At 31.9% G+C, this 72,089-nt stretch overlaps 4 protein-coding genes across 5 annotated transcripts; 3 read left to right on the forward strand and 1 right to left on the reverse strand.

The window, feature by feature from the left end:
- Positions 1-3,011: 3,011 nt before the first annotated feature.
- LOC11407482 (transcriptional adapter ADA2b) lies at positions 3,012-7,928 on the forward strand. Of its 2 annotated transcripts, XM_003594218.4 has the most exons (13): positions 3,013-3,300; positions 3,463-3,518; positions 4,458-4,636; positions 5,127-5,192; positions 5,326-5,451; positions 5,546-5,618; positions 5,966-6,026; positions 6,106-6,164; positions 6,251-6,358; positions 6,480-6,702; positions 6,830-7,040; positions 7,143-7,388; positions 7,482-7,928. In XM_003594218.4, the coding sequence occupies exons 1-13, from the start codon at positions 3,248-3,250 to the stop codon at positions 7,674-7,676; spliced, it is 1,656 nt and encodes a 551-aa protein (XP_003594266.1). In that variant the 5' UTR covers positions 3,013-3,247; the 3' UTR covers positions 7,677-7,928. The 2 variants fall into 2 exon arrangements, with proteins under 2 accessions (XP_039686311.1, XP_003594266.1); XM_039830377.1 differs by lacking the exon at positions 5,546-5,618 and having other exon boundaries at positions 3,012-3,300; positions 5,326-5,512.
- A 22,676-nt stretch (positions 7,929-30,604) lies between these two features.
- LOC11408719 (transcriptional adapter ADA2b) lies at positions 30,605-35,058 on the forward strand. The gene is made up of 11 exons (XM_003594221.4): positions 30,605-30,670; positions 31,746-31,804; positions 32,272-32,450; positions 32,698-32,763; positions 32,881-33,006; positions 33,101-33,155; positions 33,308-33,403; positions 33,488-33,710; positions 33,838-34,048; positions 34,149-34,376; positions 34,472-35,058. Exons 1-11 carry the CDS (start codon positions 30,621-30,623, stop codon positions 34,664-34,666), a joined length of 1,488 nt encoding a protein of 495 aa, XP_003594269.2. The 5' UTR covers positions 30,605-30,620; the 3' UTR covers positions 34,667-35,058.
- Positions 35,059-36,799: 1,741 nt separating this feature from the next.
- Positions 36,800-43,208, reverse strand: LOC11407168 (uncharacterized). Its single transcript, XM_003594222.4, has 6 exons — positions 42,290-43,208; positions 40,093-40,193; positions 39,876-39,992; positions 38,680-39,489; positions 38,090-38,306; positions 36,800-37,813 (listed from the first exon to the last, which is right to left on the reverse strand). Exons 1-6 carry the CDS (start codon positions 42,573-42,575, stop codon positions 37,242-37,244), a joined length of 2,103 nt encoding a protein of 700 aa, XP_003594270.1. The 5' UTR covers positions 42,576-43,208; the 3' UTR covers positions 36,800-37,241.
- A 15,708-nt stretch (positions 43,209-58,916) lies between these two features.
- On the forward strand, positions 58,917-59,583 carry LOC11410738 (uncharacterized). Its single transcript, XM_003594224.4, has one exon. The coding sequence runs from the start codon at positions 59,008-59,010 to the stop codon at positions 59,332-59,334; it is 327 nt and encodes a 108-aa protein (XP_003594272.1). The 5' UTR covers positions 58,917-59,007; the 3' UTR covers positions 59,335-59,583.
- Positions 59,584-72,089: the final 12,506 nt, after the last annotated feature.

The raw sequence follows: 72,089 nt of genomic DNA on the forward strand, positions 1-72,089 counted from the left end.
TTGGGCCCCTATACTTTCGAAAAATTATGCTCTAACTTGGCTCCTACAAACATTGTTCCTTCTCTTTCTCCTCTAGTTGAAAGTGTAGTTCAGAAGAACTAGGGGAGCATCTTAACTGCCAGGGATAATTATTCGGCTTAAAACCCAAATGTCTTTTCAATAAGACCTCAGTCGAGGTATATTCCTTATCAATGAATCGACTTCACATGTGTTGACCATATCAGCATCAGATCAAAAGGAAGTGCACTAGATAGGTCCCACATATTTGTAGGCCTAAAAAACGAATTTTAAATTGAAGACTTTGAAGTGTGCCGACAAATAAACATAAAAATTAAGAACACTAAATATGTGCTTTTGTATAATACACGTCAGACACTAAATATAAGTATAGCTCTCAGTTAGGATTCAAACATTTATTCGTTAAGCTGTGAGAATCTAACTCCTTCCGTTGAACTCAACCACATTAACGTAAGAATTTTTTTAAACAAAAATTCAGTTTAATTAATAATATATGTTTAAAATAATATTTAATGTAGACATTATTTACCAATTTTAAAACCTTGAAATAACAAAGTAATATTGAATTCTAACACAAATATAAATTATTTTTTTACTTTTGCATATTTTGGTTGCACACAACCTCTCTTAACATATTTTCTACAACTAAAATCATATTAATAGAAACCTAAATAATTTAACTACCAACCAAACTAAGCACAAAAATGTTTAAATAATTTGATTTATGAAAATATATTTAAAACGAAGATTTAGAGGCCTGATATAAGACCTAAAATATTTAGAGACCTAAAACGCTTGCTTTAGTGACAGTCCCTTGAACCGGCTCCACCAGACATCTCAACTTAATTGGCTTAAGCTACAAAGCTTTTATCTTAGTAGACTAAATCCCCAACATCATCAACTGTTACGAAAGGTAAACCTTTTTTTTTTCTTCTTCAGGACTTCTCTTCATTTTATTCGTTGACTTTATTAACCTTTTATCTTTGATCATTTGAGTAGTTAAGATAAAATCCAAACTCCCATAGTATTTGAACAAACGAGCGAAACAGGTCTTCCCTTAACAAGTGAGAGAAGAACCATTTCTGATAGCACCAATGAACTTGTAGAACTTTCCTCCCCCAAGAGAAAGCGTTAGCCGTTATTCAAGAAAGCTCGGCTAAAGGTGAAATCTCCTCATCGTCTACATCCGAAGGCAATTAGTTATTGTAGAATCTAACTCGATTCAAATCGACGCAACTATAGTTTGATAAGTTAACTTAAGCCAACAAACATAGAAGGATAATATGTACAAGGATTCCATCTACACTGATGTCGCTTTGAAGCCTTTATTGAACTAGAAAAACATGTTTAAAAGAGGATTTGGATGCCCAACATGCAGTGTGTGACAATTTTAGGACCTCTCTCTAGCACAAGCCGAAAAATCGGCTATTGATGCTCCATATCATTTAAAACCACCTTCTTCCATCCCTCCATCATTATTTTCTGAGGGTGGGGGATCTTGGAGACCTCACGAAGGAGGCTCGTGGTGCTGACATGGACCACGAGGATGGATCTCGGTTGCCAATATTACTTCTCTAGACTCTAATTAAAGCATTTTTCAAGAGTGAAGAGTGTAATTTATTCATGTTTTTTTTTATCAAGTGCCCTTAAAGTATCTTAAAGATGTTTTGTAAATTGAAAAAACATTAAGGGCAAAAATTGATTTAGTTCATAAAAGTTGCATAGTATATTGTAATTTATTCATGCTTTTAAGTCGTAAATTATAGTCAAAATGAGTTTTCACTCTTTACTTTAAGTTGTAATTGAATTTTTTTACTTAAAAATTATAGTCAAAATGGTAACCACATGAATTTCATCTAGTAAAAGAGTGAATGTTAAATAGCGTGTTAGAAACTAAAACTGTATTATGAATTTTGTTTGTAGATGAAATTTTTTATAAGGATCAAAACATACAACTTTTTTTTTTTTTTTTTTACGAGCATTAAAAACAAAATTTGTTATATTTACATGGACCAAAATTTTATTTAACAAATTGGTAACTGTGGCGGACATGTTTTTTCTAGGATGGGGGAGGGCGTCGTAGGTTGTTGGCTTGGGAGGAAGAATCGTGGAGTGAATGTTGTGCACTCTTACTACCAATTGTTTTGCACGCTAATGTGAATGACAAGTGAACTTGGCAACTTCATGCCTCTTTAAGATACAATGTTGCTAGTGCCTACAACTACTTAACATCAAGGGATCAAACTTTCAACAATAACCTTTTTTCAACCATTTGGCACAAGAAAGTTCATCTAAAAATCAACATTTTTGCTTGGCTCTTATTGTGCAAGTGTCTTCCAACTTGCGACAACTTAACACATCTCTATGTTCAGGCGGCTATGGGTTGGAAGAGAATATTGATCATCTCTTTTTGCATTGTGATTATTATGGTCAAATTTGGTATGCTATTTATTTTGGCTCATATTGGCTTCAGTCAAGCCAGCGACTGTTCGTGAACACATTATTCAATTTCGATCGTTGGTGGCTTCTCGAAAACCTTTTCCGCTTCCTTCTACTTGATTTGGCTATCTTGTATTTGGATTATTTGGCGTGACGGGAACTCTAGAGTCTTCCAACAAAAGGGAAATACTATTAATGAACTTTTAAACAAAATAAAGCTACAATCCTTCTGATGGTTGAAAACAAATTATCCTAATTTTGCTTTTCATTACCATGGCTTAACCCTCATTTGTGTTTGGGAGTTGTTACTTAGCTTCTTTTTGTTTTGGTCTCTTTTTATATTTCTACGCGAGGCTTATGTGGCTTTACCTCTAATTGTTTTTAGGCTTCATACTTTTTTCCTTAGTTCTCATTAGGTACTCCTAGTCCTTGTGCTTACCAGACTAAGTGTTATGGTTTTTAATTCCATTTTAACTTTAAAAAAATATTCGAAGTATTATTTTTTAGTGAAAAACTAAATTGGATTATTTGGATCGCGATATAAAAGAAAAACCCAAACTCAAAGAAATCCAGTTACACTCAGCAACCCAAACTCAACTAGTTTCACAAACTCAAACCGAAACATCCTCGTTCCTTTGTCGCACTTTTTCTTTGTCGCAATTTTTATTTATTTATTTAATTTTCTTTATATAAAAATTCCGAGTAACCCAATTTCACTTACCCTTTTCTTGAATCGTGATTTTACTTCTCAACAAACTCAAATTCATTGAGGGTTTCACTCAAAAATTCAATGGGTCGTTCTCGTGGTAATTTTCATCATAACGATGATGATCCAAGCCAAAGGTTTGATTTTTATTCATCTGTTCTTATTATTACTTCCTCATTGTAATTGGGTCATAGTGTAATTGAATTTTACACAATTTGTTTATCTAAATTTGATTGATCATAGATATAGTAAAATGATGTGGTAATTTTGCTATATGATGCTTTCAACTGTATGTGTAGGTCAAGGAGAAAGAAGAATGCTGCAAGTGGAGATAATTCAGAATCTGGAGTTGCAGGTACTTTTCAACTATCATGTACCATTGTACTTGGTTAATTCTATAATGCACTATGAAATTGATGTACTGTGTAACTGCACTATGGAGATATTGTTTCTAAAATTTAAATTTACTATGTTTACAAATCAAATAAAAAGCGAATAGATATAAGTATAATGAGAAATGTTGTATATTACGAATGCGAAACACGTGGCCGAACATGGTGATTTCCATCCAGTCAAAGTTTATATTTTTCCATCTTTAAATGTTATTTATGTTATTTAAAAACCAATTGCATGTAGCCACCTTTGCATTCTTCGATGTTGTGTTGCTTGCTCTTTGTAAGGAATAGCATAGCTCTTAGTATAATATATATCCGTACCATATAATTCTTCAACTTTAGTGTACTGTAAAATTAGCCTGTGTTTTTTTGGCGTTGGAATTGTCAACAATTCGACAATTTGTAGCTTAGAAATTATCGCCGTGGAATGAGTGTCGGGATGCAAGAAAAATGTTGCTGAAACATTCCCAAACAAGCACTTAATGTGTATATTTTCGGTGGAGTATATGTTGTTTTTCGCTTCACTTTGACAATTTTTAGCTTTGAAATTATCGCCGTGGGAAGTGTCGGGATGCGAGAAACTGTAACCGTATGTTTTGATCGAAGTGTAGGTTTGAAACGGAAATCCAAACATCCCTTAAATTACATTGTCATTTACCGAATACAAAATTCTTAATATCTTTCCATACGACTGAATAAGTTGATGTTGACAGTTGTAATGGCAGGCCTGTGGAGTGTTTGTTTGAATAAAGATAGTGAACCATTTTTCGCTAAAGAATGAAATATACTATAACAGTGATAGTTATTTAGAGCTTCAATTGTCTATTTATTGATTTATTTCAGATTCATTGATATTGTTGAATGTTTGATAATAATTTTCCTGGTTTTTTGCGAGTCAGGTCAAGGAGCAGGTGAAGCGAAAAGGGCTTTGTATCATTGCAATTACTGTAATAAAGATATTACAGGAAAAATCCGTATCAAGTGTGCCAAGTGCCCAGATTTTGACTTATGTATTGAGTGCTTTTCTGTTGGAGCTGAGGTGACACCCCACAAAAGCAATCATAATTACAGGGTCATGGTCAGTAACCACTAACCATTACTTTCAAATGTTTTCCTTTGATGTCTTGTTAAACATAACCTTTTGATCAAGAGAAAGGTTATACGGTAAATATCCTGCTAAACTGCAGGTTGATCACTCTGAGTTTTAATTACAAGATTAATCATTTAAGTTAGATTCGAAATTATCTGATACTGTCTTTTTATCACGTTGAGTATAAATCATATTTAAAATAATTTACGTATCTGCCAAACCGCTGTTATAAAAATTGCATTACCACTAGTTTCGCCAACTTCGTTGTTATTATTGCTTTGTTTCTCTATCTATAAGAGAAACTATTCAGAAAGATTTAGAGGTTAATGAGTTGGATCCAAATATGGTTTATGATAGAACATTATGGCGTAATTTGATCCATGTAGCCAACCCCACTTAGTGGGACAAGGCTTGGTTGTTGTTGTTGTATTGCTTTGTTTCTCTATATCGGTTTTTTAATACGGTTCCCTGTTGTCAGGATAATTTGAATTTCCATTTCATTTGCCCGGGCTGGCATGCAGATGATGAAATTTTGCTTCTAGAGGTACTTGATTTAAATTAATTGCATAGGAGTAGCGGTGACTAGTGGTGTAATATGATAAAGCATTATATTTGGTGTTGAAGATGAAATCTATTATTAATATCTGACTTTTCTAGCAATAAATTTTTGGTTTTAGGGAATAGAAATGTATGGCATGGGAAACTGGGCAGAAGTTGCTGAGCACGTTGGAACAAAGAACAAAGAAGCATGCATAGAACACTATAGGAATGTGTACTTAAACTCCCCGTTCTTCCCTCTTCCGGTATATCAGGCTTTGAATGAAGCTGCAATCAGTGCTTCTTATCATATTCGTTTATATAAAGATATTTTAAATGCTCACCATTCTTATTTACTAGGACATGTCGCATGTTGTTGGGAAAAACAGAGAAGAACCTGCCATGGCAAAAGGGCAGGGTGACGACAAGAAAGGTTTGTCACAATACACAACATCACATTCATTAGTTTCTGTAGTTTTTGGGGAAAAAATGATTTCACTTACATAGCATACTGTTATAAATCAGGAATGTCTCATTTATCACTTCTTTTGGATAGATTTATATTGATATACTGTATCTCCAAACAATAAATAATAATGCCTCATTTATGTTGCTGATAACTGCTAAAATATATTTCGGAGAACAAATTTATTTTAATCTATGATTCTATGGCTTCTGATTTTTCGCTAATTGGTTGGTTTTTGTTTTGGTCACATTTTTATTTTATAAATATTGATCACATTCTTCTTTATAAATACTGGTTACATGTGATTGTAACAGGACTTCCCATGGGGGATCTTAGCATAAAGGAAGAATCACCCTTTTCTCCGTCTAGAGTCAAGTAAGGCTGTCATTTTTTGTACGCATTAACTCTTTTCATGTTCAATACCATGTTGATTGACTTCTAAATGTTTATTCAGAATGGAAGATTCCAACAAATCTGGTTCCACTGGCCGTTTGACTTCCAATATGAATTCAGGTAAGCTAAATAAGTCAATAGCTAAGACGTATACAGCAATTTCTCAATTATCATTTCTTTTCAATTATATTGTTTATAAATTGTAGGGTCGGATTCAGGGCCCTCAGTCAACACACATGCTGCAGCTAGTGCTAACCAAAAGGCATCCAATAAAGGGCGGGGGAAAGGTGGTCCTGGGATCGTTAAAATGGAAGGTGTGCATTTTATATTTGGTCATAAATCCCAATTGACATTTACACAATGCTGATTCTTTGAGGAAATTCATCTCATGACTTTACATTCTGTATTTAATCCTAGTTCTTTTGTCATTGACAGATTCTCCAATGGACAGAGATTTTGGAGGAAATAAGCCAAATTCCTCAAGAAATGAAGGCCCTTCCTTGGTTGAAGTCAGTGGTTATAACCCGAAAAGACAGGAATTCGATCCTGAATATGATAATGATGCTGAGCAATTACTCGCCGAAATGGAGTTTAAGGACACTGACACTGAGGAGGAGCGAGAGATCAAACTTCGTGTGCTGCGCATTTATTCAAAAAGGTAAACAACCATTTTAGTTTTATAGGTTTCTTTTCCCGAGTCATCCACACTCAAGATCATAAACAATAATGGTATTTGTTGCATAGTATTGCTTGCGTTCCTATCTTTAAATTGAAAATCGTTGCAGGCTTGATGAAAGAAAGCGCAGGAAGGAATTCATACTTGAAAGAAATTTGCTATATCCAAATCCATTTGAGAAGGATTTAACACCTGAGGAAAAGACAATATGCCGGAAATATGATATGTTCATGCGCTTTCATACTAAGGAAGAGCACGATGAATTACTCAGAACTGTTATCTCTGAACATAGGACTCTGAAAAGAATTCAAGAGCTTAAGGTTTGAGACATGAATGCCATTAAATTGTTATGGACATTCACTTTTTTTCTCTACTTGGAAAATTGAACAGTCATCACTGACATTTGTTGAACATGATCGCAGGAAGCTCGTGCTGCTGGTTGCCGCAGTTCAGTTGAAGCAGATAGATATCTGGCGCATAAGAGAAGAAAGGAATCTGAAGAAAGTGCTTGTAGGGCAAGAGAAAGTGCTCATGTGGTCCCGAACAATCACGGGGTTCCAAATGCATTAATGTCTCCAGACTCTGCTGGTACCAGACCTGCAGGGTCAAGTTCTGTCAATGAAATGGATGCAACTGGATACTATGGAGCAGATTTACTTTCTGAAGCTGTAAGAATCATTTTCTTCTGCCAAGTTTGCATTCTAAAACTGTACATTGCTTCTTATATTGTTTTCTGAAACCATCGGCTGTAATTCTACCAGGAGAAACGTTTGTGCTGCGAGTTAAGGTTGCCTCCAACCGTTTATCTGAAGATGCAAGAGGACCTATCGGTACAAATGATTGCTGGCAACGTCTCTTCAAAATCTGATGCTCATCAAATGTTCAAGAATATGGATACCATCAAAATTGACAGGGTGTATGATATGCTCATTAAGAAGGGAATTGGCTCACCCTGAGACCTCTCGTAATATATTATTCTGTTTAGGACCACATAATAAAAATAAAAATAAAAATTAGGTATATATCAAATTATAACATTAAAATTTTTTAAGTGTTGTATCATGCTTTGGTAATAGGTAAAGTCAGATATAGTAGGATATATACTCACAGTTAATCATGCTTCTATCAGACCTTTTTAATCCACCGTTGAGTGGATAGAAGTGATTAAAGTATTTTTGCTTTTATGAATAGAATGACTTATTTGCTAAGATGTTGTTTTTTTGGGGACCCATCACCCTTGGAAGATTTGTTGCACATTAGCTGTTTATTTTTTAAGTTTGTTTTACTATGTGTAAGTTCGAAAAGTGTTTGCAGCAAGTGTTTGGTAGACGTTATCCGCAAGTACCAAACTGCATAAGGTGTTCATACTTCATAATCTTATTAGTATGAAGGGGGGCTGAACATAATCTTATGATGAAGGGGGTTTAGGATTAAGATCAATAGTAATGGAGAACATATAGACTCCTGGTATGATTTTATACAACCAGTCAGATCAATAGTAATGTATCAAAATTCTCGTTACCTACATCTAACCCAAACAAAAAAAAAGAGATAAGTTACTAATAGTAGAGGTAACTAGCAAAGAAGAGAAGAATGATGATGGAGGAACATCAACAAGCTTGAATCCAAGCTCCAATGGTGAAAAATATGATTTTAACTCTAATTATATAAATACAAAAAGTGCAGGCTTGCTGGCCAAGTGAGTGATGCTCGCCCAGTGACTCAAGGTTGCTTCAAGTGGAGGGAAAAATCAGCTGGTCTTCAAAAGTCACTGACATCGCCTTATTTCATCGGGCAAAGTGTTATTCGCCCAGCGAGTGTGCTTTAACTTTTCTCCCTGAAACTCTCTGGAACTGCATGCCTTCACCTCACCCTGGCTCGCCCTGTAAAGGTCCTTGCCCGTAAATACTTGGAATTCCCTGACTTGGCTGGCTTGCTTCCATTTTGCTTAAACTCACCTAACAAAAGTACTTGTGTCTTGATTCTTTGTTCAATTGTAATAAACTTGTTCAACGCAGGATATATAATAACTTTTGTCAAAGAGAATACACATGGATAATAAAATAGTTAATCTATAATTTAAGAAGTTTTTAACCAATGTCTTAGATGAGATATTAAGAGTTTTTTTTTTTTTTTTAACCAATGTCTCGAGTTTGAATCTAAACTTGGATATGCAAGAATATTAAAATTCTTGTCGCCCATTTGGATTCATAATAGTCAAAGAATTAATTTATGTGTTTGAACAAAAATACATGGTTAAAAAAATAGCCTTCAAGCTATTAAAAAAATTAGCCTTCTCTCACTCAAAATATTATCCTTTTCTCCCACTATTTTGCTCATTTTCTTGTTTTACATAAAAAAAAAAAAAAAAAACTCTCCAACTTCCCATGTTTCTTTGTTCACTTCTTCTTGCATTACTCTTCTCAATTCGCATTGGCCTATCATCCTTCATTAAAATTGATGGAGAATTATGCCAAGAAAAATAAAATTGATGGAGAATTATGCCAAGAAAAAACCATCCATGGAGGCATTAGAGGAATTGTGAGCGTTCTTCTCTCTTCCTTACGTTTTCCAACAATCTAAACAAACTTTTTTAATACATTGTTGGATAACACAGGAAAGAGAGAAAAACACTCATAATTCATCTAATGTCTCAATTGAGAAGAGTAGCGCAAGAAATAGGGCAAAGTTTGAGAGTATTTTTATGTAAAAAACATGAATGAAAATGAGGAAAATTGTGGGAAAAAAGACAATATTTGAGTAAGATAAGACAATTATTTTTTGATACAAGACTGTTTTTTTCTTTTAAACTTGGTATTTTTGTCCAGATGACAGAGGTTAATCCTTTGAGTTTTGTGGACGAAATGGGCTGCAAGAGTATTAATATTATTGCATGTTCAAGCTTAGGTTCGAAGCGTAGACCATGGTTAAATTAAAAGAGATTTGTGTCACTTCATTTAAGCACTTTTGATTAGACTATTAGTTTTTTAATTATGAAAAATTATTATATTATAGATCAACTATATTATTATCCCTGCGTTTTTTGTGACAAAAATTTTACATTGTGTTGAACAAGTTTATTATAATAATAGGTTAAATTACACCAGGGGTCCTTTAAGTTTTAGGTCTGTAACAGATTGGTCCTTTAAGTTATTTTGGTCACACTTAAGTCCCTTAAGTTTGAGGTTTGTAACAGATCGCTTCTTTAAGTTATTTTAGTCACACATAAGTCCTTTAAGTTTGTAAACGTTTTCGATTTAGTCCTTCTGCCACTAAATTGAAAACATTAACAGAATAGGAAGACATGGAACCTAGATGTTAGGGGTTCCCAAGCTCAACTTAGACACATGCGTCAAGCTCGAGATATTAAACAAACGTTGAATGGGAGGCAACCCATATTTTTATTTTTCAGTCATTTCAATTTCAATAATTTTACATATCCACTCCATCTCATAATTTCTTTCTTTTAATGTTGCTACTTCGCGACTAGACGCGTTGTTTTTACATGAATTGCATTACTTTCCTTTTTAAAAATAAATTTTTTTGTTTTAGTCTTCGAGAATTGTTACAAACATTATTAGCACGATAACTTTTGAAGCTTATTTTGAGCCAAATATATATTCCAATATGTTTCTACTTTTTTCTTTAATTATGAGTGTTCCATGTTGGATTGCTCAAAATTTCAATCACTCTTTACGGACTATCAGTTGTATTGTCATACACACGAGACATTTGTTTTTGGTAACTAGAGCCTTTTTCAAGCCACCCTGAATTGTCATTATATATCTTCTGTGAAATCACTTTGAGCCTCCATGCATTAATTTTTCTTGGTTACTTTTGAAGTTGATAAAATAGTCACAAGGAAGGGGGGGTTTGAATTGTGACCCTTTAAAAATTATCCTGAAACTTAAAAGTGATTCTCAAGTTGTTTACTTGGAATTATGTTAACTTTCTGACTTCAGAATGTTCTGAAGTTCATAAACAAAATTGCTTAATAAAGTATAAGTGTAAGTGTGTGTTGTGTATACTGTAAATAAAAGAGTATAGAGAAGAAAGAAAGAACACACAAAGAGTTATAGTGGTTCACCCAATGTGGGCTAGTCCACTCCCCACAATCCTGTGAGAGTTTCCACTAAGATGCTTGAGATAACCTCTCAAGTCCTGCACCTTACAATCTTGTTCACCTGAACAATTACACTCCTGTATTCTCTAAGCCTCAGCAGGCTTGCACCTTCTTGCTAAGTTAATCACTTAGACTTTTACAACCTTTGCTCAACCTAACACTTTAGGACCTCTAAAAGCTAGATGAGACTTTGTTACAATTTGTATGGAAGTTGGGTGTTTGTAAAACAAACAATGAAAGAAGAAGAAGAGGTTATCCTACAGATAACAAGAGTATTGATTTGCACTAAGTTGATGAAAGACTTAGAGATTGATCAATTTCAGTTTGCAAAAGCTTCAAACAAAATCAGAGTTGTTTTCTTGTATGCTTTGCAATGGTGCAAGTTTTGCTAAGGCCAAGCCCTCTATTTATAGAGTCTTTGGGCTCATATAGCCGTTGTAGGGTGTCCAATGGTGTTATGCCATGTGTCCTGGGTCCCACAAGCTTTAACTTGAAATTCTGGGCAAACATTCTGATCTCTGATGAACATCAGAATGTTGTTGTGTTCATGATGATCTTCATCTGGGTTCATCATGTTCTTCATCTGGGTTCATCATGTATGAATGAACACATGAAGTTCTGGGCTATGCATATGCTTTCCATATGAATTTCTGGACAATAACCAATGTATGGACTTTTCTTCATACATCAGAATGTTCCTTTCCCAGAATTTGTCTTGGAACCGGTGTAGGAGGATTTAGTGGGATTCTGCATCTTCATGCCCATGCTTTGAGAGATTGTGTTGTCCTTGATCAGTACCAACTCTCAGACGTGTCTATCTCTTGTTGGAGATGACAGATTTGCTTTGCTTTTGCTTTTTTGCTTTTCACCTACTATACTGTTCATAAAGTAAGCATGAGCTGAGCTTGAACATTCTGATCATCAGAATGTTCCATCTGTTTCACTTAGGATGATTTGTAAGACTATCATTTGATGTAATCAAATCCTAATAGTGAAACAATAATGAAGAGCAGTGATGATAACATCTAGGATGATATTCCTTTGTGAAATATTCCTAGTACATCAATGTTCATAGTCTTAAATGAATATTGAATGCCTTCTTTGACATAACTCTTGTATATGCCTTTATTGCTTGATTGATCCATGCAAATGTACTTTCCTGGACATATATTCATGTCACATGTGCCTTGCATGACCTTGATCACAGTTCTTGAGATTCTTGGCTTGTATAAGAACAACCTTCTGAACTAGGTTGCTTCTGAACAACCTTCTGAACTAGGTTGCTTCTGAACTGGTTGCTTCTGAACTGGTTGCTTCTGAACAACCTTCTGAACTAGGTTGCTTCTGAACTGGTTGCTTCTGAACTGGTTGCTTCTGAACAACCTTCTGAACTAGGTTGCTTCTGAACAGGGTTGCTTCTGAGCAGGGTTGCTTCTGAGCAAGGTTGCTTCTGAACAGGGTTGCTTCTGAGCAGGGTTGCTTCTGAGCAAGGTTGCTTCTGAACAGGGTTGCTTCTGAGCAGGGTTGCTTCTGAGCAAGGTTGCTTCTGAACAGGGTTGCTTCTGAGCTCTCATCAGAACGTTCTGATCAACTTTCTGATCAACATTCTGAACTAACTTTCTGAACTTTAGAATTAGTTCATGGATTCAATGTCCTTTGATTTTATGCATCTTGGTATGATTCAAACCTTGTTCCTGTCTTAGTGAAAACACTCAAGAGCACAAGTTAAATACCAAGGAATTAATCAAAGTCCATTAATTCTTTAATCATATTTGTTTATTATCTTTAAAATTAATTAGGGATTTTGCCTCAACAACTTTTGTGTGACTCTGAATGATGTCACAAGTTATGAACCCCAGTGATAATATATGTTTGATTTCCTTTTTGGAGTTAGATAGATTAGTGAAATACTTGTCATGATTTTAAATTAAGTTTGTGGTTGCTCTTTGGAATTAGTAACATCTTAAGTTTGGGGTTGGCTACAAGTAGAACTTGGTTATTAAAGAAAAAAAAGTAGAGAAAAAAGTAGATAAAACATCAAAATGATGGTCTACACAAAATAAATAAAAATCAAGAGACACAAACAAAAGTTTGGTCCCTTCAAAAATAAAAATAATAATTAGTTCTACTAGTGCCCAAATTCTTTGAAGTGACTCCAAAAATGAAAGCTAGTATCTCATAACAATGGTTGTGACACAGTTTGTGAATGAAGTTAGAGGTTAGGGTAATAAAATATTTCAAATAGAGAATCCTTAGGAACTAACTTCAAAGTGCTTGTTAGCCTACTTTCCTAAACGAAAACACAAAAATTCGCACATGTGGGGCTTCCTCATGCGCCACTGCGCATGGGATAGTGTTTGTCACTGCCTCATGCGCATCCTGCGCCACAGGGATGCGCAGTTGTGTTTTTCTACGGGTTAAAATCACTTTGTTTGTTTTCCGAGCTAAATCGATGGAAAAATCCAAATTTTTTTCTCTTAAACCCTAAGTAATCATATGTTATAAATATTCAGAAAGATAGCGGTTCAAGGCAGGGGTCAAACATCAGAGTCCAAGGAAGAGGATCTCCATCCTCCTCTTGTTCTCTCTAGGGTATGTTTTTTCCATTGTTTTGTTATGATGTTTGTTGCCATGTACAACTAAACCTCTTTGATTATGGTTCTAAGATGAATCCCTTCTTATTTGTTGGATTCCATTAACAAAGTTTTTATTCAGTTATGTTTTTCTTGTGTCCGATTTAATTTGTTTTTGCATGTACTTAATGCTTTTTCAATTGAGAATCCGTGTCGGTAATCTTTAAAATTGGTTTGTATAGATTAGTAAGATTGACAACCCTAAATTCTTCTTCCGTTCATAAAGTAAAAATATGCAAGACTGAACCAAATTCAATATTCATTCATTTGATATAACATGAAGTACATTACATGAAAAGATGGTTCAAAAACAAAAAAAAATCAAAGTGCATGTGATCAAGAAAAGCAAAAGATGGAATTTATAAATTCCAATATCAATTGATCACCTAGACCTACTTAGGGCCTATAACTAAAAAAAACTTAAAGACTTTGAATCTTAAAGCTTCTCCCCCTTTTGTCATCTGCAAAAAGGATAGGGAGGATTTCTGAAAAGATTCATGGAGTGGAGTCTCCAGAATCAGAAGAGGGTTCTGCTTCAAAGATGGAGGGGTCATCAAATACTGGAGGTGGAATGGCCAAACCAGGAGCATGGACTTTGACAGTCCAGTCAGCCAGCACACAAGCAATTTTGTGGGTCTTGGTGGAGACTCTAAGTGCCCTTGAGGCTATCTTCTCTGCTCTTGAAGGCTTAGCAGGTTCAGCAGGACCAGAGGCTACAGCTTGCACTCTGTTTGCAGACACAAAGGTGTTGAGAGAGTCAAATAAAGCAGCCATGTTTGGAAGTTTGCTTCTTGTGGTGGTCTTCATTTGTGGTGGTGGTGGAGTGGATGAAGGAATGAAAGGTGGAGTAGGAAGGTCAGAGACCAAGAAGTTGGTAGCACCTGCAACAGAACCCATGGTGGAGGATGATGGGTTAACATTCTGACCATTTTGGGCCATGAGCTGTACCTCCTCAGAGGGCAGAGATCCTGATGCCAAAGGCATGGGATCAACTGACAGCTGGCCATCTGGAGGAAGTTCATTTGAGGCATGCTGATCATCAAGCTCTTGATTGTCTTGATCAGCCATGACATGAATATCTTCATCATTCTGGGCTTCAGACACTGTAACATTCTGACCAGCAGAAGTTTCAACATTCTGAACATTCTGAACAGCAGGAATTTCAACATTCTGACCTTCTTGAGCTTGCTGAGTTGTTTCTTGTCCATCTTGAAACAACTCACTATTGAAGTCAATGTTGATATCTTCAATATTGAGATCAAATCCAGTTGAGAACTCCACATCTTGAGCTTCTTCTTCAATGTTCATATTTGAAGCTAAGAGCTCAGCCACTTCCTGAGTTTCTCCATCAACAATCTCCTTTGCAAGCTTGAAGACTTCAGAGAACACATTTTCTGCTGGTGGAGAGGGAGTTTTGGTATCTGTAATCTCTTCAACCCTTCTTTTCTTCACAGCTTTCTGAACATTCTGATCAGAATTTCTTTTACCAGATCCAGAGGGTCCAGAAGTTTTGGAGGCTGGCATGTTGGATGAAGTAATATGGAGTTGACCTAAGGTCTTGGAAGAAAAGGTCATAAAATCCAGCTTGCGTTTCTCTCCTTCAAGGGGCACTTTTGCCTTTTGAAAAATGGAAGTGAGATGCATTCCATAGGGTAGTCCAGCAGATGTTTGTTTTATGGCTAGGCATGAATCAATCATGTGTTGAATAATGATAAAACACAGATTTAACTTAATCTTTTTCATGAGATGGTAGATGAAACAAAGATCTATGTCAGAGACAAGTTCAAAAGATCCACATCTAGGTAAAAGACAATGCCTAATCATGTTGTGAAGAATTTTGGGAGTATCTTCCAGGTTTGTGGAGTTAAAGGTGTGATTTTCTTTGGTGTATTTAACTATGAGTTTGTTACGGTTAACTCTAGACTCATCAAACCAAAAGCTAGAGTATAGCTGATTACCTTCATTTGGAATTTTGAATGCTTCAGAGACAAATTCCTGAGTCATCTTGATCTTTACACCTTTGACTGATGATATGAGAAACTTCTCATTTCCATTCTTCTTTTCCTGAACTGATAGGTTGGTGTAGAACTCTCTGACCAAGTCTTCATAGGTGTGTTCTTGAAGATTTATGAAGTTGGTCCATCCTTGAGGTTCAGTGAACTCCTTCATATTCCATGCCTTGGTTTCCAGACTTTCAAGGTTGAAATACTTGGTTCTACTCATTGGTCTGAGAGCAATCTTTTCTGCCCTTGAAGCTTTTAAGGTAGCAGCAAGTTTGGTAATATCTTTACCTTTCCCATGCTTCTTAGAAGAGCCTTTCTCTTCTTCTTTTTCAGAGGTCTTTTCCTCAGATAAGGGCATAGCTTCAGCAGCAATCTCCTTTCTCCTTTGAAGTATTTTCTTTGTAAGTTCCTTATCCCTTTTTGAGGAAGCTTTTACTGATTTCATTGCGTCAGAAAGAGTTTGTTCAGAGTCTTCATCCTCTTCTTCTGGATCTTCCTCTGTTTCATCCTCAGAGTCTTCATCATCACTTGAATCTTCTTTTTCTTCGTCAGAATCTAGATTCACGTGAGATACCTTTGGTTTCTTCAAAGGTTTCTTCATCCTTGTTGATCGTCTGGTAGGTATTGGTCTGGGTTTAATGATGGGTTTCTTAGAGGATCCGGTTTTGGAAGACTTGGGATTTTCAGAAGCAGGAATGATTACGTCCTGAAGAATGGTGCGTACAGGGGTTTCACTCAAAAGTTGTTGATCAGAGGTTTGATCAGCAGCGGTGTTGGATGGTGGTGGTTGAAAATGTTCTTCAGAAAGTCTTGGGGTAGTTTTGGTTCTAGCCATTTTTTTTTTTAGAAAATGAAGAACAGAGCAGTTTGAATTTTTTTGCGAGGAGAGAGATGAGAGGTTAGGAAATGAGATGGAAGTGAAATAATCAGAGTTGGTAACTGATTATATAGACAAAACGTGCAAGAGAAAAAGAATAGTAGTGATATGATGACAGTTAGCATTGGGAAGGATGAAAAACTGTCAAAAAGCAACGCCTAGGAGAGAGAGAGGAAAAAGTAGCCGTTTGGGAAGATGAATGGATTTTGGATGATTTGATGGTTAAGCCATTACATGGTGGTTAAACCTTAAACATGACTTCTTATAACCAAGCATTAAATGCTTAAGATTATGGAGGAATTTTTTGAATAAGTCGAAACAAGATCTCACGCATGAGATTGTTTGACCCAGAATTTGGGTTCTGAACAAAAAATAAGTTTCAAGAACATCATGAATGGATACACTCAGATGAACATACTTGTGACTGTTCTGATCGTATGAATATTGCAATGAACATTCTGATCATTTGAACATTCTGACCTGATGAACGTTCTGAACTCAGGAACATTCTGAACTCAGGAACATTCTGATGAGAGTGAGATAAAGATGGATCTATCTGATTTGTATCAGATGACATCAAGGGGTTTAGTTTAAGGCCCTTAGTGATCAGTAATCAATCTTTATTGGGATTTTTCATGATTAACAATTTTTCTTTAAGAAAATTGAATCTATCCTCAACAAGGGGTTTTGTGAAAATGTCAGCCAATTGATTTTCAGTATCAACAAAGCTTAATGCAATATTCTTTTTCTGAACATGGTCTCTAATGAAATGATGTTTTATTTCAATATGTTTAGACCTAGAATGCTGAATAGGATTCTTAGAAAGATTAATTGCACTTGTATTGTCACAATAAATAGGAACACTTGTGTACCTTAGAGAGTAATCTTCCAGCTGATTTCTTACCCATAAAATTTGAGAGCAGCAACTAGCTGCAGATACATACTCAGCTTCAGTTGTGGAGAGTGCAATAGTGTTTTGCTTTCTGCAAGACCATCCAATCAATGCTTGTCCTAAGAATTGACAGGATCCACTTGTGCTCTTCCTCTCAACTTTGTCTCCAGCATAATCAGCATCACAATAGGCTACAAGATCAAAACTAGAACCTTTTCTATACCAAAGGCCAAGATCAGTAGTACCTACTAGATATCTAAAGATTCTTTTAACTGCAGTTAAGTGAGATTCTTTTGCACATGTTTGAAATCTAGCACATAATCCTACTGCAAACACTATATCAGGTCTGCTAGCAGTCAAATATAATAATGAACCTATCATGCCTCTATATTCTTTTTCAGAAATAGATTTTCCACTCTCATCCTTATCTAAACTTGAAGATGGATGCATAGGGGTGCTCATGATTTTTGCCTCATTCATTTTATATTTCTTAAGAATGTCTTTGACATACTTTTCTTGACTTATGAAAATTCCATTTGAATGTTGTTTGATTTGTAAGCCAAGGAAAAAACCAAGTTCACCCATCATGCTCATCTCAAATTCACTTTGCATAAGGTTGGAAAATTCTTCACACATTTTTATTTTAGTAGCACCAAAAATGATGTCATCCACATATACTTGAACAATAAGCAAGTCAGTATTATGTGTTTTTCTAAAAAGTGTGGTATCAATTTTTCCTCTTGAAAAACCATTTTCAATTAAAAATGTACTAAGTCTGTCATACCAAGCTCTAGGAGCTTGTTTAAGACCATAAAGAGCTTTTGTTAATTTGAAAACATGATTTGGTTTTTCTTTGTTTATGAATCCAGGTGGTTGACTTACATAAACTTCTTCATTTAGAAAACCATTTAAAAATGCACTTTTCACATCCATTTGAAAAAGTTTAATGCTTTTATGTGCAGCATAAGCAAGAAGAATTCTGATGGCTTCTAACCTTGCAACTGGTGCAAAGGTCTCATCATAGTCAATACCTTCTTGTTGGTTGTAACCTTGAGCAACTAACCTTGCTTTGTTTCTGACAACTTTACCTTCTTCATCAAGCTTGTTTCTAAAAACCCATCTTGTTCCAATGATGGTTTTATCTTGATTATTTGGAACCAAGTTCCAAACTTTGTTTCTTTCAAACTGAGAAAGTTCTTCCTTCATGGCCTTAATCCAAGAGTCATCAATAATGGCTTCATTGATTGACTTGGGTTCCATTTGAGAAATCATTGCCATGTTGTTATCTTGAAAGGACAATCTGGTTCTTACACCATCAGTTGTGCTTCCAATGATTTGATCAGTAGGATGATCCCCTACCATTCTCCAGCTTCTAGGTGGACTTTGAAAAGATTGATCCTGAGCATTCTGATCATCTTCTTTTTCTACTGTGTTCTCAGTATTTTGAACTGGAACATTCTGAAGTGTTGGTACTTCAGTGTCTTCATTCTCTTTAGGTTTAGAATGTTCATCATATTCATCAAATATGATATGCATACTAATTTCAACTGTCTGGGTTTTTAGATTGTATACTCTATAACCTTTAGAAGTTGTAGAGTATCCTAAAAAGATAGCTTTATCTGATTTAGGATCAAACTTACCCAATTTTTCTTTATTGTTCAGTATGTAACAATAGCAGCCAAAAATGTGAAAGTAAGATATGCTAGGTTTAATATTTTTCCAGAGTTCATATGGGGTTTTGTTAAGAACCTTTCTTATAGAAACTCTATTCAAAATGTAACAAGATGTGTTAATGGCTTCTGCCCAAAAGTAATTTTCAACATTTGATTCATTTAACATTGTTCTTGCCATTTCTTGCAAGGTTCTATTTTTTCTTTCAACAACTCCATTTTGTTGTGGAGTTCTTGCACAAGAAAAATTATGTTTAATACCATTTTCATCAAAGAATGTTTTGAAGGATGCATTTTCAAATTCTCCTCCATGATCACTCCTAACTGTGATGATATTATAACCTTTTTCATTTTGAACTCTTTTGCAAAAGTTTTGAAATGCTTCAAAAGATTCATCTTTATGTTTTAAAAATAGCACCCATGTAAATCTGGAGAAATCATCAACAATAACAAATCCATATCTTTTGCCAGTTAGACTTGCAGTTTGAACAGGACCAAACAGATCAATGTGAAGAAGCTCTAAAGGTTTCTGAGTTGAGATAAACTCAATAGTTTTAAAACTACTTTTTACTTGTTTACCTTTAACACATGCTTCACAGATTCTGTCCTTTTCAAAGCTAATCTTAGGCAAACCTCTAACTAGATCAAGTTGAGAAAGTTTAGCAATGGTTTTCATGCTTATATGACCAGCCCTTTTGTGCCAGATCCATTTGTCTTTTTCAAGAGACATAAAACAAGATTCAGCAGGCATATCATTTAGTTCTAAAACATATAAGTTCTTTCTTCTTGAACCAGAGAAAAACAATTTGTTAGAGGAGGTTTGTCTGACTTCACATATATTAGGTTTAAAGATAACTTCAAATCCACTATCACACAATTGACTTATGCTAAGTAGATTATGTTTTAAACCTTCCACATACTGAACATTTTCTATTCTAGCAGAGTTAAGATTACCTATAGTACCTTTACCTCTGATTTTACCTTTGTCATTGTTTCCAAATGTCACTAGTCCTCCATCCTTCTTTTCAAAAGTTAGAAAACAATCCCTGTCACCTGTCATGTGCCTAGAACAACCACTATCCAGGTACCATGGTTTTGTTCTTGCACCCTGAGGCAAGACCTACATTTGACAAGATAAAAATTTTAGGTACCCATGTAATGTTGGGTCCTTGAGGGTTAGTTCTTCTAAGAGATCTTTTCTGAAAGTAACATTCTGTCTTTTATGATCAGATTTGTTACAGTAGAAACATGTCTTCTTAGCCTTTTCAGCCTTTTGTGAACTTTCTGATCTATTGAGATGAGAACGTTCTGAACTAAGATTTAAATTATTTTGTTTGATAAATTTTTTCTTAACATGACATACTGATTCATTATGTCCATACTTATCACAAAAACAACATTTAACTCTTATTTTAGCTTTAGGTACAAAACTTCCAATAATTTTGCTTGGATCCTTAAAGCCTAAGCCAGATTTCTTAGTACTTTTATTTTGAGATCCTACTATGTTTTGAAAAGTTTCTGTAGATTTTATAAACCCTGTCAGATCCTTTTTCAATGTTTCAACTTCCTTTTTCAAAAGTATGTTTTCCTTTTGTACTTCAGAAGGTACAGACATAATGCCTTTTTGTTTTCTGTTTATCTCTCTTTGTTTTTCTGACATGTCAAAATGAGAATCTTGCAGAATTTTTATGGTCTTTCTGGACTCATCATACTTGTTCTGAAGTATTTCTTTTTCTTCTTTTATCTCAGAAAGTTCTTTGATTAAAGAGTGACATCTATTAGTTAAGAAGTTTGAATCATATAAGAGACTATCAATTTTGTTTTCAAGATCTTTATATAAAGAATCAGTTTTATAGATAATTACCTCTTCCTCATCATCTGACTGAGCCATCAGTCCCATGTCTGTATCTGCATCTTCTTGAGAATCTGATTCTTCCATGTCATCCCATGTGATCATTGCTTTCTTCTTGAAGGGAGGTTTTCTCTGAACCTTTTTGATGTCAGGACATTCATTTTTGAAATGTCCAGTTTTGTTGCATCCATAGCAAGTGACTTGACTTTTGTCAGCTTCAGTTTTGATGCTGATGTTGGTCTTTGGAAACTTCTTTCTGATCTGATTTCTTCTCAACATCATCCTTTGAATTCTTTTAGAGATTAGTGCAAGTTCATCTTCAGCTTCTTCTTCATGAACTTCTTCTAATTCTTGTGGTTCTTGCACATCTTCATCAGCAACTGATGAGGTTTGCTGAGATGCTTTCAAGGCAAGTGTTCTTACCTTCTTTACTGGTTTGTCTCCTTGAAGTACAACTTCATGAGCTCTTAGTGAACCAATGAGATCTTCCAGGTTCATAGATTTTAAATCTTTGGCCTGAGTGATTGCAGTGACCATAGGTCTCCACATACTTGGAAGACATCTCAGAATTTTTCTAATTCTATCATGAGTGGAATATGCCTTTCCAAGAGATCTCATTTCATTTACTATTGTAGTAAATCTTGCATACATCTCATCAATGGTTTCATTTTCACTCATTTCAAAGACTTCAAATTTTCTGACTCCAATGTCAATTCTAGTTTCTCTGACATGAGATGTACCCTCATGATGTATTTTCAGAGTATCCCATACTCCTTTAGCATTTGTACACTCATCAACTCTTTCACTTTCTTCCATGGTTAGTGCACATGATAGAAAGAGTCTAGCTTTAGAGTTTAGTAATACCTGAGCTTTTTCATCTGTTGACCATGCACTTTTTGCTTTGACAGCTCCTTCTTTGTTTGTTGGAACAAAGTCTCCATTTGTGATGACTGCCCACATATCATTGTCTTGAGATCTGAGAAAGAGTTCCATCTTGCCTTTCCAGAAGTAGTAGTTTGATCCATCAAAGAGTGGTGGTCTATTTGAAGATCCTCCTTCAGCTATGTACTTGACTTTAGACATACTTCCTGAATCTTTTCTCTAACACTTGTTTAAGTGTTCAAACCCTTAGAGCCTAGCTCTGATACCAATTGAAGTTGATAAAATAGTCACAAGGAAGGGGGGGTTTGAATTGTGACCCTTTAAAAATTATCCTGAAACTTAAAAGTGATTCTCAAGTTGTTTACTTGGAATTATGTTAACTTTCTGACTTCAGAATGTTCTGAAGTTCATAAACAAAATTGCTTAATAAAGTATAAGTGTAAGTGTGTGTTGTGTATACTGTAAATAAAAGAGTATAGAGAAGAAAGAAAGAACACACAAAGAGTTATAGTGGTTCACCCAATGTGGGCTAGTCCACTCCCCACAATCCTGTGAGAGTTTCCACTAAGATGCTTGAGATAACCTCTCAAGTCCTGCACCTTACAATCTTGTTCACCTGAACAATTACACTCCTGTATTCTCTAAGCCTCAGCAGGCTTGCACCTTCTTGCTAAGTTAATCACTTAGACTTTTACAACCTTTGCTCAACCTAACACTTTAGGACCTCTAAAAGCTAGATGAGACTTTGTTACAATTTGTATGGAAGTTGGGTGTTTGTAAAACAAACAATGAAAGAAGAAGAAGAGGTTATCCTACAGATAACAAGAGTATTGATTTGCACTAAGTTGATGAAAGACTTAGAGATTGATCAATTTCAGTTTGCAAAAGCTTCAAACAAAATCAGAGTTGTTTTCTTGTATGCTTTGCAATGGTGCAAGTTTTGCTAAGGCCAAGCCCTCTATTTATAGAGTCTTTGGGCTCATATAGCCGTTGTAGGGTGTCCAATGGTGTTATGCCATGTGTCCTGGGTCCCACAAGCTTTAACTTGAAATTCTGGGCAAACATTCTGATCTCTGATGAACATCAGAATGTTGTTGTGTTCATGATGATCTTCATCTGGGTTCATCATGTTCTTCATCTGGGTTCATCATGTATGAATGAACACATGAAGTTCTGGGCTATGCATATGCTTTCCATATGAATTTCTGGACAATAACCAATGTATGGACTTTTCTTCATACATCAGAATGTTCCTTTCCCAGAATTTGTCTTGGAACCGGTGTAGGAGGATTTAGTGGGATTCTGCATCTTCATGCCCATGCTTTGAGAGATTGTGTTGTCCTTGATCAGTACCAACTCTCAGACGTGTCTATCTCTTGTTGGAGATGACAGATTTGCTTTGCTTTTGCTTTTTTGCTTTTCACCTACTATACTGTTCATAAAGTAAGCATGAGCTGAGCTTGAACATTCTGATCATCAGAATGTTCCATCTGTTTCACTTAGGATGATTTGTAAGACTATCATTTGATGTAATCAAATCCTAATAGTGAAACAATAATGAAGAGCAGTGATGATAACATCTAGGATGATATTCCTTTGTGAAATATTCCTAGTACATCAATGTTCATAGTCTTAAATGAATATTGAATGCCTTCTTTGACATAACTCTTGTATATGCCTTTATTGCTTGATTGATCCATGCAAATGTACTTTCCTGGACATATATTCATGTCACATGTGCCTTGCATGACCTTGATCACAGTTCTTGAGATTCTTGGCTTGTATAAGAACAACCTTCTGAACTAGGTTGCTTCTGAACAACCTTCTGAACTAGGTTGCTTCTGAACTGGTTGCTTCTGAACTGGTTGCTTCTGAACAACCTTCTGAACTAGGTTGCTTCTGAACTGGTTGCTTCTGAACTGGTTGCTTCTGAACAACCTTCTGAACTAGGTTGCTTCTGAACAGGGTTGCTTCTGAGCAGGGTTGCTTCTGAGCAAGGTTGCTTCTGAACAGGGTTGCTTCTGAGCAGGGTTGCTTCTGAGCAAGGTTGCTTCTGAACAGGGTTGCTTCTGAGCAGGGTTGCTTCTGAGCAAGGTTGCTTCTGAACAGGGTTGCTTCTGAGCTCTCATCAGAACGTTCTGATCAACTTTCTGATCAACATTCTGAACTAACTTTCTGAACTTTAGAATTAGTTCATGGATTCAATGTCCTTTGATTTTATGCATCTTGGTATGATTCAAACCTTGTTCCTGTCTTAGTGAAAACACTCAAGAGCACAAGTTAAATACCAAGGAATTAATCAAAGTCCATTAATTCTTTAATCATATTTGTTTATTATCTTTAAAATTAATTAGGGATTTTGCCTCAACAACTTTTGTGTGACTCTGAATGATGTCACAAGTTATGAACCCCAGTGATAATATATGTTTGATTTCCTTTTTGGAGTTAGATAGATTAGTGAAATACTTGTCATGATTTTAAATTAAGTTTGTGGTTGCTCTTTGGAATTAGTAACATCTTAAGTTTGGGGTTGGCTACAAGTAGAACTTGGTTATTAAAGAAAAAAAAAGTAGAGAAAAAAGTAGATAAAACATCAAAATGATGGTCTACACAAAATAAATAAAAATCAAGAGACACAAACAAAAGTTTGGTCCCTTCAAAAATAAAAATAATAATTAGTTCTACTAGTGCCCAAATTCTTTGAAGTGACTCCAAAAATGAAAGCTAGTATCTCATAACAATGGTTGTGACACAGTTTGTGAATGAAGTTAGAGGTTAGGGTAATAAAATATTTCAAATAGAGAATCCTTAGGAACTAACTTCAAAGTGCTTGTTAGCCTACTTTCCTAAACGAAAACACAAAAATTCGCACATGTGGGGCTTCCTCATGCGCCACTGCGCATGGGATAGTGTTTGTCACTGCCTCATGCGCATCCTGCGCCACAGGGATGCGCAGTTGTGTTTTTCTACGGGTTAAAATCACTTTGTTTGTTTTCCGAGCTAAATCGATGGAAAAATCCAAATTTTTTTCTCTTAAACCCTAAGTAATCATATGTTATAAATATTCAGAAAGATAGCGGTTCAAGGCAGGGGTCAAACATCAGAGTCCAAGGAAGAGGATCTCCATCCTCCTCTTGTTCTCTCTAGGGTATGTTTTTTCCATTGTTTTGTTATGATGTTTGTTGCCATGTACAACTAAACCTCTTTGATTATGGTTCTAAGATGAATCCCTTCTTATTTGTTGGATTCCATTAACAAAGTTTTTATTCAGTTATGTTTTTCTTGTGTCCGATTTAATTTGTTTTTGCATGTACTTAATGCTTTTTCAATTGAGAATCCGTGTCGGTAATCTTTAAAATTGGTTTGTATAGATTAGTAAGATTGACAACCCTAAATTCTTCTTCCGTTCATGGCACTTCCAATTGCTTATTTCTTAATTCTAGTTAATGAAATTAAAGTATGAAACTTCATGTTTTCTAATTCTTCCTTATGGGAACACCGTAATTTCAACTAGGTTAACTTACCACACATGTTGTCGTTAGGGTTAATAGGAGTTCTGAAACCAGTTTCTTAAATCATAAGTAGACACCACATAACTGATGTTGTACTAAGTCAGTCCAAACAAAGACGGAGGGGGATTCAAGGATTCCCTAATCACCGTTAAATATTTGTATCAACAACCTAATCTCGCATTGAGCAGGGCAATCAAACCCAGCAACCCTCTTTTAATTTTTTTTCTTTCTATTTACTCTTTAAATATGTTTCGCTAATTGCTATGTTGAACAACAATCCATATAGAGACGATAAACTTACTACATTTTTTACGTGTTACAATTTGATGCACTTGCCAATTTTGTCCATCATAAAGCTTGATGATCATTGCTGAAGTATTCCCCGTATTTGAATGCTTGATTTAATGTTGTGATATTCTTGATTAAATACAGTCAGCGAATAAACCATTCCTGTCCATGAATGATGCTCTTAATGAATTTTACTTAATTGCATAAGTTAGAAAATTCTTAGCAAATAGTTACTACATGAATCAGTGACATGTACTTGAGTCAAACACATGGTACAAATGATCTCAGTCTAAAGGCTCTAACCACATAGCGTTGATTTCCATAGAGTTTGACCTTGATCTTGATACATAGTCTTGTCTTTATCTATGATAGAGAGCTTCAATTCAAGGTCCAAAGTGTTACCAAAGTCTAGAGTGTTCAGTTGGTCAGAGATAGAACTTCATTTACTTAGAATTTGTTGCACTTTTTTGGTGGTGGCCGAGGTTCGAAACCCGGATCTTGTATATATTATGCATTGTTCATACCAACTGAGCTAATCTCACGAGGACAAAAAATTTTGCACTTAAACTCACATTAGAGTATCCTTATTGTTATTATATGATTTGTTATCAAAAAAATTATGGTCTTAAGTTCTTTAATCACTTTTGGTCTAACACATTTTCTATAGGAGTATCTTTTGGTGTTAACCCTCTGATTCCTAAAGGAAGGGGTCATGGTAATTCAGAGTTCGGTGAAAGGTAAGTAAAATTTGATCAATAATTATTTCATACAAAAATCAAACTCAAGTTCTCCTAAACAATTCGTTTTTTACTGGAGCTTATTAAGCACACGAGTCCAATTGCTTGGTTATACCTATAATAGAATATGATATCATGTAGATACATAATTTATTATGTGTGCAGTGAATAATAAATTTATTTTGAACTTTTTTTAACATAAATTTATTTTGAACTATAAAAACTACATATACGAATGTATTTCTGTTTTTCTATAATGTTCAAAGATTTTGGTTTTTACGTTAAAAAATATTTATAAAAATAAAATCATGGTTGGCTTAAAATAACTGGAAAAAATAATTTAAATTAAACAATTTATTCTTGAAGGGAAAATTTATACAATTTATTGTTTCCCACAAATAACACAATAATATGATATGGTAAACTTGACCGAAATGTTTATCCTTTTTTAAAAAATTTCTTCAAACTATTATTTTTCTTTGGTATCAAACTATTCTTTTTATTTTGGTACATTGATTCAAACTATTAAAAAATTACTCTATTATATATGTAAAAGAAACTGTTGTATTCAACTTTTGTATATATAACTAATATTTTAAAAATAAAACAGTACATGCATATACTGAATTTCTAAATAATTGCAATATATCTTTAAAATATAACTTATACTTTATTTTGACCAAAAAATTAATTTATACTTAAACAGTTGTAATATTTCTTTAAATCATTGAAACATTATTTTAACTAATAATATATAGTTATATTAAATAAATAACGAGATTAAAGTTGTATCACTTAGTGGTTATTTGCATGTCTCTCAAAGCTCAACTTTAAAGGATGGATTCTATTTGTGACCGTATTATCTAACATGTGTAAGTTTAATGGTAACAACTTTGTAAATTATGGGACAAAAATCAAATATCACTTGAGATAGTTGTGAAAAATAATCTTTAGTGTTACTGTTATTGATGATAATTTCTCAATATCAAATTTATTTTTTACATATATATATATGTGTGTGTGTGACATTGACTCAAGAAAATGAGAAATATATAAGATTTAATAAATTGATAGTGATTAAACTATTTTTTTTTTCAATTTTACCATTTATATATATAAACTAATTTATTAACAATTTAATCCTTTGTTAATTAAGTAACCAAAATATTCAAATATCTATACTTTTATATTAAAAAAGATAATAAGATTTGGTGTAACAGATTTTCTTCCAGTTTTATCCTTCCAATAAACTTAAATTATTTTACAATTTTATCATTTTTTATCAATTAAAAAACTTACTGTTTTTTAATAGTTACTAGCGTCCGTAAAGCCTATCTCAACTAGAAATTTCAATTTCGTTAGATTCACATAGGCTCAAACTCAAAACCTCATAGTTGTCTATGTGCTAGTTTCAAATGGTTTACCACTTCACCTACATATCAGAAAAAAGAGAATGAAAGATGGACATATTAGTGGCCTTATATACAATGATAATATATAAAATGTCAATAACTAATTTTTTTTCTTAACTACTCTAAAAGAATTCCAGTCATAAATACATAATTAAAAAATATTTCTATCTTAAACCGGACACCGTGTTTAAAAAAAATGTTATTATTATTGAGTATGAGTAAATTTATGAACTTTATACAATTTTTTTTTTGCATGACCTATCCTTTAAGAGAGTCCTTCTAGAAATTCTAGAGGTCTAAGTTGACCCTATCTTGTGGAAGATATAAAAATAATTTCGACCCACCAATAGACGTGCCTCGGTTAATACCATATATCGTTATATTACTATAATTATTTATATATTAAATACAAATAAACCTGCTTTAAAGGAACATTGAGAAAATCAACATATCAAAATAAACGGCTCGGTAATAATAGTTGTGAGAATCATACATAGGCACAGTCAAATTTGGTGTTCGGGCAATAATGGCTACTTCAAAGAATGCCACAATATCTTCAAAGATAGAGCCAGCAGTAACACGATCTATGTAAGTTCGTTCATAATAATTACTTATAACGATCTATGTAAGAAGCATACATATTTTACTACTCTAACTTGTAACGGAAAAAAATGTGATAAGTCTAAATCATCGTTCATTATTATAATAATTTTTTTTAAGGGTATTATAACCCAAACCAAAATAAAATTTGTAAATTCATCTATAAAAATCGAAAACTTCACAAAACCGAATATTATTGAATTTGTTTGTATGTTGTGAAAAAGGTCGGATCGGATTTTAGATCATCTTTTCAAAATCGAACTAAACTGAACCAAATCACATAAGTAAATTTTAATATTTTAGATTATTTTTTAATATTATAATATATTACATTAATGTATTGTTTTTGGTTTTTATTTTTTTAAAGTGTAGTACTTATTAATTTGATTTAATCTATATTTTTGCAATTTCATAAGTTTTACTTTTTTGTGGTCATGGCTTGAACTTCGAACCTTGCATATATTATGCATTGTCCATATCAATTGAGCTAAGCTCACGAGAACATAGTTGATAATTTTCATTTAATAATATTATTTTATAATATATTTAATATTATATTATCCATCAAGTCTATTATTTTACAATTGAATATCTAAAAATTGATCCAAATAAATCTGCATTTAACTTGATCGGATCAAATCATTTTTTTAAAGTATCATTCAAATCGAATCAAACTATGTATAATTTTTATTTTAGATCAGATGATTTTTAAACTCAAAAGTGATCCAAAGTACACCGTGCATACAATTACTTAATTCGCAAACAAAAATGATGTAAAAAAAAAAAATGATACATTTTTCTTTTTGTCAAAAAAAAGATGATACTTGAAAACAACATATTTGATACAATAATTTGTCAAGAAACAAAATATATCTTATACAATAAGTTAGACATAACACATGATTCTCACAAACAGGAGATGAAAATATATAGTTAAATTCTTTACTTTATTGTCAATATTTTTTTGACATAATTCTCTAAAGTCAATTTTTTTTTAATGACACTAAAGTCAATATTATAGGTGACCAATTATCATAAATATTAAGGCACCACAAAAAAAAAACATAAATATTAAGGGCTAGAGGAGTACTATATGAAACTATTATTATACAAACGAGCTATATATTATTAAAAGTTCTAACAAAACAATAAATATAAAATCCTACAATAATATGTATTTTTTTATTTTTTATATGATTGTACCGTTAGGTAAAATATAATTTTTTTGACAATGGTAAAATATAATATATCTCTTCAAACTTATTGAGTATTTTATAACTCAACAAAGACTATGTTAATTGCACTTCTATAATAAAAAAAAGACTATATTAATTGCACTTAAAATATTTATTAAATTTTAAATATAAACCGATACAAATTTTAATACTTTTAAAATATTCTCTTATTTTAATATAAATTAATATTAACTATAAAAAAATCACTCTATTTTAATACATGTTCAAACATATAACTATATAGATGATTATCGTTGTCCCCTGTGAGTATGACTCAGTTGACTGGTACAATGCATTTTTTTTTTTTACAAATGGGACAATGCATTGTTATATGTAGGGGTTAGAGTTCGAACCCCGAACACCCCACTTATTCACCTTAAAAAGTAAGTTTTAGCCAATAGACTAATTGACAAAAAAAAAATGATTATCGTTACTAAAATTCAAGAATAAGAGTATTATGTTTTTTTTTTTTTAGGGAACGAGTATTATGGTTATTAGGGTCATGTTAACCGGTGCTTCAGGAGCATTGGTTAAGAAAACTAAAAAAATGAAAGTTTTAAAATAAAAGTAACACTTTTTATACTTTTCAAAAGTTGACAGCACAAGTTTCAATGTAATACTTATCACATTTGACTCCTTAACCAGGGGCACTGGTTAACATTATCCTTATTATAATATACTTGTTCAATGCAAGATAATGTTTCAATTCTGGGTAGAACAATTTTTTATCAGAATTTACTTACCTCTCAGCTGAACTTCGAATTATTAAAGTTACACTCCTCTAGGAACCGGAGTGTTAACATATAAAAAGATAGTATTTGGAAGAAAAAAAAAACGCAGGGATAATAACATTGTTAGTCTATAATTTAAGATTTTTTAAAAAAAAAAAAAAAAAAGTTTAATCAAGAGAGCTTAGATGAGATGGTACATGTCTCTTTTAATTCAACCAATGTCTTAGGTTTTGTCAAAAAAAATGTCTTGGGTTTGAATGCGAGCTTGAATATGCGGGTGTTAAAACTCTTGCGCGCGTAAGATATCATGTTTAAAAAATATAGTCTTTTCTCACTCAATATATTATCATTTTCTTTCCTATTCTAGTCATTTTCTTGGTTTATATATAAAAACAAAAAACTCTGAAACTTCTCCTCATTTTCTCATTGATATCTCTTCCTTCATTTGCACTGATGGAGGTTTATGCCAAGAAAAAACCATCCAAGAAGGCATTAGAGGAACTGTGAGTGTTCTCTTTTTATTTTTGCATTTTTCAATCAACCATGCAACAAACTTCTTGTCTTCCCGTTCACTTTCTTTCAATTTTTCATATTTTATTGTAGAGAAATAATATTTGTACAATTATTTTGTGACTACTTTTATGACAATTTTCTTTCTCGTTACGGTATCAATACCTATTTTTCTTTGTAAATTTATGGTTGTCTCAAAAGTTATCACACAAATAAATATTCAAATAACACACCTCAAATGATAATTATGCCTCTTTTTTTTTTTTTTGAAAGAATAATTATGTCTTGTAAGTAAGGATTGATCATTCCGAATTAATTTAATTTGGATGTGTGTACTCATAGGTGTTGGAGCAATTCATCACAAACTTTTAATTGCCTAGTACCTCTTTGAGTTTAATATTTTTAGATTAGATATAGGATACTTTGAATAATTGTCGGTAATTTATCCAAAAACCCATCAAAATTAATCACATAAGTTAGTTTTCAAGCTGTATCCACAAACTAACTTTCACTTTACCTGCAAAATTGATTAGGTGACTAATTTTGATTTGATGATAGGTAAATTACCTACACAATTCTTCAAAAGAAATATGTAAAAAAATCACCAATATGAATTAAAGCATTTTTCCATTCATTATTGCCAATTCTTTTCCATTAACACTTCACTTTTTTATTTTGACCAAGATAAACACTTTACTTAACCTAGTCAACTTCCTTATTTTCATCCAATCCGAAATCATTTATTTTAATCAAAATCAATCGGTCAAATCAAGCCAAATCATTTCTCATTTTCTTTCAACTAACAAGATATTACTTTGCTCCAACAAAAAAAAAAAAACTGAAGCAATTTTTTTTGACACATTAAAAACTCAATAGTGAAAAACTGTATAAAAAAACAATTTTTAATCTTTTAAAAATTTGAATACCTATAGTCGAAAAAGTCTATTATTCAATGGAAAAAGCACATGAATAAATGATAAAAAAAAATTCACTTACCCTATTCTATCATGATATTTTTGTTTATCTGAATGTGTAGTAAAATGATGTGTACTTTTATTTACTGTATAGGGCAAGGAGACAGAAGAATGCTTTATTTGGAGATAATTCAGAATCTGCTGCTGCTGCAGGTACTTTTTCAACTATCATGTACCATTGTACTTATTAATTCTATAATGCACTATGACATTGTTCTACTGTATAAACTATAACTATAAGTTCTTTCAAAAAAAAAAAAAACTATAACTATAAGTATTATGGTAATTTCTGTAATAGCACATAGCCATGTTTGCATTCTTCCATTTCACGTTGCTTGTTGTTTCTATTCGACAGTATATATATATTTGTACCATATAAATGTGTAACTTTCCGCGTTGGAACTGTCCACCATCGCGCGCGTTTCTTCACTTTGTTTGGATCAAAGCGTATGTTGCTATATATGCTGAATAATCTTTAGCTTAAGATATGATATAGCTGCCATGGATTTTTTTTCTTTCCATTTTCAAAAAGGAAACATTAGGGTTTCAATTGTCTATTTATTCATTCATTTATGATTCATGGATATTTTTGTATGTTTGAAAATAATTTTGTGAGATAGGTCAAGGAGCAGGTGAAGCAAAATGGGCTCTGTATCATTGCAATTACTGTAAGAAAAATATTACCGGAGTAATCCGTATTAAGTGTGCCGTGTGCCCCGATTTTGACTTATGTGTTGAGTGCTTTTCTGTTGGAGCTGAGCTGACACCCCACAAAAGCAATCATGATTACAGGGTCATGGTCAGTAACCATTACTTTCAAATGTTTTCCTTTGATGTCTTGATCGAGAGAAAGGTTATGCGATAATTATCTGATACTGTTCTTTTATATCATAAGTTGAGCATAAATCATATTTGAAATAATTTATGCTTGTTTATCTGCCCAATCACCGTTGAGAAAATTGCATTACTACTAGTTTCGACAGCATTGTTGTTATTATTGATTTGTTTCTTTATATTAGTTTTTTAACACAGTTCCATGTTGACAGAATAAATTGTCTTTTCCTCTCGTCTCCCCGGACTGGAACGCAGATGAAGAAATGTTGATTCTGGAGGTACTTTTTTTAGTAACGGTGACTAATGGTGTAATATGACAAAGCATTATATTTGGTGTTGAAGAAGAAATCTCTTATTGATATCTGAATTTTCTAGCTATAATATTTTGGTTTTAGGGAATTGAAATGTATGGCCTAGAAAATTGGGCAGAAGTTGCTGAGCATGTTGGAACTAAGAACAAAGAGGCATGCATGGAACACTACATGAAGTTTTACTTGAACTCTCCAGTCTTCCCTCTTCCGGTATGATAGGCTTCGAATGAAGCTTCAATTAGTACTTCTTATCATATTTGTTCATATAAAGTTCTTTTAAATGCTAATTGTTCTTATTTACTAGGACATGTCTCATGCTGTTGGGAGAAGCAGAGAAGAACTTCTTGCAACGGCGAAAGGTTTATCACAATACACGACATCACATTCGTTAGTTTATGTAGTTTTTAGTTTTATTGAAAAATGATTTCAGTTACACAGTATACTATTATGACGCATTCAACAATTTGCTAATTATCGTTTTCTTTCGATCTCTATTGTTTATATATTTTAGGGTCGGATTCTGGGCCCTCAGTCAACACACATGCTGCAGCTGGTGCTAACAAAAAGGCATCCAATAAAGGTCGGGGAAAAGCTAGTTTGCGGGAAGGTGTGCATTTTATATTTGCTCGTAAATCCCAATTGACATTACATTACATTCTGTATTCATCCCTAGTCCTTTTGTCTTTGACAGATTATCCAAAGGACGGAGATTTTGGAGGAAATAAGCCAAATTCCTCAAGAAATGAAGGTCGTACTTTGGTTGAAGCCAGTGGTTATAACCCGAAAAGACAAGAATTCGATCCTGAATATGATGATGATGCTGAGAAATTACTCGCTGATATGGAGTTTAATGACAATGACACTGAGGAGGAGATAGAGATCAAACTTCGTGTGATAAGTGTCTATAATAAAAGGTAAACAACAACGATTTTAGTTTTATAGGTTTCTTTACCTGAGTTATCCACGCTCAAAATCATAAATAATGATATTTGCTGCATGGTATTGTTCATGATCATATCTTCAAATTGAAAAACGTTGCAGGCTTGATGAAAGAGAGCGCAGGAAGAAATTCATACTTGAAAGAAATTTGCTACATGAAAATCCATTTGAGAAGGACTTAACACCCGAGGAAAAGGCAATATGCCGGAAATATGACGTGTTCATGCGCTTACATACTAAGGAAAAGCATGATGAATTGCTCAGAACTGTTATCTCTGAACATAGATATCTGAAAAAGATTCTAGAGACTAAGGTTTGAGACATGGATGCCATTAAATTGTTATGGACATTCACTTTTTTTCTCTTCTTGGTAAATGGAAAAGTTTTCTGACATTTGTTGAACATGGCCGCAGGAAGCAATTGCTGCTGGTTGCCGCACATCAGCTGAAGCCGATATATATCTGGCAAATAAGAGAAGAAGTGAAGTTGAAGGAAGTGCTCGCGGGGTAAGAGAAAATACTCACGCGGTCCCGAACAATCATGGCGTTCCGAATGCATTGATGTCTCCAGACTCTGCTGGTACCAGACCTGCAAGGCCAGCTACTTCAAGTGCTGTCAATGCAACAAAACACTCTGCCGTTGTAAGAATCTTTTTCTTCTATCATGTTTGCATTTTAAAACTATACATTGCTTCTCATTTTGTTTTATGAAACCGTCGACTGTAATTTTCTATCAGGAGAAACGTTTGTGCTGCGAGTTAAGGTTGTCTCCAACCGTGTATCTGAAGATGCAAGAGGACATGTCGGTACAAATGATTGCTGGAAACATCTCTTCAAAGTCTGATGGTCGTCAAATGTTCAAGAATATGGATACCATGAAAATTGACAGGGTGTATGATATGCTCATTAAGAAGGGTATTGGTTCCCCCTGAGACCTCTCTTATTCTGTTCAAGGACCCCTTAATAATAATCAGATTAAAATTAAGTTATATATCAAACTATAAACATTTCTAGATATTTTTGAAGTTGAGTATCAAGCTTTTGTAATAAGTTTCTATCTGTGGAGTGGATAGAAGTGGTGTGTATCGGAATTTGCTAAGATGTTGTTTTTGGGGGACCATCACCCTTGAAAATTTGTTGCACATTAGTTGTTTTTTTTAATTGTTTTACTATTGACATGTTTTAAGTTTGAAAAATCTATAGCTTGTCTCTTTGAGATATAGAAGATTTTATGTTTTCTCTCTTTGTGTGTTGCACGATTATCCTGTGGCTATGCATGCTAGTTTGGTTGCATATGGTTAAAGTTGAAACTCTATAGTTTGTGTTGATGGCGTAGCCAACATTAGTTGTGACAGTGGTTTCACTCTTATATATTATGAGCATGTTCCTGCACAGGTTTTTCATTTCTCTAGGAGTGGGGTTAAAGATTAAAAGGTTCTTAGAGGTGAAATGAGAAGTGAATATTTGTTTATCTCATCTATTATGAGCACGTTACTACACAACCTTAGTTGAGACTTGAGAGTGAATGCTTGCTACCACAGTAGATCAATAGTTTTGTTGATTATGACTAACCAACCTCAGTTGTGATTGTAGTCTAACGAATATCAATAAATTGTTTTGGTAAATATTATTAATATTTTAATTTAGTTTAATAATAATATAATATAGCGGTGGAGGTCAATGATGGAGCATGATGATCGTTGCTAGCAGCGGCCATCAACCAATGATGATCCTCCAATGATCCCGTCTCGAAGATCGATGGAGTTCTGACGTTGACCGATGTTGATCATCACCACCTCACCAACACATTTTATTTTTTTTATTAAATTTATATTTATTAAAATAATATTCATTTTTTCTAAAAATAAAATAAAATCAGGTTTTAATACAATATTAAAATACCATTGACCACCATTGTTGACTCACATTAAAACACTCATATTTTTTGTTTTTAACATGTTATTAATATTTAAGTTAAATTAATTTCAATATTGAAGGATAGAATATTGTGTTAGATTAAAAAACAGAGTCTCTCACTTGAAGGATAGAATATTGTGGCTGTCAAGTGTGAGTAAAGTCTCACATTGATTAAAAGAGTAAAATTTTGAACAATATATAAGTGAGAGAGTCCATGTACTAAAACATCTTAGAGTTTTAAAAACACATTTTTGACTCTAAATGAAAAGCTATTAGAATTAACTTTTTTTAAAAAAAAAAAAAAATTCAAAAACAAGGTACACATGAGCTATAGTTAAAACTCTTTTGAGAAAAATGAGTTTTATGGATGGTAAACAAACATAAATAACTTCATATTTTCCTTAAAATCTCTATAAAAGAATCTCGTTATTAATCTCTATGTTCTTATAACATAAAATCTATTTTTTTTAAAGCTGAAACAAACAAATTCATATTATGTGAAAACAACAAAATTTCCTATTGATAAAAAAATGCTTCCAAAAACGTTATCAACTTGCTAACACTGAAATTTAAAAGAAATAGTTTTATGGGGGTCCATTACCTGCTTCACACCCCAACATCAGTCCAGAAGTGTGCATATAAAGAAATTATCAAATTATACACATTGAATTTGTACTTCTGAAGAATGTGTGGGGTGTAAGAATCTCCAAGTCACAACATACTCCCTTCCTCCCAAATTGTATGTCGCTTTGAAGAAAAAAAAATTGTCCCAAATTATATGTCACTTTACAATACCAATGAAATAATAATGTTACTTTTCCTATTATATCTTTAACTATTAATTACTCTCTCTTCTTTCAATTATTTCATTTATCTTTTCCATACCATTTATTAAGGATAATTTTGTAAAACAACTCATAATTTCTCTTCCCCACACAAAATTAATTACATTTCTTAATACGTGTGAAATGGCCAAAACGTCATATAATTTGGGACGGAGGGAGTAAATCCCACCACATGATGTTGATGGAGAACAAATTATGATTCCAAACACAACATTAATCTCATGGCTCATGCATAGAACCACATCGTCAGATCATTCTCCGGTCCCTGGTAATTTGAAATGCAAGAATCGCGACATATGGTAGTTCCAGAATTACATATAACCATATATGAATAGGTGCACATATTTAGCAAATTGTTCAAAGATAAAACTTTATATAGTACTTCATGATCAAAGGTAAAAACTAATTAAAATCTCAAAGTACAAACTTTACCCTTGGGAGCTAAACTCCTCGATACGCAGTTTCAAGTTTCAGTGGATGTATGTGCAATTGTGCATCTAACAACCCACATGAACTAAATATCAAGACTAGACTGTATAAGCTTTATAGATTGTTGATCTAATGAAAGACCTCAACCCAAAACATAAGCTATACACTAAAATGTACTAGAATAAGAACCTTTACCCACCATTATCCTCTGCATATGTATTACTACTACCCTGAAGTTTCATTTCATTATTATATACATCACGTATATATAATCAGTAGGAGAAAGAGAAATCTCCCATTTACCTTTACCTTATATTCATGTAACCTGTATTGCTCCTGCTGCATCAAGTTTTGGTTCAGAACGACCAACTTTTTCCTCCATCACCAAATTCTCCTCGCTGTCCTCTCCAGTGTTGTCAGCATCAGCATCATCACCGTCATTGTCAGAGCCATCATCATCACTGCTACTACCAGAGTTACAGTCCTTGTCTTTATCAAACGCATCAACAACATTGTCAGTCTCAGTATCACCATCAAAGCCACCAGAGTCGATGTCCTCGTCTTCATGAATGGCATGGAGTGGTGGTTTCCACAAAGTCATTCTCTTCATACCGCCATTAAGTTCTTCCAAACCAGATGATTTTTGCTCAACCTTTGGAGCAACTTCAACTTTAGCGGTTGGTGGCGATTTACTTTCAAATGTTGCAGAACTGCCAGTAATAGATCCATTGACCACTGCAGAATTAGCTTGAAACTTGGGGCGAGGGGGATTTGAAGATAAAAAGCTGCAAATGTCCGGCTTTCCCAATATATTAACCCACATGTTATCAATCCAATCTTGGGAAATTCGAAGGTCTCTCTTTTCAACCAATAGAAACTTCTCTTCACCTAAAGAGAATCACATTACCATGAGATGTCTTACCCAAAGAAAAACATTGTGTTGTTGTAATTACATTTGATTATGAATTTTCCTTTTCAGTTGTGATAGAGAGAAGATGGAAACTAACTACAGATAATGCATTTCCAGAAACACTGAATTTTTCAAAAATATTCATCTATTTTTAAAATCTATTTTCAAAAACTTTAATTATGTCTTCTAAAATGTTTATTTTATCATGGAAATGGAAACAAGAAAACGGGGACAAAGTAATTTAAGTGTCATACCAGGCGAATAAACCTGACAGGTTCCATTTTCAGAAGCATCAACAGCAGTTATAATACTTTCCCACCATCCATCCCCACACCAGGCATCCACAGCTGCTCCAATCTCGAAAGTACAACCTTTAACAGATTCAGGAGGGCGTGGTCGTACTAAAAAGCGGCCGTCACACCGCATACCCAGTTTGTCAGGTTTTGCCACTCTTTGAGCAGGGATCCATTCCTACACAAATTAATAACGGGTTGAAAACCGTATTCTTCCTCAAAAATCACCCGCAATCATTATTTATACTTGTATAAAAAAATTACCCAGCCAATAGATATATAGTTTAATTTTGATACAAAGTGTAAAAAGTTTTACATCATCAGCAAATCACAACCAATCATATGTGTGACTTTAAAAGTAATTATAAAGTCAAACGTTTTTAATGATGTGACGGCTATGACTGATTGGTAGCGTAAAAAAATCTTTACACTAACGGTGTATATGAACGTGTGCGTGTGTCCACACACACACACACACACACACACACATATATATATATAGAGAGAGAGAGAGAGTGTGGGTGAGAGAAGAAATATAAGGCACTGCATACCTCTAGATGTTCCTCCTCATCTACTGCGTCCATTATGTCATCATACAAAACCTTGAGCTTCTTATGAGATGCATACAAGATTGTACATCTAAACCAGCATCCTCTAATGCCACTATCTTGAGAGAGAAACTCTACCTTATCATTGACCTTAAAAGGCAGTTCAGGCTTAGGTTCAATACCCTTACCCATTGTATTTCTCGACAGTTTTAGTTTCAGACTCGGGTATTTCGGTACACCGTTTGGCATCTCATTCATAAGAGAAGAGTTTTGCAGACCAGAAGAACCCTTTTCAGCTACCAAGTACTCCACAGAACTTCTATTCCTCTTATTGCTGGACCTCAAAGAATCATCTTGAGTGAAGTTCCCACCATCTTCAAATTTCGGACAGTCCGCCTTTCTTTTGGGAAGACTAGGGCAATTCAAACCAGAAAGTATAGGCTGGTTACTATAACCGCTCAGCTTAGTAAGAGCAAAGGGTTTCAGCTTGTTATTTTTAAGCTGCCTAGAACATACATGGATCTCAGATGAAGAGGTACGCAGCAACTCGGCTTTGTATTTCTCGTAATGCTTAGGAGTCAGAACTGTTGCAGGACCGTTGATGCACTCAGCGCTGATCACCTGAACATTAGGTGTGATGAAAACCTCACCCTCATGAAGATCAAGCTCTGGAATCACATGCTTAACTTCCTGACCACGGTGAAACCACCGTACTTTCACCCTTTTTTGTCTCTTTTTGTCTTCATACATATCTTCCAAATAACCGAGATAGTGATTTTCCTCTTCAGCCATAATATACACAAATGAATGAACCTATAGATTAGAAGAAATATTTCAGAAACATAAAATTACCTCTGTATGCCAATAAAAGTCAACAATAACAAAAGTCTGTGGATTGACTTATTTGAGCTTATTCATTGACATAAGCACGTGTGAGATTGTTTGGATTTGGAAGAGCTTATGGAAATAGCTATGACATGTCCATAAGTTATTTTTAGCTTACTTTCATAAGCTCTCCAGGATAGCTTATGAAAATATCATATATAAACTATAAAGTTTTACTTTATTTTATCTTTCATTATAAAAATAGCTTATATATATTTATATGAAAAGCACAAAATTAAGTTGTTTATCCAAACAGGGCCCAACGATGCGTATAAATAACTGAGATGTAACTACAAAACAAACAGTTTACATACATATATGGTAGTCCCTTTCCTGTCAAACCCTGAGTAGTGCTTCAGCTGTTTAGCACAAAAGGAAGAAGCACCTGACCATACAATATCTGAACTTTGAATGTTCAGCTTCTTAGAAATCTGCAGTGCAGAAAACATAGGCATGGTGAGTTAATCATGTCATATAAAGATACAAAGGAAACTAATGACAGATGGATTTTATTAGTCATTGGTTCTATACCAGTTTATCAGGTATTTTTCTGTTATTAGCATTGATTCCATCTGCGAACGTATCAAGAGAGCCCAGTCCTGCAGCAATAGCTGAATCATCCAGCAGTGTACCTGTCAGAGAAAAATTGAGGTTGCTCAGAAAACTTTTCTATCCGTAACAAGAATAAAAGTGGGTTCAAAGTGGAGTGATAAACCATGTTGTAGCAAAAGAAAGAGACAGCAAAAATGAAATGCAACGGCCACAGAAAACTAGCATGAAGTATCAAGTGCAATTTTTGCTTCCTTCCTTTCTCTGTTTCTTTTCTTTTGTTATAACGAAATTGTACATAAAATGATTCGGAAAGCAGATAAGACACCAAGTATTGTCTTCATGGACACCAAGTATTGTCTTCATGGACACACAACATCAACAACCAAGTATTGTCTTCATGGACACACAACAACAACAACCAAGCCTTATCCCACTAAGTGGGGTCGGCTACATGGATCAAATTACGCCATAATGTTCCATCATAAACCATATTTGGACACATAGCTCCAGACAATAAATAATTATTTGCCAATTGATCAAAGGATACCCTGTCAAATTTTTCTAGCCATATAAAATTAAGCTAAACTTGCATCCAAATAAAAAGAAGAAAATAACAGGTGACCATTGTTATGAGGGCTCCACCGGTATAGGGGGATCGAGAGTCAGAAATATGTAACCCTGTCCCATTAAAAGTAGAGGCTATTTTTTACTACTACCATACATGGTTATCAAATCAAGATTAAATCTTGAATTGAAATACTTATTTTCAGAGTCATGAATCAAATCTATTTTTTTGAATCGGATGAATCAAATCTATTAGAAAACGATTTATAGCAAAATTATAAATCAACAAAAGAAAAGTGGCTGCTATACAAAGTTGACCATAAAAAACAGTTGACTACACTAAGTTTTGGCAGTGTCGGAATTCACCATAGTGAATCTAGATTCATAATTAATCGGGATTCAAAATGATATATCCATATCCAAAATCGATAAACATACGAGATTTGTATCGACCGGGTTCAGTTTTATATCAAATCGAGATACAACTCTCATGTATCATGAGATATTGATACTACAATCCCCATGCAGTGACCTTACCGATGGATCAAAACTCGAAACTCGGGAGAAAATAAAACAAGAAAGAAAAATATTAGGTTTTGATCTTGAAAAGCTAATCGATTCGACAAGCAGAAGATGCTCCCACCATGTTTAATGCATTGATTGTAAATAAAAAATGGAATGAAATAAAATTGACAGAACACAGATCTAAAACACAACAACAGATCACAGAAATCACAATCTGGCAGCTACGGAATGGTTAGGAAGTTAATCAACAAAATAAACAGTACCCATTTCCTTATCCATCAAGCCTCAAGGATTACAACAGATTTCTCCCCCACCACTCCGTATCCTTTATCACAGCAACAGCCTCGACAGTGTTGAAGAAGCACAGGCTTGTGTAATTTCTCAATGTAAAGTGTTTTCGGAATGGCATTAAAGTGACGCGTCAGTGAGCTTTAGCACTGTCCAGTAGAGTGTATTGCATCACGTTACAAGTACGTGATCTTTCAATGACTAGCTGACGTGGTTTAAGATTGGACTATTATTCGTTGGGCTGGGCTTAGTAAATAGTTTGTATGACTTGGATTTAGTCGGTGTATGATACATTTCAGCTCCACGATGGTTGCTGAACCCTAAAACCCTAGTTCTCTAGTTATTACCTCAATCTTCCTCATTTCATCATGGTTTTAAATTGTAGCTAGCGCGTAACCACAACTGCAACCACCCTGTAAAGACTTTTGAGGTCTTCGGTCACCACTGCAATGCAGTCACAATTGCAACTACATTTACCACATTTGTTCACAATTTTCTACTATATCGATAATCATTAAGTAACCAAAGTCGCAATTGATAACGTTTGCATTGACCAACAATATAAGTGATCATGAATGAGTATACAATTCACAAAGCACAAACTTGACCAAATTCTTTGAAAGGTAACTCATAAGAAGAAGTACATTGTGTGGTTGATAAAAAAAACCATGTAGCATCTAATAAGAACATACAATAAAACAATTCACCACATACACTTGCATCCAAAAACAATAACTCATAACAAATAAATCATTAAAACACATGAGAATCAAATTGCAATAGAATCAAACAAAATTACCATTACGGTGTGATCGATTCCTCGAAACCAAATGGTTGAGCCAGTCAACAACCTCCCTCCTTGCCCTCCATTTATAAACAACGTTAGTTGATCCATAATCCATCAAAAATTGTTGAGGAACAACATACATCATGTGCCTCACACTCCTCTCAGTCCCCACAACAGCTAGCACCGAATCCCCCGACATATGTCTCAAGTAAAAATGAATCACACGGTTCCCACGCTCTTGACATATCACTTGCTCCTCCCATGACACAAAAACAGCATCAACCTCATCACCAGACATCCTTAAATCCTTCAAAATCCACCAACACCACCAACAGCAAAAACAACACTCTACACTACAACATTAAATAACACAACAAATAAATAAACAACGATGGGTTGTTCCTAAACCAACCCTAAATTGGTGTAAGGAAAAACCCTATCAAGCTATCCCCAAAAATCCTAAAACTCAAACCATTGATGAAAAAACCAAAACCACAACGACCCAGATGAAAAAATTCAATCTTTTTCCAGTATAGAATCAAATGGGGCAAAAGGGTGGATCAAGATTAAAGAGAGAGAAACTATAGCGTCATGGTACAAAAACTATAGAAGTGAAGTCAAACAATGTGGCACCATCAAAACCAAAGGAAAACAACAAAACAAGGATTAAGGTTCATTCATCGTACTACGTCATATGATGTTTATGTTGTGGAAAAACAAAAACCCAGGTTTTGTGAAGTGGGGTTCAAGGCAATGGATGAGAGAGAAAGAGAGGATTTTGAAGGGTGAAAAGGAGGGTTTGAAGAAAATGGTTGAAAACCCTTTTGAGAGTGAAAAAGGGGTTTGTGATGAGAGTGAAAACGATGATGAAAAACCTCAAAAAGAACAACGGTGTTTTTGTTCTTGTTCTTCTTGTTCTTGTGGTGAATCAAAGGAAGAACCTAAAGGGTATTAAGGGAATTTTAGTGTTTTCTTGAGAGGGATATTCCAGTGTTGCACATACACGTGTGTTCTTGACACGTGTCATTTTCATGATCCTATTTTGACCACTTGATTCGATGATTGATCAGTGTACTTGCATTTTTGGTTTGGAAGTTTCTTTACGACGTCGTTAGGTGAGGTATGTTGTTCACAAAGTCAAGGATTTTAACCAAACTCTAGTCGTCATTCCTAGACATGCCCAATGCATACTTTAATCAAAAATAAATTTGGCCAACTTTTTTTTCCTATTCAAACTTAGGATTTTGACCTATCATAACTCTTATTCCTACGACTTAGGTCATTTAAATCTGCTATGGTAATAAACATCGAGCCGGCAATGAGATATTTGTTTCTTACCATATAAAGTTTGACTATCATCAAAATAAACGACTTTAAAATTGATTGTGTGTTTAATTTGTCATGCCTCTTATGTATTCCTACAATTTGGGTAATTTGAGTCTCCTATGGTAATAAGTATTGAGTCGACAACGAGACATTTGTTTTTTTTAGCAAAACGAGACATTTGTTTCTTACTTAATATCTTTAAAATATGCAACTCCAGAAATCGACTATATGATTCTTTTCTCGACTGACCTTAAAAAGATATTGGAGCATAAAATAATTTTTAGGTGATAAATATATTATTATTAAACTTTAATCATAACAATAATTTTGTCCAACTTAAACATGATTACTACATCTTGAGGCTCTGGTATAATACTTGTTTGATTTCACGTTGGAGCACCTTAAACATGAGTTAAACAATGTCAAATGTAACTTAGCGATAATTCAAATGTTTGGATGTATATGATTAAACATAATTCACGATATTAAAATTGGTTCATAATAAAGCTAATAGGAGTAGCTTTTGTGTTGAATGAGAGTCAACTCCAATATTTTCACTATAATACAGTAGACTTTCGACTCGTATCATGCACAGGTCCTATCAACTGTAATAAAGACCAATAAATTATATTATATATTTATGTTGATGTTAAATAAGTCAAAGGAAAAAATGTATCTTACCATTAAAAATAATACAATAAAGACTCATAATTTTTTGTACCAAAAAAAAAAAAAAAAAGACTCATAATTTATGGAAATTAAATGAGTTGCGGACAACATTAGTTTTCAAAAATTATGAAATATTTCTCTATCGAACATATTTAAAGTTACAATAGCATCTTCACCGTCTATTTAAATTGTTGACCCGTGCAATACATGTCTATTTAAAATATGATGTCATTAGATGAGGTATATTGTTCACAAAGTCAAGAGATTTAACCTAACTCTGCTTGTTATCCGACCCTAGACATGCCCAATGCATAATTTAATGGAAAATAAACTTGCCCAACTTTTTTTTTCCTCTTCAAACTTATGTTTACGACCTATCATGCATGTTATCTTACGACTCCTACGACTTAGGTCACTTGAATCTGTTATGGTAACAAGCATCGAATTGACGATGACATATTTGTTTCTTACTATTTTCTATGGTAATAAGCATTGAATCGACGATGACATATTCGTTTCTTACTATATAAAGTTAGACTATCTTCGAAATAGACGAATCTAGAAATCGACTATAGATTTGACAATCATGCCTCTTATGTATTCCTACGACTTTGGTAATTTTAGTCTGTTATGGTAATAAGTATCGAGTCGATAACAAGCCATTTGTTTCTTACTTACTATACGGGGTTGGATTGTCTTCAAAATACGCAACTCCATAAATTGACTCTTATTCTTTTCTCTATCGACTTTAAAAAGATGTGGAAGCATGCAATAACAACAATAATTTTGTCCAACTTTAATCACAACTTGAGGATCTGATATAGTACTTGTTTGATTTCTCGTTGGAGCACCTCAAACATGAGTTAAACAATGTCAAACAGTTTTAATTTAGTGATAATTTGCATGTTTGGATGTGTATGATTCAATGTAATTCATGGCATTAAAATTGATTCACAGTGAAGCTAGCAGGAGTAGCTTTTGTGTTGAACGGGAATCAACTCCAAGATTTCACTGTGATACATCGTACTTTGTTTATACTTTTGCCATCTAACAAATTTTTATGGGTTAAATATGTTTTTAGTCTCTATAAATATACCAATTTTTTATTTTAGTCCCTCTAAATTTCTCCTACTACTTTTAGTCCTTATTTTTAAGTTAATTTCAATATTTTTTAATGAAATCGTGCAGATATGTGTAGAATATTATAAAAATCTTTCTTAAAAAAAATTAGAATTTTTTAACAAAACATAAATTAAATATGAATTTTTAACAGTAAAAAATATAAAAATTCGTATTAAATTCATATTTTGTTAAAAAATTCTAATTTTTATTTGGGAGTGAATCTTATAATATTATGATTTTTTTCTGCAAATTTTTATTCAAAAATATGAATTCTACATATGAGTTTACTTTAAAGGATGGATCAAACGTGAAGATGGAAAAATTTTAGAAGACTAAAAGTTGAAGGAAAATTTTAGAGGGACTAAAACGAAAAGTATAGGGGTCAAAAACATATTTAACTCAATTTTTAATATACATTTTAAATAAAATTAAAACCCATTTTGGTCATTACACACTCTTAAGCAATTTTAATCCAAATTATTGAAACAACACGAATCGATAAGAATCAATTTACCTTAATGTTTTTTTTTTCAGGGTTCAAACCCCAAACCTTGCATATATTAGGCATTGTTCTTACTAACTGAACTAAGCTCGGGAATTCACCTTAATGTATCTAAACATAAATCAAGTTGCTTTAAACTCATTTTTTACTAAAATCAATTCTATAAAACTCAATTTTCACTACCGCATAACCAAATACACGTATAAAATGCTTATAAATTTACTTCACATATTTCTTTCTAAGTGTTGGTTTTTGTACTTTTTACACGTATCGGGTGCAACCAATAAATTTTGTTGCTCTTGATAAAATTGCTTATCTTTTTTCTATAATACCCGTAAGAATAATGTTAAGAATACTTTGTTTCTAACATTAATTTTAACACACATATGAGTCTTACCATTTTATGTTGGATCCATTTTTAAATTGTGTGATTTATATTGGTTTCATTCAATAAAAAAGTGAGTGTCGGAAAGAATATTCGTAGCACTTCTCGTACCCTTAATAATTTATTATCTTAGTCTATTTATTTTTCTATCTACAGTAAATACTTAAAAACCTTATTGACAAAAGCAAGTAATACGAAACTGATTGAGTAATACAGAATAAAGTTGTCAAACTTCGAAAATTATAAATATTTGGATTCTCATATTTCCTATATTAAAAAGATCATTTACTTAATCTTAAGCATAAAAAGTACTACATATTATTTAGTTAATTTTAGAGTCATATAGTGTGTGTTTGGATATGCATTAGTCACCGCATTCATTTTCTTGTATTTCAATATCGATTTGATTGTGATTTTTGGTGTTTTATAATGTTGCTTTCGTGTCCTCGCATTGTGCACGTGACTCCATAATTACGCCAACCTCACTATCATTCAAAAAATGCACTTACTTTCCAATTAACACATAGAGCAATTAGTTGAGGTCACTTATTTTGTATTCACATAATTCAAACACATCACTTTATTTAAAGAGATCAAACTTCAGTCAATACCATAGCATAAACTTTTGCTTGTTTTTCAATTATTTTTCTTGGAGGCTACATTTCTTCTAAAAACATAGTAAGACTAAGAGATGTCCAAATATGCACATTAATATATTACCTGCTTATCTAATTCAGAAAAATGCAGTTATCGACCAAAACCTTTGTATTAGTTATAGATTTACAAATTATATAAAAATCAAGCACGTGATTACTCTTTAACATAACTTATTTACCCTATTATTGAAAAATGAAAAGAAGTGAATTTGAAATATAAAATATATTTGAGATTTTAATTTATTTATTTAAAACCATGAATATTACTATCCAACCATTACGTACATTTTTGCAAACCAATCAAGAAACGACATACAACAATGTTAATTGGGACCCACTAGAGTTACAATTGAAGCCCATTTTATCCAACATTTATGCCACGAGAAGATAAGGAATGAGGGAGATAAGGTTGGTTGGTCTATTGTAGGTAGAATTCTGCTATTTATTCAAATGGTTTTACTCGTTTTTAAAGTAAATGATTAAAATATATCTACATATGTTAATTCACGTTAGTACAATTGTCAACGTAAATTAACACATGCTGCGTGAGTTAATTCACGCTGAAAAACACACACTGAACTCCAGCGTGAGTTAACTCACGCTAGTTTTCTTATTTTTTATTTAGCTTCCTTCAAAGCTTCATTATGAGTGTCGGCAATATTCTTTCTCTTATACTTTGATTGGTTGAACATTTTTTAATATATTCTGAAGCAACCCTATCATAATAAAGTTCCTCTAGCCTTACACATTGGTTATACATTTTTTAATATATTATGAAGCAACCCTATCATAATAAAATAACTCTAGCCATAATAAAATACCTCTAGCCATATATTCTGAAGCTGAATAGTGCAAATACTAGTAAAGAAATGTCACTTTATTTGAAACTAAGCATAGTATTATAAATGACAACACTACTGAAGAAGCTAAATAAAAATAAGAAAACCAACGTGAGTTAACTCACTTTGGAGGTTTAGTATGAATTTTCAGTGGTGTGACTTAACTCACGCTACGTGAGTCACGTCATGCAAATTTAACACTAGCGTGTTTTAACTCACACAATGCAAGTTAACTTATGCAGGGGCAATATGAACATTTACTTTGGGAATGAGCAAAATAGTTTTGGTAAAGAGCAGAAATCTTGTAGGTAGAATGTGTTAATGTGTTATTGTCAAACAATACCTGCATTTCATTTCCATCCAGAAGATGAATGAGTAGCACAAGAACGGTATAATGTACCAGCTATAATGTGGTAATAGTGAGTGAAAGTGCAAGAGTATATAAAGAAAATGAAAAAACTTGGCCGAATTCTAATGCACTCCAATCCATCTTTATTTTATCCACCAAACCCTAACGTGGGAAAACATATGTACTTATCATCTCTTCTTTCACATGTATCACAGTTATCACACAAATTAAACTATATGGGAAGAATATTGATTTTAGTTTATCCTTTCGATATCATATTAACATCACTCTTTTTGCGAGAAATGTATTGAATCTGGATGGGGTTGGGATGTGGGATTTCTAAGGGAGAACATTATGAATGCCACTGTAAATCAAGTGATTGCCCTTCCAGCTCCTACAAATGTTAACCACGTGATATTTTAGGGTGGGAAGGAACCGGCACCCACCAGTTTACCGTTCATAATGCTTACACCTTGGAAGTTGATTGCAGTTGAGGATGATTAGAAAACTTTATGGGTTTGTAAAGGACCCCATTGTATCAAGACTTTTAAGTGGTTGGATGCTCATGAATGCATGCTCACCAACGCTCGTAAGAGAAAGTGGGGAGTGAGAGTTTATCCTTCCTACACTAGTTGCAGGATAAATGATGAGACGCTCCTCCATGTGTTGGGATTGTGTGCTTGGAACCTGGGTTTGATCCGGCTTGTTCCATCGAAGTATATTTATATTTTTTTCTCTTTTGATTGCATGGATTGGATTCTTGACAACCTCAGCAAGCATAGAATTGGAGATTCAAATGATCGATGGTAAACCATCTTCATGACTATGTGTTGATTCCTCTCGATGTGGAGAAATAAAACTATTTTGAGGATAATTTCCATTGGTCTTATAACTTGGTTCACGTTATATGAAAATATTCTAAAATTTAGATGAGTGTACATCGTCTTTATTATAATCCTTAACAAAAGTAAACAATTTACATAGGGTGGAAGAGAGCCGCTGAGGGATGGATGGAGGATATTGAGTCTTTTTTCCCAATTCATAAGGTCGTCCCATAAAGGGTGCAAACAACTCTATCGAGCTGAGCCTCTAAAATTTTAGAGCCTAATATATATATATATATATGAGACAGGATCCGTTGACACCAGGTGTCAACGAATTCGTTGACACCAAATCTTAACCATTGATTTCTCTTGATCTGAAGGCTTATATTTGCTCATTTAGAAAATCATGTGAGCTATTCTCACACGATTATGGTTCTATCATTTGGAAAATCATGTGAACCACTTTTTTAGTTTGATTTCAATTGACCATTGTTAATTAAACGATCTCAATTTGATTTCGTGTGATGATTCCATTGACTATTTCACTTCCTTCAACAAAGTGCTTCCATGTCATGAGTTGAAGTTTGATCCAGGACTCATGGTTGCGAGGGAAAATCTTTTATTCTCGATCTCCATCAGTTTACCCATTCGATTACTATTTTCATAGCTTATAATTTCCAATCGAATAATCATAAGATCCATTTCCAAATTTCACTTAATTTCATCGAATTCAATTGTTTTTTTTTGTTCAATTAAATTGCAATTTTTGATCGATTAGAGATTATCACTTACTAACAATTATGTAATGTTGTAAGATTATCCTAGCAGCCACGTATAAATAAATAACTGCCGGAAAAAAAAAGTATTAGAGAAGAAGGGGTAGCATGAACGAACAGAGAAATTGAGATCGCGTTTTTGAAAAGACAGAAGGACAATCGTGTGTGAGTGGTTCACATGATATTCTAAATGAACAAATATAAGCCATCGGATCAAAAGATATCAACGGCTAAGATTTGGTGTCAACGAATTCGTTGACATCTCGTGCCAACGGATCCTGTCTATATATATAAGACATATAAATAGTTAATATATATCAATAACGCAATAAATATTTACATTCGAACGCATAGCTTAGTGGTAAAAGCCTACGATGAAAATCCCATTGTCTTGGGTTTAACTCCCAAGATCACATTTTGACCACTTTAAACCATTTTCAACCTAACTCTTTTCAGCCTATTACATTATATATTTCCTTCAACCTAGCTCTTCTCAACATATTAGATTATATATTTTCAAATAAAAACACAATATAACTTTTTTTTTATTTTCTACTTTTTATTAGAACACTTGTAATTTTTGATCTATACCTATTGTATAAAATTGCAAAGCTCTAACAACATAACAACAAACATTATAATTATTCCCTTAGAAAAAATCATTATAAGGACAACCCTAGCAATTCAGATGGACATTGTTTGAAAGACTAATCACCATCCTTTATATTTTCCCTTTTCTCTCTGCCTTTGAAAGAGAAAATTCAGGTTCAATTTGGTTTATTTCTCTCTATTCATTATTGTTTTATTCTTTTAATTCATTATTTGTTTTCATCATTCCGCTAAATTTGAATATTTCAACTTCTTTATTCAATGTTTAATTTGATTTGTGACTAACTGCATATTGAATTTGACTGGCACGTGTATTTGGTTAAGCATCAATGGGTCTAAATTGAATTTATCCACTTTTAATTATGATTATTATAATGTTTTTATTTAATTTCTTATATTTTATTTTTTCGCAGTTCTTTTTCTTGCTGTCACAGCTTTGGAGGATCTTTGTTTGACGGTCAAGTTTGACTTTGTAGTAGGTAACTATTTTTTTTTTTAAAATACGTTTAATTATGATTTATTCATTCTTACCTTTACAAACAAAATTGTGAACACCTTCTAGATAAGGAATCGACTTCAAAAATCAGTTTTCTCTCACAACGATTGAGCTTTACTAACATCGTATCTGGAATACGTGCAACCAAAAATGACCATCGTATCTAGAGTTCTTGCAATCAGAAAAGCCCTATAAAAAAGGGTGATTCTCAATAAGAGTTCACAACATTACGTAGAGACCACCAATATAGAGAGCAAACAATTCAGTTGTGATTCCACCAAACATATGCTCTCCTAACATAATTACAATTTTGTTTACTAAATGTATGAAAATATATAAAATATGTATTATTAATTTGAATTGAGACTAACATGAAGCACTGTTTACAATTTACCCACACAATAAAAAGTGTGCAGACGGTCGCGGGACCTGTTTGTATGCTAGTCATATTCAAAGAAAAAAAAAATGTATTTTGTGCTTTATTTAAATGATTTTGATTTTTTGAAGGAATTTAAATAATTTTGATTTAAAAACATTGTAGATATGATTTTTAAATATTTTAATGACTACTATAACATTCTTTTAGAATCTGACACATCAAAAAAAATATCTATTGTATTGTTGTTATCTTTAGTGGAAGATTTACTTTTGTAGAATATTTAGAAAATTATTACTAGTTTTTAAAGATGGATACCCATCTGTTAAATCTTTTATAACATAACTAGTTACAAACCCGTGCTTCGCACGGGTTGAATAACATATTTTTTAAAAATTTAGCTCTGAAGAAGAAATCTTATAAATTACGGAAAATTGTTGTCCTTTATCAATGTGAAAATTAAAACTGCGTAAACCAAAATTTTACAACACAGAGTCTAAAACACTACATAAAAAATAATATAACAACTATTGTAATCTCTTATTCCTTAAAGTTAACCCGAACGCAAAATTTTGCCCTAGATTTAACCTAACTTCTTTGCTTAATTTTACGGTATTAACCCTATTTAATTTAATCAAAATGTTCACATTAATTTTTAGGGAAATCAAAATAAACAAATCGCTCCTAATATAAGTTAACTCCTTAATTTTACTAAAAAATTTATATTAACCCTATATTTAATTTATGCAAAATGTTATCTCTTATTTTTAAATGTTAACCCGTGACGCAATATTTAACCCTAGATTTAACCTAATTTTTTCATGTGACTTTACTATATTAACCCTAGATTTAATTTATGCAAAATGTCATATCTTATTTCTAAATGTTAATCCTTAATGCAATATTAACCCTAGATTTAACATATTTTTTCGCGTGACTTTACTATATTAACTCTAGATTTAATTTATACAAAATGTCATCTCTAATTTTAACCTATTTTTTCCCTCCACACTTTTGCATTTAATGTTTATCTAAAGTAAAATAAAATGATGTTCTCAATTATATGTTGGTTTTTTTGGAAAGGAATAACCGTTAACCCGTCTCGCTTTACTTAACCTAATCTCTTACTTATAAATGTTAATCCGTCTTGCTATACTTAACCTATTTTATTTCTTAAAGTTAACCCGAACGCAAAATTTTGCCCTAGATTTAACCTAACTTCTTTGCTTAATTTTAATGTATTAACCCTATTTAATTAATCCTGTTTAATTTAAATAAAATGTTAACGTTAATTGTTAGTGAAATCAAAATAAACAAATCGCTCCTAATTTTTCTTTTTAAATTTACTAAACAAATTATATTAACCTTAGATTTAATTTATGCAAAATGACATCTCTTATTTCTAAATGTTAACTCGTGACGCAATATTAACCCTAGATTTAACCTAATTTTTTCGTGTGACTTTACTACATTAACCCTAGATTTAATTTATGCAAAATGTCATCTCTTATTTCTAAATGTTAACCCGTGAGCAATATTAACCCTAGATTTAACGTATTTTTTCGGGTGACTTTACTATATTAACCCTAGATTTAATTTATGCAAAATGTCAGCTCTAATTTTAACCTAATTTTTCCCTCCAGACTTTTACATTTAATGTTTATCTAAGGTAAAATAATAACCTTAGATAATCACGGCATAAAAAAAATTCTTCGAAAGAAAAGATGTTAAAACAACGGAACATTGTGATTCATCATAAAATATGTATGAGCTGATTTAGAGATCATATAATCAGTTTATGAGATTAGGAATTGACATAATTTTTAGGATGAAAACAATTGGAACTAATGAGAGTGATTGTTTTGCGCTTTCCTTTTAGAATTGTTCTTGACACCTCGTTTGGGAAATGCTAAACAGGGAAATAACAACAATATTAGTCTAATGCATATTAACATGGATAAGACGTATGCGAATATAGTTACATATAATTTATAAAATAAAGGTAGCATAACTGATTTTAAGCTAAAGAAAATGTATCATGACTTCTAATTTATCTTCCTAAAAAGGCTAGATAAATGCATTCATGTGCATTATATGAACCCCGTTGACCAATTAACATTGTTGAAACAGATGGAAATTAAGCATCGCTCCCGCATGTGCATCTATAGCTAGCACCATTTGACAATGATGTCTTCGAACATTTGGTGAAACTCTCGTAATATTATCCAAACTGGTTAAGATTGAATTTAGTTGTTTTCCAAATAGTGATGCAATATGTATCCTAACACAAATATGCACATGAAATAAAGAATAATGCAATATGTAATTTTAATTTGTGCGTAAAAAATTCAAAGCATATTTGTGCATAAAAAAAAAAAAGCAGATCTTGACTAAGTTTATAAATTCAACAATTGGCCTAACTTGAGACAGATTGAAAAAATGGTTGTATGAAGTACATTGAGAAGAAGTTGAACTCTGACTTAAGTTCTGACTGATACTTTGACTCTAAGCTTGAGAAGTGTTAAGGTCGTCGCGACAACAATTCAAGAAACATGGTAAAAAAAAATCAAATTAGATTGTGAAATAATAATTTACTCTAACACTATATTGTGAAATCATAATGCAAACTTACTAAGTCTTAAACTTCTCAACAACCGGATAATGTAGGTTGATGAGCAGCCTCGAACCTGACCAATTGTTACATATATTTGGGTTGCCATTGACTACAAAATGGAAGCAAAGAACTAAAGGTAAATAGATGGTAAATGATAAGGCTACGAAATATTTTTCCCATAGTGTTACATCAACTATATTCTCACTGCATAAGGAAAGACATCTTTCAGGTCATTATCAAACTTATACAAAATCCTATAATCTTATGCCAACAAATAAGAAAATAATACCTTTTATCTTTCAACACAATATTCGTACACAATTTCTTTCTAGTCCCAATTGGAATTATCTTGACAATCTCATGAAGAAGCCCGATGATTTCTTAAAAAAATTACTATTATAAATGTTGGAATTTATACTATATGATATTATATTTGTTGGTGTCATGGAAACATAAATGTTTAGTTTTTTTGAATAAGAAAAAGATATTGAAATATAATATTAAAAAAATAAAGAAAAGGTTCAAAGCGTGAGTTGAAAAGAGGTGTTTGTGAAATAAATTGTGGAGAAGTAGTTTTTTAAACTAACATTCAACAACTTCTGGTCAAAGCTCATTCCATTCAATTTTATGCGTTCAAAAAATGTTCTTTTTTTAGTAAATACTTAATTGATATTGTGTTTGGCCTAACTTCTCCTTAAAAATGTAGAGAAGTTTGAAAAAAGTCGGGTCAAACGATACCTTAATCTCCCACAACGGCAATGTAGAAGCAACTGAATTTGGGAGAAAAAATTGAAAAATAGTTAAAAATATAAAAATAATTAAAAAAATTGGTTAGGGGCAAAAATGGAAATTCATAAGCAACCTTAAAAAAAAAACTCAGCCAATAATTAATTTACCAAATTGCCCCTAATAGGGGCAAAATGGTAAATTCAAAGGACATTTCTTTTAATATAAGTATATAGGCGTATAAATTACGATCAATAGTTTTTATAAAATTTTATTTAAAATTATTTTAATTTTGATGAGTGCACGTCTCTCCAATCTTCTTATTGCGTTAATGCGTATAAATTATGAACAATGGTTTAATGAAATTTAGATTAACATTATTTGGAGTAAAATCATAGGTATAAATAATAGACATTTTGCACTTTCATATTGTAACAAATTATTCTTATCTTTTTGGATGATACCAACAATATAACAAATATAATATCTTTCATAAAAATTTTGCAAATATAATATAAATTCTTATATTTTTCAATAACATCAATAAATAACATTTTTTTTTAAAGATCAATAAATATTCTTATAGTCAAATTTATGTACAGATAAATTTTACAAAAGCCAAAAATAAAAAGTTCCAACACACACTATCTAAACACGTTATTTTTTAATTCCTACGAAAGAAATTATAACCCCAAAGACCCTCAGTTCATTTTATTGAAATAAAACCCTACAGTCTCTTCAAATATAATCAAATCTGTTTATTACAATTATTTTTTAGAGTATTGCATATGATAGTTATAACTTTTTTAAAAAACATCAGTATCTCTACATAAAAAAATAGAAAACAACTTCAAATAAGTTGATAAGAGTAACTTATCAAATAATATTTTTTTAGAAGAGAAAGAAAATAAGTGTCAAACTGGAAAGTGATTTTATAATAAATAAATCACTTTTATATAGTTGTTGTATCCAAAGTCCAAACAATTTTTTTTTTTTTTTTAAATGTAATTTTTATTAGGATAAACAAACATAAAATGGATTCTACTTTTTATATAATATCTAAAAAAAAAATTCCTTCAAAAAAAAATATAATATCTAAAATTAACTTCTTTATATTATTGAATATTGAATGTCAAAATCATTTTTTAACATGTAATTAAGAGAGCCTCGTTATGAAATCGCAGAAGACAAGTATGGCTTCCATAGTATCAACCTTACTGCAAAACTAGGAAAAGGCTTTGCCCAATATAAAAATAAATTGTAAAAGAAATCAAAGATAATATCAGTTTTGTAATTTAGAGAATAGTGTCCAAGCTTTTGTAGGGAATTTGAAAAAATGTAATAAACACTTGGATTGGATTTGTCATGACATTTTCATTGTCTTCAAACACATAAATTTTGTTTTTATTTTTTACACATATTATTTAATAACTTTTTTTAGGGAATTATTTAATAACTTATTATTGTTGTTATTTTTTTGTCAGGTAGTCTATTGGCTAGAATTCACCTTATAAGATGAATAAGTGGGGTGTTCGGGATTCGAACCCCGGCCCCTGCATATAATAATACATTGTCCTATCAACTGAGCTATGTTCACGGGACAAGTACCTCTTATTTATAAATGATTATTTTGCTTGAGTATCAACAAGTAAACATGTGATGACTTGAAAATCCTTCAAAAAAAAAAAAGTGATGACTTGAATTGAGTTTGTTGGTATTTTTTTGTATCTAAACACATATTATCAATTTTATGCTCGTACAATATTTATTATGGTGGTGGTCGGGGTTTGAACCCCAAACCTTGCATATATTATGCATTGTCCATATCAACTGAGTTAAGCTTATGATGACTTCTATAAATGATTATTTTGTTTTTACCTTTCAACGGAAAACGTGTGAAAGTTTGTGGAGTTTTTTTTTTATTATTCTAAAAATTAAAATTAAGTTTTTTTTTAAGAGATCAAAATGAGATATATAACTAAAAGCGGACTATCTTTCCGGCACAAGGTGAACCAGAGAAGAAAGCCAAAATTTATGGCAAACATTCAACAAAAAGAAGCACAAATTAGCCAATACCCGCACATAAAAAAAAGGTTTTGGCACAAATTATGAAAGCTTTAATGAAACACTACAAACTTAGCCTTAAACCACCAAAAGAAAAGAAGCTTCACATTTTACCGAAGCTAAACAAGAGAACTCTCTTTACCATGGAATATCCTATCATTTCTTTCCTTCCAAATCACTCAAACACTAGCAAACGAAATCAAAGACATGAAAGAACACCTTGATTTTGCGATACCTGAAGTGGTACCAAACTGATGAAAATGATCAACAATATTACATGAATCCGCTGAATGAACACATATTCAATTCCTAACAAGCTGTCAAATCTGACCAAACAGAGGGCAAGACAAAAATAGATGACAAAAATTAAAATAAAGTTAAAATTTAAAAATATAAATTATTGTTTTTATATATATATATATATATATATATATATATATATATATATATATATATATATATATATATATATATATATATATATAGGTTTTGCTAGAAGCCACCCATGAAGGTGTCTTTTAGCAACCCACACCTCAAGATGTGATTTCCACTTTTTAGTTATAACTTCGCTAAAAGACACCTTCATAAAAATTAGTTGGTGTCTTTTAGCAAATGCTCATAGAATAACTTGCTAAAAGACACCTTCATAAAAGATGTCTTATAGCAAAACCCATATATATATATATATATATATATATATATATATAACTTTTTATACATGAAAGTTATCAAATGTTTTCATTTTTTAATCTTTTAACAAGTGTCCTTAGACCATCTACAATGGTGGATGCTTAACCTATTTAGCACCACATTAAATAGACACCCCATTGTGGAGTAAACTATATGAGTGCCTATGAAGAAGGGTGGCTATGGAAGCAACCTCTATCTCTTCATTTTTTTGTTGGTCCTATTTATGGGACCTATTTAATAATTTTTTTTGAGTGTTGGGTTGGAGAAAATTAGTGTTTATTGAGTATTACTATAAGATTAATGATATAGACACATGAGACCCATTTAAGCACCCAATTTAGAACACTTGTTAACCTTTATTTCAAAACATCCCTAAAAAAAAAAAACCTTTATTTCAAAACTATTTGTGGGGAATTTGTCGCTCACAAAATATGTCATTGTTTGCATTGTACACATTGGTGACGAAAATTATGGTGGAATATTTTTAGAGGAATGTTTTCAGTTCTTACTTCTCTCACTGAATTTGTTCTACCCGACTTTATGACGGATTTTACCACTAAACATTAGAGATAGATTTGTTCAATCACAATGTTTTTGTTAACTTGATTTTGATCGAAGATCAAACTTTCCGTCTAATTTCATTGTAGTTAGTGATTCAAGGCGTCAATGAAACATTGTGAGGTACGCACATATAACTTAATTATCATCTCATATGATCTATTCAATCTTGTTATGTTGGAGTAATATAAAATCTAACAAAATAACTTATTAGTTTTATTTGATGGGGAATTAACACATAAACAAAATATCAAAAGAACATGTTATAGACTACCTGAGAATTTTTAGATAACTCATCTTCACTTAAATAAGTGAGACAAATAATTGACTAAAATATTTATTTTATCAAAAAGAAATTGACTAGACTATTTAGGCATCTTCCCCACATAGGAATGCAGCCAGATACCCACATTATTTAGTTAAACTCATAATGAATTTATTTAAGAAAAAGTTATAAATTGCTCATTAATGGGTTACCAAGTGGTCATACACATTGATTTAACGGAGAAAGTTACAAATTATAACTGTAAGTTTCACGTGGTGGAAAACTAGCAAAAGATTTCAGGAAATTAAAATAGTGACACTTAAGCACTAAATTAAAGTTTGAAACAAATTAGGTTAAAATATTCTTACATAGTAGTGAATAAGTGATGATAAGTTTGATCAAAAAAAGAATTAGTGATTAGAAAGCAATTATTGATGTGTATGACGTTAAGAGTCATGGGTGTCACAACTCAATATACACGCAACATAATTGCATTTATAATTATTTCATAGCATTGACAAAGACACCAATGTAGCCACTTCAAGAAAAACTTAACCTATCAAAGCACTCCAAGCAACCATAAATATAATGGGAAAACTTTTATAAATAACCAAATTTCTTAGCACTATATATAAAATAAAAAATGCAAATAGTAAAAAATTCGTAGGCAAATCGTATATCTCAAGTAATTCATATTTATAAGCTTAATTAACGCGTGTAATACGCATTTTTTTGTCTTTCACAAATTACACTATTACACATATGCATCAAACTCCTATATATATAGTGGTTGTGTAGTAGTAGAACTTGCTTTAAGAAAGTTCTTGCCTCTTACAATTTTAATTTGTTTCTCTTAGAAATAGAGAAATTAAGAGGTAGAGGTGATGGCATTAATAATAAGATGGCTTCTCCATTCAGCTTGCAACATTTTAGGGTACCCTAGAGAAGATAAAATTGAAGGTTACCCAAATGGAGAAGTGAAGAAGAAGTGCTTGAACAATTTGAAAGAGGTTAGTGATGAAAACTCTTCTTCTTCTTATGAGTTTCAAATGCCTCTTCACTATCCACGTTATACCAAAGTTGATTATGAGAAGATGGAAGAGTGGAAGGTGGAATTGCTTCTTAAGGAGTATGGATTAAGTTTCAAGGGTAGTCTTGATGAGAAGAGAAGTTTTGCAATGGGAGCATTCTTGTGGCCTGATCAATATTAAGTTTCAATAGTGAATTACCAATCTATCTATAATCTATAATATAATATAATATAATGATAATTACCAATCTATCTATCTATAAGTTTCAAGTTTTGTACTTGATCGTGGTATTTAAGTATGATACATAGATATATTAGATTAATAGTAAAGTGAAGGAGCATATGTATAGCTCTCTAGTAATATTGGTAATGTCACAATGAATATCTATATGTCTTCTAATTTATATAAAAAAAAATGTATGTTGGAGCTTATAAATGTTTTTATAATTTTATACATATAGTAGGACTAATTGTTGAAGATAACAAATATATATAATATAAAAGTGTATATTATTCTTCAAAAAAAAAAAAAGTGTATATTATTATATAGTAATAACTAAAATTTACTTACAAGGGAACACTTTGGTGCTTATCGTGGTTTTATCTGATTTGACGAATCTTTGTAATCACGTGTAGAGAATAGTTGATTTAGAAAGAATAATAACAAATTTTTTAAATAATTTAACTAATTTTTTTTATAGGAATTCAACTAATTGTTGATTAGTATTTGGAAATCATATTTGCAGTGTGCTAATTGGATTGAATGAGTTTTGAGACACAATAATCCAAACTACAATAAGTTGATTGAATTGGATTAGATTATAGGTTTTGAACCAATTCCAATTTGATGATCAAACAAGAAAACCACTTACGAGACAAACAAGATTAATCTTACATATCAAAACATAAATTTCTATGAAGATAATAGATAATTAACATTAATTTTCAAAAAAAGAAATAAAACAAATACATAATGTATAGCAAACTCCTAGTAGGCTACTGCATTTTTTTTTTAACCATCTGAGCTACATCCCTTGGCTACTACATTTGAACAAGAGTATGATAAAACAAAAATTATAGGAAATATGATTTACTAGTCATCAATTCTTAGTCATTATTGTGGGCCAATGTTCACATGACTTTGTGGAGAAAGAGAGGGGAATTTGTTAATTTTTTTTATGAAAAATGTTAACAAGTGCATCCAAAGTAAAGATCATAAATAGTAAATATTTATAAAAATGTATATAATCATTGCTTTAGAAATCAAAATATTTAAAGAGTGCCCCTCCCAACACTCGTTAACATCCATTTTTTATTGGCTAGGAGCAAGAGGCACGGATTGTGCTTTTGTTGAATGGCTAGCTTGGATAGCACAACATGAGAATGAAGCAAATCAAATGGTGGGAGTGAAACATTGGGTTATAATGGGTGAGAAAGGTATTTACCATTGGTGGCTGAAAATATCTTAGTAATGAAAAACACATGGGACAAGCCGTTTGAAGCTGGAATGCATTTCATCTTCTATAAAAGGTTACAAGAATACAAATTTGTCTTCTATAGTTTTAGATTTAGATTTTCCTTAACCTTTAATGTTTTAGGTTTTCTATAGTTTTGATTCAACCTCCATCCCTATTTCCCTTGCAAAAGTTTGCTTTCTTCATAAAATGTGACTGTGCATTTTTCATATGAAATTTGTTTGGTAAATGCCGCAAAATGAAAGTTTTAACATTTAATTTCCATTTCTATTTCTATAAGTCTTATACAATAAAAATTAAGTACATTGAGAATCAAGGGATATTTGGTCAAAGATTGTGAAATACTGTACTTGTAAGTCAATAAGACTATGTTTGGAAGACTGTTTGGAAATGTCATATTTTGAGGTTATAACTTATAGTTCATAAGCTTATGCCTTATATGACAAAAAAAAGACATATTTGGTAATATTTTTTCTTATAACTTATTTTGATAAACTAACTAAGTTAACTTATATCTTATAACTTAATCATTTTGTCTTTCAATTTTATAGCTATAATCTTATTTGAAACACTACAAGAATTCTCCAAATTACTAACCAATTTAAAATTGCATTAGTGAGGGATTTAAACCGTCAGTAATTACTGACGGAGAAAGCCTTCAATAAACAAGAAAAATCCCTCAATAACATTACTGACGGAATAAACCCTCAATAGTACAGATAAATCTGTTACTGACGGATAAATCCGCCAGTAAAGTCATTGACGAATCTCCCTTGTGTTACTGACGGATTTGTTCCGTCAATAATGATGGTGTAGGACAGCTGCACAAATCTTTCCGTCAGTAATGGGTTCAATTGAAAAATCCACTCAAAATGAAAAATCCAATTATTAATTCAAGTTATCCAGAAACACACATCGACCGTAAAAAAAAAAAACACACACACACACACATCTGGGTAGACGCTCATGTTGAAGCATCTCATTCCTTCTCGTTCTTCATCTAATTTTCCCTTATTATTTGAGATCTTCCTTCCTCCACAATCGTTTCCCTTCATCTCGTTTTCTGTTCAAGCATCTCAGCTGTGTTTGGCCTCTGCTGGTTTTCTGTGTTTTTTTTGGTGCTGTTAGTGCAGGCTGGCCGCGTTTTTTAGCTCCCTTGCCCCTCTCAGTTTTGGCCTTTTGGGAGTACTCCGCTTCAGCTGTGATTTTGGTGTTTGTGGGGGCAGAGCTTTGGGTCTGAAATCAGATGCCGTTTATTGGATTGCAGCGTCAAAGCTTTTGCGTTTTTTGGTTGGGTTGTTTATGGTGGTTTTTGGGATGTTACGCCTATATGTGGCATCTTTGTTCGAAAATTATTTATCAATTGTACTATTATTATGAAGATATATCGTTTAATTAATTTGTGATTTATTAAATTAAAATTGTATCTCTTTAATTTATTTATGTTGAATTAATTTTATTTCTTTAATTTAAATTTAAAATTAGAAAGGGATCACCAAAAAAAAAAAAAAGGTCCATTACATTACTGGCGGAATTTTTCGCCAGTAATACAGATCTGTCTAAACATTACTGAGGGAATATAATATTATGACGAATTGGATAAGAACATTATTGAGGGATTATTCCACCAGTAATTACTGACGGATTTTTCTGCCAGAAATTACTTAGGGAATAATCCTTTAGTAATGCTTTGTCACAATAGCTTCACCATTACTGAGGGAAAATTCCGCCAATAACATTACTGACGTCAGTATTACTGGGATACAAATCTGTCACTAATGTGTGTTACTGAGGGATATTTTACATTACTGGGGGTTTATTTCCCCCAATAAAAACCAAAATTCTTGTAGTGAAAGTAAATAAATATTAATTAAACATATTATTTTCATGTCATTTCATATTTATAAGATAGTTCAGCCATTGATTTTACCAAACAATATAAATTCAATTAGTTAGCTTATTCGCTAAAACTCATCCGCTATAAGCTAACTTATAAGTTAGGTTCTTTAACTAATGTCTGAGAGACACTTGTTAGCATTTTTTTAGTCGTTAATGTGTGTGATCAAATTGTTGTGGTTGAGCATTCCTGCATGGTGCTCAAATTACAAGATTGATGAATGATAATGATGCAAAGCGTGCAAAATACAATTTGCAACACCCTTGCAAGTATGCTTGTGGAACTGATAGTAACAAAAAAAAGCTCATGAGTTAACGACGGCGCGATACGACGGAGTAGTGAAGCTCTTTCCGTAATGTCTGAAGGATATTCATTAACATTTTTAAACGGGTTTAGAAGTATACCAAATTGTATTCCTAATCATTTGCTTATTTAAACAAAACATAACTTTTAACTTTATTTAAAATTTACTTTTGCATCTGGAAAAAAGTAAATGGAAATTTGGTACTAACTCAGTTCCAAATCGGTTCCCTTCTCAAATCACACTTTTAATTCAACAAAAAGTTCCTTTATCTTAAACCACACAATCTTCCTCCTCTCTAAAACCATTTCCACTCGCTACATAATTTCAAATTTTTCGAATTTCATTCCCCATAACCACCATAACCAAGTTTTCATTTCTATCTCCAAAAATTACACTCTTATATACAAGCAAAGTTATACCATCAATTATATACAACACAAGTAGACAATGCATGGAATCTAAGTTCACCTTAACTTGGTTCTTCCGGCAGCGGAGGAGCTGCATCTCCACCGCCTCTTGACTTAAGTGGTTGCGATAGAAGCAGACTAGTAGACAGACAAAAATGATAATGGCTAAGATCAATACAGTAATGAAGATCGAAAAAACCATTTAATAGGAGCATGGGGGTGTCCACTTTGATGGTTGCTTCGCAAAGTTTACAATTTTTAATCTATATAATATAAGAGTAAATGGTCACTTTAATTGTACATCACTGTCACAAAAGTTGTATTGTATGAGCCCAAAGTAAGCCACCCGTGATGATAACAGAATGTAGGAATGTCATCTGCAGGACTAAAACAGAATGCCAAAAGCAACTTCCAATTCCTGAATTTTATTACTGTTAGAATTAAATCAAGTAAGGCTAGAAGTTGTTTTTATCATTCATAAGTTCAATACAAGAATCTGAAAGCAATAAACACCATTTAACAAATGTGAATCGCATCCCTACTTAAGTTTAATATCATAATCTGAATTTCATATAGAAAGTAAGCTCTGCTCAAAACTTTCTTAAATGACATTGTCAGAATATTTGGTTTTATGGTTGCTTAGATTGCTTATGATATATGATATGCTTTTTATTTCTTGGATATGTTTTTTTCAATGCAAATGTGTACCTTACATTTTATAATTCCTTAACTTATGGAAAAGCAAACTAAACTTAATGAATCAAATAGAAATTAATATGCAGAAGAGTATTTGCTTTCAATTATCATGCCCGTAATTATTTACACAAGCACAATTAGCAAATAAAATAAGTAGTCATAAATATGAAGGAGCAATATGAGATTCACTATAATAATACTGAGAACAGACAAAGAAATAGGCCAAAGCATAGAACAATTCTGATCTCCTTTTTGAAATGAGTACCGAAGCTTTATTTACAACTGAAGCATTTTTGACATACAAATTGGTCATCACAATCTTCTTCACAAATGACCCTATACAAATTGGTATGAATAAGCATTCCTTGACACTACAAATTCGGGATTTAGAGAATAGAGATTTGAGATTGAATTTAGTGATATTGATTTTGGTTTAGGGACGAAGGTGACCATTTTTTACTTTCACTTTACTCATTTGACAAGTTATATACCATGTCAATACAAACAGTGGCGGATCTTGAGTTAAATTCTTGGGGGTGCCAAAATTTCTATGGAATATATATTAAATGGTTTCAAGTTATATCAATAATTGGTCTAGTGGTATGAATTATTTGAAAGCAGGAAGAGAACATGGGTTTAAGTCCCCTCTCAAACACTCTTTTGACTGGGGAGGGTTGAACCCGCGACCCTAGACAATTTCTGGCTCCCCCTTACCACTGCAGCAGCGAAATCTTACTGATATAGTACACCTATTATACAATATAAGTTAATCTTGGGGGATACTGTGGCTCCCGCTGGCCACCAAAGAGATCCGCCACTGAACACAAAACATCTGTCAACTCAACCATTAACAGAAATTTTTAACGTCGGAGACTAAATTGATAACGAAAGTGCGCATTCAGGGACTACTTTGTATTTAATTATGAGTTAGGAACCTTTATAACAGCAGGGTGTAGAGTCAAGGACCAAAGTGACTATTTACTCGTAATATAATTCTAATAAGTGCAAGAGTATAAGTTTTGTGATATTTAATTATGATACATATATTAGATTAGATAATAAAGTGAGAGAGCATATGTATAGCTCTCTAGTAATATTAGTACTATCATAATCCCCTCTCAATTTTTTTTTTTATACATAATAAATATCCATATGTCTATCTAATTGATTAAAAAAATACAAATGTTTGAGTGCATATATATGTTTTGTCTAAATATATCATATATGATATAAGCTTAATAATTATAATTATTATTAAAAACCATTTTTAATTTAACATTAAATTGTATATAAAATACATAGTTGGTTACAATCAAATAATTATTAATATAATTATTGTTTCGATTAAAATCTATATGTTACATAAAAAAAATTGGTACGGTACAATCAAATAATTATTAATAAAATTATTGTTTCGATTAAAATTTATATGTTACATTAAAAATTTGTACGTTACAATCAAATAATTATTAATATAATTAGTATTCGATTAACATTTATACGGTACATTAACAATTTGGTTAGTTAAAAAATTATAATAAATAACTTGAATAAATTATATTTTGAATTTTGGTCCGTTACACTATGACAGTAACCTACTAATTAAAAATGTAATTGTAGTAATTAGTTTTTAAGGTTATATAATTAATTTTTATTCGTTACAAAATTATATCACTTAATAATTTGTAAGATATTATTAAATTTCAAAGTTATGAAGTTAATTTTTTGTACGTTACATGAAATATAATCTAATCGTTTAATGCACATTTTATAATATTAAAGACGTTGATAATATTAACTTTAAAACGGTCAAATTAACAATTAATAGATATTAACCGTTATAGTACTATTTTTCTGTATAAATAGTACGCTTTTGGATACGAGTACACAACAATCATAAAATATAGTTCTTCTTTTTATGTTATGTGGTTCTCTGATATCTATTCTAAGTTATTTATGTAATTTTTTCTATTGCAAAGAAAAATGTCTACGAAACACGATTTCATCTCTAATGTTTCACCAAGAAAATAATCGTGGACATTGATTGTGAGGTTTGTTCGTGCTTGATTTGTTCAAGACTACAAAAATAAAAAAAACTACCATTTTTCATGAAGTTGGTTCTAATGGATCCAAATGTACTTTTTTCATTTTGTTTTTGTTTTTTGTTTTTTTTTGTATTTTTTTTGTTTAAAGTATAGTGTTTTAATCTTTGTTATCTAGGGTGATCGAATTGGTGCGTCTTTACCAAACATTATAAATTTAATTAGTTAGCTTATTAGCTAAAACCCATCCGCTATAAGCTAACTTATAAGTTAGGGTTTTTTAACTAGTGTTTCGGAAGCACATGTTAGCATTTTTCTATCCGTTAATGTGTGTGCTCAAACTGTTGTGGCTCGGCATTACTGTATGGTGCTCAAATTACAAGATTGATGAATGAGAATAATGCGAAGAAGCGTGTGCAAAAGACAATTTGCAACACCCTTGCAAAACTGATAGTAATATAAAAAGCTCATGAGTTAACGACGGCGCGACACGACAAAGTAGTGAAGCTTTTCTATCGAGTTGTTTTTGTTCTATTAGCTGAGCTAATATCTTAAGGGTACTATGGGTTCGGAAGTATAGCAAATTATATTGCTAATGTAAAGTATTTTTTTTTTTTTTTTTAACTATATGTAAATTTACTTTTGCATCTGTTAAAAACTAGATTGAAAGATGTATGTAGCAAGTAAATAGGAAAATACCACGATAATTAGCACAAATACTCAAACTCAATTAGGGATGCCTCACATCTGGAATTTGCTACAATGCTATTGGTAACAAATTCATTTGTAATTCCTTATTTTTTTGTTTGAAAGTTTTCATTTTAGCCATGGTTTATAAAGCAATAACTTTGAAGAACTCATGCTCGATGAAAAGCAATGTAAGTGTCTTAATGTCTTAAAGTACTATGTCTGCGACTATTATGTTCATTTTGTCACATGTTTCCCATCCCCCTTTGTTATCATTAGAATATTAGGAATTTTTTTTCTTTTTCTTTTTGAAATTTGTTTACTTGATTTAATGTTCATTTCTTTGGCTTACTTTTTTTTTTTATTTTTTTTTTATCTCTTTCATGGAATTTCTTATTTTCTTTTAAAAGCCCGCCATTGATGGTGTTGGTGGTGTTTCTTTTAGGCTATGTTTGAGAGTTTGGAGGTGAGGGTTTTAGAAAAATTGAAAGGAGCAAAGTGAAAGAAATAGAAGACATTAGAAGGAGAGCTTTGGGATTAATTTTTTATTCATAATACAAAATATCTCTAATGTGGAGAACTTAAAAATTGTATTTGATGAGGGTTTTCGAGAATTATAAACTACTATTTGTTTATAAAAAAAAAAAAAATTAGCTTATCATTTTAAAAAAATTTGCATTTTCAAAAAATGTTAAAGATCCCCACCCCACACAAACACACACAAAAACTCTCTCCTCTTCTCTAAACTCCCAAACAAAATCTTAATGATTTTGTATTTTTAAATAACTTAAATGTTTTTTTGAATTAGTCTCGAGTTTATCATTTCAACCTAGATGTCCAAATTGAGTTATGACCTGCCTTCGCACATTATCAACATCAAATTTTATATAGTTTTAATTTGTTGATATAACCTCGTAAAGATGTAGTATAACAAATAAGATCTAGTATAACTGATATAACCACATTATCAGATATTACAGTTATCACGTATCTTATAATGTGTCTCTCACATTAGATCTAACTACTCACTTACTTTCTAAATAAAGATGTAGTATAATTGATAAGATCTAGTGTGAGAGACACCTGATAAGGTGTAGTATAACTGCAAAATTTAATGGTTGGTTTTAAAGTTGTGTATAGTGCACAAGTTTAAGACTTGTGTATGTTAAATGCGAGTGTGACGTATACTTAGTGTGAACTAACTGATTTGTTTAAAAGAAAGAAAACACAACATCATATTGTACACTTTAAATAATACGCATACATAACCATTTTAAACCAACAATGTATACATACTCATTTCCATGAAGTAAGATTATATGGTGGGGAAAAATATCCATTGCAAAATCTAATTTCATAAAAAAATAGAAGAAAAAAATGATGAATTTTTAGTCATTAAACTATTAGAAGAAAAAAAAGCAACATTCCCTAAAAATTATCATAACAACTTATTTCATGTAGTCTATATATTGTAAAACTAATTTCATTAGGATAACAAAAAGAAAAATTATAAACGAGCTTAAAATGAGTCCCATTACATTTTAAAACGGGTATTGAAATTAAATTTGGTCAAATGTATAATTAAATTGACCGTTCACGCAAATAAACCATAAAATATACAACTTTTAAAGAAGAAAAAGTCGAGAGAAATTTAAAATCTTGATAATATTAGTTTAGTTAAGTTAAGAGCATTGCTACTTAATGGTTAACAAATTTAAAATCTTGATGTTTATCAAGATTTGGCATTGTGGTGTTTAAAGTCCATATTTCTTTTATGTAAATTTGGTGTTGTTCTAAGGTGTTGATTTTTTTTTTTATTATAAAATAATTTATTGGTTAGAAATTCATTTATTAAATAGAATTAGTGGAATGTTCAATATTTAAACTATGACTCTTGCATATATAATACAATGTTTTTACCATCAAGCTAAGCTCACACAATCAAATAAACAAAGAAATGAAGAAAGAAATAATAATTTTTTTTTTTGAAATAAAAGAAATAATAATTAAATAGTATACTTTTTAAAATAATTATAATATATGCATTTTTACGAGTGTTTGACCAAATATTGTGTCAAAATCCTGGTGTTGAGTGTGTGACACAAGAATTGCTCATTTGCATATTCAACAGGATTGCAACAAATATGGCTTTGGCAATTGACATGTGGATAAAATGATCAAAGAGATTGATCCAACTATACTACTCCTCAGAATTATTAGTCTTCATTTATTGAAGTTCCAACCATTTTTGCTTCTCTTAAATCATACTCCTTTTTTAATTAGGCATTGATTAAGACATTGTTAAGAGAGGAATCCCTATTTACCTATTTATAGATGATGATAAACTCATAGATAGATCAATAAATAAATCTTTAATCTTGTGTTGAGTAAAAAAAAAAGAATATTAAGCCTTGACAATAATCTGATTAGACTTATAACTTGTAAGTAAATAAAATTGACCAAATTTATTTGTTTCGTGAGAATGTTTAATCCAAAAATCTACATTATATCCAACTTAAAAGTTAATCTTTCGAGGCAGATTTTGAAAACGCCAAGTGACCAAATTTTATTTGGTAGGTTGTGTTTAAGCCGGATTTATGTTATAACGTCTTAAACTTAATATTTAATTTTTTTTAAGGATCTTATTAATCAGTGCTCCTAGGGCACTAATTAAGAAACTAAAATTAAAAAATAAAACCAAATTTTGCTTCGGAAAGAACACTTTTTTAATTTTTAAAAAGTAGAATATACAATTTTTAAAAATATATTTCTTTTTATAATTCCTTAACAAGTGTCCTGAGAGCACTTGTTAACATTTCTTTTTTTTTTAAATGAATTAGCTTGTTTGAATTAGGGCCGTTTGTTTAATATTTAAAAAAAAAAAATTCTTTGTATTTTTAAAAATGATTTTTTTTAAACTTACTCAAAATTAGTAGAAACTATATCAAACTTATTTGGTATAAGTTAAAAAAAAGATTTTGGCATTCACTAACTTAAATATTCATTGTTCGAGATTTTACATAGTAAAAATTATATATTTTTTCAAAATGACATCTTTTAAAAATAATTTTTATGAAAAACTATTTGAAATAATTTTTTTTTTTTAGAGATTTTTTTAAAAATTTTGTATTAAAAAATTATAATAAAATGATGAAATATTTAGAATGACATTTTAAGATAAGATATTTAAATAAATTTTTCCTTAAAAATTTCTTTATTAAAAAAATTATATCAAAAACATATTACACTACAAAAATCTATTTTTTAAAAAAAAATCTATAACAAACCAACCCCTAGTCTTTTAGGACGATTTTGGATATTTAACTAGATTGAACTTATGATTTCACTAATAAACTACTATAATATATAAAGTTGACTCCAATTTTAATTCTTTTGGTGAGTTTAATAGTATAAATAACACTAACTCAATAGTTATGTTCTTCAATTTGATCATGACTTTCCTTTCCTCCCCTCAATTGTTTCTTCTCCTACTTTATTTTGTTCTTCATGGTTTTTATTTTTAAAGTAACTCAGATACAAGGGTCTTTATACCTTAGCAGTGAAACCATCTGTGGCGATAAATTTGAATGCATGATTCTCTTTTATGTTGAGCCTCAACATGAAGATGCACAAGTGATATGAACAAGGTGAGGTTTTGTAATGTGTTCTCAACCTAAAAAAAAAAGAGGAAAGAATGACTTTGGTTGAGTTTCTGCTGAGTGTTTTCAATCTTTGTGGCATTGTAGCAAGCTTGATGCTACTTCTAGATATTATAATTAATGGAAGAAATCAAAATAAACTATCATGTACTTATACCAAAACTAGCCAAAAAAATTAGAAATTTATTTGTTTATTCATTTTTATTTATTTTTCTAATATTTTAATATTTTGTTTCCAACAATGCCTAACAATAAGTGACTATTAATTCTAAGGTAAATGATTAAACGGTATCATAAAGCTTCATTTCAACATTATTATTATTTATTTATTTTTGATAAAATGCAACATTAATTTTTGATCTATGATACTCTCCGTGTTCCATTTTATATATGTCGATCAATTTTACAGAAAAATTCATTTTATATTCCATTACCGTTTTAAAGTTCAATGCAACATATTAGTTATTGTTTTGTCAACGTAACAATATCTTTTAGGTGGCATTTAGGATACCAAAGTTCATCTTTTTGTGTATGATACAAAAATGAGTATTTTACCATTGATTTATTATTTAAATATTCAACGGTCAAGATCGAAGAAGGGCAATTTGAGTAGTAGGTTTGATGTTATAGTTTGATATTTTCAAAAAGAATCTTTAATAATAATGCAATTATATTTATGTTAATTAAAAATTTATGTTCATAAAATGTCGATCTAAAAAATATATGAGTAAAATGTATGGGACTCTAATTTTTGTTATACGATTTATTTAATAATCAATTTTTTTTTTTTTTTTTGAAAATCTCTTCCACGTGATGAACACCATTGTTGTTTTTTCTTGAGAGATGATGAACACTAATTTTTTAGTGTCTCTTTCATCAACAAACAGCATTCCATTTCATAAAAAATTTATGAAAAAAATCCAGGATCCCACCATAAAAAAATATTCAAACCAATTTCATCAAATCAAAATATCCAAAATTAAACCCAGATCTGAATATTTTGAGACTAATTAACACTCTAGACAAAATTTCAGATCTAGAAGTAGATAGAGAATATCTTATATTTGTTCAATTTGGGGAGGGTTTGCTACATAGTTTGGGGGAAGAAAAAAGAGACAGTGAAGATTGACACTACTATGGTTTGAAGATCCAATTGGTGGTGCGGCTGGAAGAAGTTAGTTTTAAAACCTGATAATGGTTTGAGCTTAGTTTTAATGGAATTTTGGAAGAACATGATGAAGGAGCTGAAGAATGGTTGTTAAATTAATGAAATAAAAGGGGATAAGCATAACATAATATTTTATAAATGATTATGGGATATATTTAATATTTCTAATATGATTAGAAAACCTGCTATTACAGGTCAAATAAACTTTTTGCACCATACACAACAAGACCTACTTGTGCATATTAAACGCCACCTATCTTTTAAGATTTATTGTACAAAGAGAAGTGAGATTAATAGAATACAGTAGTACTAGTAGTAAGAATATCATGGGATGCAACAAAATTTATTCGTTTACTTTTCTTTGTATGTATAATCCACATGTAGTCTTGTACACATGTTCCTTGTATGTATACTATACCAAAGTATAGTATGAAAAACAGCTTATTTGAAAAACAATTTATTTTAAAAAAATAACTTATTTTATGAAAAACACCTTATTTTAAAAACATTTTATTCAAAACAGCTTATTTTCAAAAAACAACTTATTCAAAATATGTTTTGAATAAAATAAGTTGTTTTAAAATAAGTTGTTTTTTTTAAA

This window comes from Medicago truncatula, chromosome 2 (assembly GCF_003473485.1).
Source record: "Medicago truncatula cultivar Jemalong A17 chromosome 2, MtrunA17r5.0-ANR, whole genome shotgun sequence".
NCBI lineage: Eukaryota > Viridiplantae > Streptophyta > Magnoliopsida > Fabales > Fabaceae > Medicago > Medicago truncatula.

What these genes read in the sequence shown, in the direction of transcription:
- LOC11410738 (XM_003594224.4), top strand. Translation starts at nt 59,008, where the DNA reads ATGGCATTAATAATAAGATGGCTTCTCCATTCAGCTTGCAACATTTTA.
- LOC11407168 (XM_003594222.4), bottom strand. Translation starts at nt 42,575, where the DNA reads ATGTCTGGTGATGAGGTTGATGCTGTTTTTGTGTCATGGGAGGAGCAA. An exon ending in GGAAAGGGACTACCATATAT is followed by an intron (nt 39,490 to 39,875) that starts GTATGTAAACTG and finishes TCTAATCTATAG; the next exon opens with GTTCATTCATTTGTGTATAT. An exon ending in CTGTCAGGTTTATTCGCCTG is followed by an intron (nt 37,814 to 38,089) that starts GTATGACACTTA and finishes GATTCTCTTTAG; the next exon opens with GTGAAGAGAAGTTTCTATTG.
- LOC11408719 (XM_003594221.4), top strand. Translation starts at nt 30,621, where the DNA reads ATGGAGGTTTATGCCAAGAAAAAACCATCCAAGAAGGCATTAGAGGAA. An exon ending in CTCCAGTCTTCCCTCTTCCG is followed by an intron (nt 33,007 to 33,100) that starts GTATGATAGGCT and finishes CTTATTTACTAG; the next exon opens with GACATGTCTCATGCTGTTGG. An exon ending in ATAAGTGTCTATAATAAAAG is followed by an intron (nt 33,711 to 33,837) that starts GTAAACAACAAC and finishes AAAACGTTGCAG; the next exon opens with GCTTGATGAAAGAGAGCGCA.
- LOC11407482 (XM_003594218.4), top strand. Translation starts at nt 3,248, where the DNA reads ATGGGTCGTTCTCGTGGTAATTTTCATCATAACGATGATGATCCAAGC. An exon ending in TTCAGAATCTGGAGTTGCAG is followed by an intron (nt 3,519 to 4,457) that starts GTACTTTTCAAC and finishes TTTGCGAGTCAG; the next exon opens with GTCAAGGAGCAGGTGAAGCG. An exon ending in ATCATAATTACAGGGTCATG is followed by an intron (nt 4,637 to 5,126) that starts GTCAGTAACCAC and finishes CCCTGTTGTCAG; the next exon opens with GATAATTTGAATTTCCATTT.